A 72,089-nucleotide genomic window follows, 5' to 3' on the forward strand; every position below is an offset into this window, starting at 1 on the left:
CATTCATCTCTAGGAGACAGAACGCGTCTCCTTCCTGAGAAGTATGACGGCTGTGTGGTCCCGAGGTTTTTGTACTTGCGTACTATTTTTTGTACAGTTGAACATGGTACCTTCAGGCTTTTGGAAATTGCTCCCAAGGATGAACCAGACTTGCGGAGGTCTACAATTGTTTTTCTGAGGTCTTCGCTGATTTCATTTCATTTTCCCATGATGTCTAGCAAAGAGGCGCCGAGTTTGAAGGTAGGCCTTGAAATACATTCACATATACACCTCCAATTAACGCAAATGATGTCAATTAGCCTATCAGAAGCTTCTAAAGCCATGACATCATTATCTGGAATTTTCCAAGCTGTTTAAAGGCACAGTCAACTTAGTGTATGTAAACTTCTGACCCACTGGAATTTTCCAACCAACCACATGCATCACAAATAACCACAAAACAGCTAAACGCAGCACTAACCTTTGACAATCTTCATCAGATGACACACCTAGGACATCATGTTACACAAAACATGCATTATTTTGTTCGATAAAGTTCATATTTATATATAAAAACAGCATTTTACATCGGGCGCGTAACGTTGACTAACTATTTTCCCTCAAATGCATCCGGTGAAACAGCGCTACAATTTACTAAATTACTATTCGAAAACATTTTTAAAATGTAATATTGTCATTCTAAGATTTATAGATGAATATCTCTTGAAAGCACCTGTAATGCCAGATTTAAAAATAACTTTACTGGGTAATCACACTTTGAGATAAAAGGGGATGCGATACTCAGAACAATAGGCTAGCAATACAGGTCAGCGCCATCTTGGAACAATCGCATATCAAATCTAGTCTTGTATACTATTGTCAATAATCCCTTACCTTTGATTATCTTCATCCTTAGGCACTTCCAGGATTCCCAGGTCCACAACAAATGTATTTTCGTTAAAAAAAGTTCATCCTTTATGTTCCAATAGCTTGTTCTTGTTAGCGCGTTCTGAAGGCTGCACCAAAAGTTCCGACGTGCGCAGGGTTACTCTTTCAACAAAATGCATTTTTTTCTTATTTAGGTTCGTTCAAACATGTCAAACGTTGTATAACATAAATCTTTAGGGCCTTTTTCAACCAGAGCTCCAATAAGATTCAAGGGGGACGATTGCATGGTCTTTATAAACGTTTCGAAAGGGGAGGGTAGCCAGGGGCGCCGGCATCATAATGGTGATGGCCCTCCTCATGTGACCACGTTCCACAGCGTGTCATTCAGTCAGTTTTCACAGTAGGAGACTCAAATCACTTTGTAAAGACTGGGGACATCTAGTGGAAGTCAATGAACCATTGCTCACGGTGTGATTTATAGGCAACGAGATGAAGTTGAGTCCGCAATTCAAAATTCCACTTCCTGTTTTGATCTGTCTCGGGGTTTTGACTGCCATATGAGTTCAGTTATACTCACAGACACCATTCAAACAGTTTTAGAAACTTCAGGGTGTTTTCTATCCACAAGTATTAATTACATGCATATCCTAGCTTCTGAGTTTGAGTAGTAGGCCGTTTAAAATGGGCACGATTTTTTTTCAAAAAGCGCTGTAGCGCCCCCTATCTTAGGCGACCGTCAAGAGGTTAATGACTCCAACCTAAGTGTATGTAAACTTCTGACTTCAACTGTATAGTGCATGTGTTCATCTTATCATATTTCTTCAATGCGAAATCAGTGTCTTGTTTTCAACGAAACTGTCCCTGTTTGCAAATAATTAAATGTGAGACATCATTTGGAACCAAAAGTTGCACTATACTTGCCCTATAGCTTAAGAAGTCATTAGATTGGCTTTTATGACACATAGGTAAGGCAATAGCCATCTACTAGACATTTATACAGTTCTTTTAATTAAACACAAGTCATCATGTAGGCCTACTAAAAGAAAACATTGACTGCATCAATGCTAAATAATCCAAATGAATCTGTTAAAGGGGAAGTTGGGGGCTGTTTGTGTATTTTAATTGTTTTATCAATGTTTAGGCTATTTGCTTCACTTAAAAAAAAAAAAATGTAAATCTCATTGTTTCTTCAGCCAGTGAGGCTACTAGGGTTTCTGAACTGTAGCAAAGAGGAAGAGCCACGTATCTGCCCTCTCATGGGCTTGTGGTCGCATCTGATCTCACCTCCTGCCTGCCGTCCATATTTGAGGAGTTGCATTTCCATTGTTAGAACAGTCATTTGACTTGTCAATATATAAAATCATATTTGACTGAATTAACTAGGGATTCTTGTGTAGGTTTACATGACATATCCACCACCATTGGAGGCTGGAAAGTCCTACCGAAATTGTAATTCACTTATCAGAGGGCCTGTCAAATGAACCACAATGCTGGAAATCTGTCTGCATCCACAGAAACTAATCCCATCGCTCTATGACAAACACAGATGGTGTTATATCAAATTCAATAGAAGAAAAAAGAGAGAGAGGAAGAGAGACTGACACAGATGTACTGCCATTCCTTAATGTTTTGGCTGTATATGTAGCCTAATATTAAACACAGATATGTGGGCAAGGGGAAACACATGCACTATAATGTATTGTATAACATAATGTCCTAGGGTTGTCATCTGATGAAGATCATCAAAGGTTAGTGCTGCATTATGCTAGCTTGAAAAATGGGTGTCTGATTATTTCTGGCCGGGTACTCTGCTGACATAATCTAATGTTTTGCTTTCGCTGTAAAGCCTTTTTGAAATAGGACAGTGTGGTTAGATAAAGGAGAGTCTTGTCTTTAAAATGCTGTAAAATAGTCATATGTTTGAAAAATTGAAGTTTTTGTATTTTTGAGGAATTTGTAATTCGCGCCACGCCTATCATTGGATATTGGAGCAGGTGTTCCGCTAGCGGAACGTCTAGATGTAAGAGGTTAATAAACAGATCACTGATCATTTCAAATCCCACCGTACCTTCTCCGCTGTGCAATCCGGTTTCCGAGCTGGTCATGGGTGCACCTCAGCCACGCTCAAGGTACTAAACGATATCATAACCGCCATCGATAAAAGACAGTACTGTGCAGCCGTCTTCATCGACCTGGCCAAGGCTTTCGACTCTGTCAATCACCACATTCTTATCGGCAGACTCAATAGCCTTGGTTTCTCAAATGACTGCCTCGCCTGGTTCACCAACTACTTCGCAGACAGAGTTCAGTGTGTCAAATGAGAGGGCCTGTTGTCCGGACCTCTAGCAGTCTCTATGGGGGTACCACAGGGTTCAATTCTCGGGCCGACTATTTTCTCTGTATATATATATATCAACGATTTCGCTCTTGCTGCGGGTGATTCCCTGATCCACTTCTACGCAGACGACACCATTCTGTATACATCTGGCCCTTCTTTGGACACTGTGTTAACCTGTTGGGGATAGGGGGCAGTATTTGCACGGCTGGATAAAAAACGTACCCGATTTAATCTGGTTACTACACCTGCCCAGTAACTAGAATATGCATATAATTATTGGCTTTGGATAGAAAACACCCTAAAGTTTCTAAAACTGTTTGAATGGTGTCTGTGAGTATAACAGAACTCCTATGGCAGACCAAAACCTGAGAAGATTTAAAGCAGGAAGTGGCCTGTCTGAGAAGTAGTGTTTCATCTTGGCCCTTTTTATTGAAGACTCAGGATCTGTGCAATAACGTGACACTTCCTACGTCTTCCATAGGGTCTCAGAGCCCGGGAAAACGTTGAACGATATCGAGGCAGGCTCTGGCTGAAACACTTTATCGCTTTTGGCAAGTGGCCACTCAGAGTACTATGGGCTTAGGCGCGTGCCCGCTTCGACCGAATGGTTTCTTTTCCTTTGTCTGTTTATCTAAACGCAGATTCCCGGTCGGAATATTATCGCTTTTTTATGAGAAAAATGGTATAAAAATTGATTTTAAACAGCGGTTGACATGCTTCGAAGTACGGTAATGGAATATTTAGAATTCTTTTGTCACGAATTGCGCCATGCTCATCACCCTTATTTAGCCTTTAGGATAGTGTCTAGAACGCACAAACAAAACGCCGCTGTTTGGATATAATGATGGATTATTTTGGACCAAACCAACATTTGTTATTGAAGTAGAAGTCCTGGGAGTGCATTCTGACGAAGACAACAAAGGTAAGAACATTTTTCTTATAGTAAATCTGACTTTGATGAGTGCTAAACCTGCTGGGTGTCTAAATAGCTAGCCCTGTGATGCCGGGCTATCTACTGAGAATATTGCAAAATGTGCTTTCACCGAAAAGCTATTTTAAAATCGGACATATCGAGTGCATAGAGGAGTTCTGTATCTATAATTCTTAAAATAATTGTTATGCTTTTTGTGAACGTTTATCGTGAGTAATTTAGTAAATTCACAGGCAGTGTTCGGTGGGAATGCTAGTCACATGCTAATGTAAAAAGCTGTTTTTTGATATAAATATGAACTTGATTGAAGAAAACATGCATGTATTGTATAACATAATGTCCTAGGGTTGTCATCTGATGAAGATCATCAAAGGTTAGTGCTACATTTAGCTGTGGTTTGGGTTTATGTGACATTATATGCTAGCTTGAAAAATGGGTGTCTGATTATTTCTGGCTGGGTAGTCTGCTGACAATCTAATGTTTTGCTTTCGTTTTAAAGCCTTTTTGAAATCGGACAGTGTGGTTAGATTAACGAGAGTCTTATCTTTAAAATGGTGTAAAATAGTCATATTTTTGAAAAATTGAAGTAATAGCATATCTAAGGATTTGAATAACGCGCCATAGGATTCAACTGGCTGTTGAGTAGGTGGGCGTCCCACCTAGCCCATAGAGGTTAAATCTAACACACAGTTCCTGAACTAAAAGTGTTGACTACTTTTCCATTAGTCAGGAATACACCCTGCAACTAAACAAGACTAATGAAATGGTTTGGTAGAGACTAGTCATTTTATTACTATTGGTTGTGACAACCTAAAATATCATTTTGAAGTCCATTGATTCACATTTTAATGGGCTGGATATAGTACATTGGAATAGACCACTTCCCCCCCAGGAAGTTCATGGGAAATTATATATCAGATGGTTCCTATGAGTGGTAGCCCCACCAGCACTGTATTTTAATTGTTTTATCAATATTTAAGTCATGAGACAGGGCAATTTCAAACCCTGAAATGTGTACCTTTGCCTCACTGCTGAAGTTGACTGGTTAAAAGGAACACTCCACCCAAAACTTCAGGTATTCAATTCATCAGTCCATTGTTGATATAAACTCAGCAAATAAAGAAACGTCCTCTCACCGTCAACTGCGTTTATTTTCTGCAAACTTAACGTGTAAATATTTGTTTGAACATAAGATTCAACAACTGAGGCAAAGGGAACAAGTTCCACAGACATGTGACTAACAGAAATGGAATAATGTGTCCCAGAACAAAGGGGGGGGGGGGGTCAAAATCAAAAGTAACAGTCAGTATCTGGTGTGGCCACCAGCTACAATATACTGCAACCCACCAGCTACATTAAGTACTGCAGTGCATCTCCTCATGGAGTGCACCAGATTTGCCAGTTGTTGCTGTGAGATGTTAGTCCACTCTTCCACTAGGGCACGTGCAAGTTCCCGGACTTTTCTGGGGGGGGGGGGGTGGAAATGGCTCTAGCCCTCATCCGATTCAACAGGTCATGTCAGGATGAGCACAACAGGAGGATGTCTGCCCTGTAACGCACAAGCTCAGTCCGATGATGTTGTGACACCGCCCCAGACCATGACGGACCCTCCACCTCAATTCCGTCCCAGAGTACAGGACCCGGTGTAATGCTCATGCCTTCGACGATAAACGAGAAGCCGACCATCCCCCCGGTGAGACAAAACCGCGACTCCTCCGTGAAGAGCACTTTTTGCCAGTCCTGTCTGGTCCAGCGACCGTGGGTTTGTGCCCATAGGCAATGTTGTTGCCGGTGATGACCTGCCTTACAACAGGCCTACAAGCCCTCAGTCCAGCCTATTGCTGACAGTCTGAGCACTGAGAGGGATTGTGCGTTCCTGGTGTAACTCAGGCAGTTGTTGCCATCCTGTACCGGTCCCGCAGGTGTGATTTTCAGATGTACCGATCGTGTGCAGGTGTTGTTACACATGATCTGCCACTGTGAGGACGATCAGCTGGCCGTCCTGTAGCAGGCGTCTCACGGTAAGGACATTGCAATTAATTGCCCTGGCCACATCTGCAGTCTTCACACCTCCTTGCAGGCACATTCACACAGATGAGTAGGGACCCTGGGCATCTTTCTTTTGGTGTTTTTCCAGAGTCAGTAGAAAGGCCTCTTTAGTTATCATAACTGTCACCTTAATTGCCCTTGTCTGTAAGCTGTTACTGTCTTAACCGTTCCACAGGTGCATGTTCATTAATTGTTTAAGCATTTCACTGTAAGGTCTACACCTGTTGTATTCGGCACATGTGACTAATAAAATTTGACAATGAAGATCTGTGAAGTTATTCAGATTTAAGAATCATCTTTGAAAGACAGGGTACTGAAAAAGGGGCGTTTCTTTTTTTGCTGAGTTTTGTACCAAAACATTATGTCAGCAATCAAGTTATATCTTAACTTTCAAGATACAGAATCAGGGAGTTGAGGAACTTCATTTTAGACCTGGGCATTACAAAAGCTCATGCTAGTCAATGAACAAAATACACAAGACAAAAACCTTAATCTAGATATTTTTTTATCATCCAGAATGCATTTGGGCAGGAAAGTCAGTCCAGTTGAGAGTTACACCATCAGTCAAGAAGCTTTTCCTTTATGTTGAGAGGACCAACAGAAATGTCCTGCTCCCACTGGAAACCTAAGAGCAGAAGACCATGTCTATATAGGGAGAACTCAGAATCAAACTTCACAAAAGCATTGTTTCTCAGGCAATTCCTGGGTGACTCAGTGGGTGCACTTTTTTGTTCCAGCCAAGCACTGACCACCAATTTAGCCAAAGGTTTAGGTGAGTCAAGTACCTAGCTATTGGAGTAGGACAAAAATGTGCACCCCAGGGAGGCATCCAGGAATGGATTGAGCAACACTGGACTGAAGTGCACATGTACCTGGAGCCGGTTCCCTTCTCATGCCACAGTCTGTGTCACAACAGCCACACACCTGGTCTTTCTTACTGGCCTCGCTCCATCTATTGAAAAGAGAGTGTTGCATATAGTACGTACAAGCAAAGTGCACACCCTGCCATATATACCCAGACTTACCCATTCGAGAAGGAACAAGCCTTGTTCTCATGATCAATTGGGGCTGAAGCTGTTGTGGCTTTCAGGAGGCAGGTAATGTATAGCTGTTGAAGTCGCAGCATTGGTACCACATAAGAATTAGTAGATTTGACACCAATTTAAAGCAACGTCATGTTGGGTCCAACACAAGCCATATTGGGCATACTCTACTTAATTTATGATTGAAGCTCAACAAACCTGCCAATTCTATACATTTGGACATTCCGAAGCTAATTTGCACTAGATCTCAGGATTAACTACTCACTGAGCCAGTGTTCACAACATGAAACCTAAAGGCTTCTATCTGGAACTGGAGCGTGTCATCCATGGTGCGAGGTCTGAACTGGGACCTGGAGCCTGTCAGCTTGGTGTCGACCAGACAACTGAAGGCCACAAACAAAAAAAATTAGGCTACCTACACTGCTGAAACTCTGGAGGGATGCCATTCAAGATGGCTGTTGATCTGAAGTGTGGGCAGGTGGAGGGAATGGGAAATGCTTTCCTTAGCAGATTAAAGCAAACAATTAGTCCTTGATCTAGATCAAGTACCTTACAAAGGATACTCACCCACGGTTCTCGATGAAGGCATATCTTGGGACAGTGTTGGTGTTTGGGATGACTGTGGCTACACAGTTGTCCACAAAGACTCGGAGGGGCACATGGTAGAACTGGACGACAGAAGCTTCAAAGTTAATATTATCTCCAAGGACGTACTCTTTGCTGGGTCTCTCCAACTGCCAGTTGTCTGCGAAGACAAGGGCACAGTCTAATACTCATTCCAAGTCAGATGTACAGACCCTGCTCTAGTTTATCAGCAGTGTGGCTTTATCATGGCAAATATAACTGCCATCCTTTTGTACTCTGGGGTAGCCACCTCATTCCAATAACTCAGTGGCGGTTACATTTGCCAGTTGGCACTACCATAGTTTACAAACAAGTGCAGAGACAGCACTTAAGTCAGTGCCTGTCAAGAGTAATGCCAATATGGCAAGGACAAGCAGTTACTAACCAGTCATTAGCCTCAGGGAGAAGTAGAGGAGCTCCTCTGCAACCTTAGTGGAGGCATAGGGATTCCAGGTGGGCTTCACTGAGTCACTGCTCACATCATGCTTTCTGTAAAGGAGTCTTTAAATGTGAAACCAACTGGCCAAGGAAGTATATCCAAAGTTGATTGAACTGAAGAAAATAAAACACAATGCAGGTGTAGTCAACTCACCTTTGATAGTGGCACTCAACCCAGACCACCACTTCTCTAGTCCGAACAATGGGGCTGCTGCCCAGGGTGGCTGGTGTATAACGGAGTGTGAAGACATAGACAAGTGAATCTTCAGTCATCTGGAATCAGAGCAGCAAATGGCATTGTAAGAAAATCAATGGTAGTCAACCTAGAAAAGTCATAACGATGCTAATGCTCAATGTTACCGTTAGAGTGCTCCCACATCCGTGCAGCTCAGTGACAAAGATCAGAACTTGAGCGGAAGCATCCTCCCCAGTGACAGCACAGCCTCCCAAGGTAAGATCCTCTGGGTGAATGAGTTGGCCGATACCGAGCAGATCTCGCTTGACTTCCACACGAGCAGCAGTCTCCCCACATTGAACTGCAACGCTACTGGCAGGCACAGGCAGTGGTCTCTGCTCATCAATAGCCAACTGCACCTCTTTGACTGGATCTTCAGGAAATCTCCAGGTCAAAGGCTCATTGAAGGTCTGCTTTGACTGGAGGAAAGGGTTTTGAACTTGCGTCGGTGTCTGGACCCTGGAGGGCCATTGCACAGGCCTTGGTTGAAATCTGGCTGGTTCTTGAGCAGGCCTATACTGTGGAACAAATCTCCCAGGGGCATGTGCCACTTGGCTCTGAGATCTCGCTTCCCGATAAAGCTGCTGAACTGTAGCTGAACAGCCAAAGGTAAGAAGTAGGAGGAATGTAATACAGAATGCCATTATTCTCTAGTTTCTAGTGTCAATTGTACATATTTCTTTGACATTTGCAATAACTACAGTGTCTCTGAACAGCCATTTTGTATCCCTTTGTCTTAGTTTGACTCCACCCCTTGTTTGATTTACCTAATGATGTTCCAGACATGTTACACAGCTGCAAATATACTACAATCTGAACTGGATGTATCTCAATACTGTCAAGTATCTTCATTTATAATAGGGATGGTCAACTCCAGTCCTCGGGGGCCTGATTGGTGTCACACTTTTGCACCAGCCCCAGCTAACACACCTGACTCCAATAATCAACTAATCATAATATTTAGTTTAAAATACAATTAGTTTAATCAGCTGTGTTATCTAGGGATGGGGAAGAAGTGTGACATCACTCTGGCCACTGAGGACTGAAGTGGCCCATTCTTGATTTATAATGTCCTTGGAACGGTTTCCTGATAGCAATGGCATTTAGCCTTATCAAATTTATTTTTTCAAATCAATCAATCAATCAATCAATCAATCAAATTTATTTTTATATAGCCCTTCGTACATCAGCTGATATCTCAAAGTGCTGTACAGAAACCCAGCCTAAAACCCCAAACAGCAAGCAAAGCATGTGAAAGAAGCACGGTGGCTAGGAAAAACTCCCTAGGAAAAACTCCCTAGAGAGGAACCAGGCTATGAGGGGTGGCCAGTCCTCTTCTGGCTGTGCAGGGTGGATATTATAACAGAACATGGTCAAGATATTAAAATGTTAAAATGTTCGTAAATGACCAGCATGGTCAAATAATAATAATCATAGTAGTTGTCGAGGGTGCAACAAGCACGTCCGGTGTACAGGTCAGGGTTCCATAGCCGCAGGCAAAACAGTTGAAACTGGAGCAGCAGCACGGCCAGGTGGACTGGGGACAGCAAGGAGTCATCATACCAGGTAGTCCTGAGGCAGAAAGAGAGAAAGAGAGAATTAGAGAGAGCATATTTAAATTCACACAGGACACCGGATAAGACAAGAGAAATACTCCAGATGTAACAGACTGACCATAGCCCCCCGACACATAAACTACTGCAGCATAAATACTGGAGGCTGAGACAGGAGGGATCAGAAGACACTGTGGCCCCATCCGATGATACCCCCGGACAGGGCCAAACAGGCAGGATATAACCCCACCCACTTTGCCAAAGCACAACCCCACACCACTAGAGGGATGTCTCCAACCACCAACTTACCGTCCTAAGACAAGGCCGAGTATAGCCCACAACGATCTCCGCCATGGCACAACCCAAGGGGGGGGGCGCCAACCCAGACAGGAAGACCACGTCAGTGACTCAACCCACTCAAGTGACGCACCCCTCCCATGGACGGCATGGAAGAACACCAGTAAGCCAGTGACTCAGCCCCTGTAAAAGGGTTAGTGGCAGAGAATCCCAGTGGAAAGAGGGGAACCGGCAAGGCAGAGACAGCAAGGGCGGTTCGTTGCTCCAGCCTTTCCGTTCACCTTCACACTCCTGGGCCAGACTATACTTAATCATAGGACCTACTGAAGAGATAAGTCTTCAGTAAAGACTTAAAGGTTGAGACTGAGTCTGCGTCTCTCACATTGGTAGGCAGACCATTCCATAAAAATGGAGCTCTATAGGAGAAAGCCCTACCTCCAGCCGTTTGCTTAGAAATTCTAGGGACAATTAGGAGGCCTGCGTCTTGTGACCGTAGCGTACGTGTAGGTATGTACGGCAGGACCAAATCGGAAAGATAGGTAGGAGCAAGCCCATGTAATGCTTTGTAGGTTAGCAGTAAAACCTTGAAATCAGCCCTTGCCTTAACAGGAAGCCAGTGTACGGAGGCTAGCACTGGAGTAATTTGATCAAATATTTTGGTTCTAGTCAGGATTCTAGCAGCCGTATTTAGCACTAACTGAAGTTTATTTAGTGCTTTATCCGGGTAACCGGAAAGTAGAGCATTGCAGTAGTCCAGCCTAGAAGTAACAAAAGCATGGATTAATTTTTCTGCGTCATTTTTGGACAGAAAATTTCTGATTTTTGCAATGTTACGTAGATGGAAAAAAGCTGTCCTTGAAACAGTCTTGATATGTTCTTCAAAATAGAGATCAGGGTCCAGAGTAACGCCGAGGTCTTTCACAGTTTTATTTGAGACGACTGTACAACCATCCAGATTAATTGTCAAATTAAACAGAAGATCTCTTTGTTTCTTGGGACCTAGAACAAGCATCTCTGTTTTGTCCGAGTTTAAAAGTAGAAAGTTTGCAGCCATCCACTTCTTTATGTCTGAAACACAAGCTTCTAGCGAGGGCAATTTTGGGGCTTCACCATGTTTCATTGAAATGTACAGCTGTGTGTCGTCCACATAGCAGTGAAATTTAACATTATGTTTTCGAATGACATCCCCAAGAGGTAAAATATATAGTGAAAACAATAGTGGTCCTAAAACGGAACCTTGAGGAGTTTATGAGTTTTTTAATGATGCATCTTCCCCACAACGGCCGAAGATGTAACACATGTTTCCCAAAACAACACGCCGAGAGAATAGTCACTAAGTGCATTGTTGAAGTATGTGTCAATACTGATGGGATCGAAAGAAAGTGAAAACTTTCTCCATTCAAAATTTGTCTTAACATTTGAATTGACGGATCAATTCCTAGAGAGATTATACCACCTTATGGCTGCAAATATTGAGGCAGGTTATTCTAATGCTTACCAAATAAAAATGCATTAAACCACTAATTTGCCCCATTGCGCCCGTTCGGCTACACATCATGAAATATATTGAGGCAAATTACAGGCAGTCTACAATTAGCAAAATAGAATATGAAATGTATTTCAATATGATTGAAATAGGCCCACTCTTTATTTTAATGGTTGCTGTTTTCATTTGAAAAATATTTTTATGTCATGTTTGTATCAATTGCAAAGACACAGGCAACTTTATTTTGTAGTCAACTTTGTTCTGAAGTTATCTGCAGTCATAGAGATAAGATAAACCATGTGATTCTATGTTTAGCGGAGATCTTCTGTGTAGAAAGTGACACGGGAGGGCAAAAAAGAATGTAAGGATGCACTTAGCTGTTCTGAGGCAAGCATTCGTTTACGAGTGTTATCAAGTGCACCTTAATTAATAATGATGGTTTTGGGAAACAGCTCATAGATTTAACTATGCTCCCACAAAGGTTCTAACAACGCACTTTGCCTTAAGATGCTTTTGGGAAACTAGGCACAGGGATCTCCAACCCTGTTCTTGGAGCGCTACCCTACCCTCCTGTTGGTTTTCAATCCAACCCCAGTTGTAACTAACTTGAATAAATGTACCAACCAGCTAATTATTAGAATCAATTGTGCTACATTAGGGCTGGAGCCACAACCTACAGGACGGTCGCACTCCAGGAACAGAGTTGGAGACATTGGCGGATTGGCATTCTGGCAATTCTGGCATATGCCAGAAGGGCCGGATCACCTTTTATTGGGGAGGATTGGTAAAAAATATATATATATATATATATATATGCACACAACATGACCAAAAGTATGTGGACACCTACTTGTTAAATATCTCATTCCAAAATCATGGGCATTAATATGGAGTTGGTCAACCTTTGCTTCTACTCTTCTGGGAAGGCTTTCAAATCGATGTTGGAACACTGCTGGAGACTTGCTTCCATTCAGCCACAAGAGCATTAGTGAGGTCGGCACTGATGTTGGCCGATTAGGCCTGGCTCGCAGTTGGCGTTCCAATTCATCGTAAAGGTGTCCGATGGATTTGAGGTCAGGGCTCTGTGCAGGCCAGTCAAGTTCTTCCACACTGATCTCAACAAACCATTTTTGTACAGACCTTGCTTTGTGCATGGGGGCATTGTCATGCTAAAACAGGAAAAGGCCTTGCCCAAACTGTTGCCACAAAGTTGAAAGCACAGAATTGTCTAGAATGTCATCGTATGCTGTAGCGTTAAGATTTCACTTCACTGGAAGTAAGGGGCCTAGCCTGAACCATGAAAAACAGCCCCAGAACATTATTCCTCCCCCACAAAACTTTACAATTGGCACTATGCACTAGGCAGGTAGCATTGTCCTGGCATCCGCCAAACCCAGATCAGTCCGTCAGACTGCTAGATGGTGAAGCGTGATTCATCACTCCATAGAACGCATTTCCACTGCTCAAGAGTCCAATGGCGGCAAGCTTTACACCACTCCAGCCGACGCTTGGATTTGGACAGGGTGATCTTAGGCTTGTCTGCGGCTGCTCGGCCATGGAAACCCATTTCATGAAGCTCCCGCCGAATAGTTGTTGTGCTGAAGTTACTTCCAGAGGCAGTTTGGAACTTGGTAGTGAGTGTTGCAGCCGAGGACAGACAATTTTTACGCGCTTCAGCACTCAGTGGTCCCGTTCTGTGAGCTTGTGTGGCCTACCACTTCACGGCTGAGCCGTTGTTACTCCTAGACGTTTCCACTTCACAATAACAGCACTTACAGTTGACCGGGGAAGCTCTAGATTTGCAGAAATTTAACGAACTGACTTGTTGGAAAGGTGGCATCCTATGACGGTGTCACGTTAAGTCACTGAGCTATTCAGTAAGGTCATTCTACTGCCAATGTTTGTCTATGGAGATTGCATGGCTGTGTGCTCGATTTTATACACCTGTCACGGCTGAAATAGCCGAATCCATTCATTTGAAGGGGCATCCACATACTTTTGTATATACAGTTGAAGTCGGAACTTTACATACACCTTAGCCAAATACATTTAATCTCAGTTTTTCACAATTCCTGACATTTAAATCCTAGTAAAAAAATTCCCTGTCTTAGGTCAGTTAGGATCACCACTCTATTTTAAGAATGTGAAATGTCAGAATAAAAGTAGAGAGAATGATTTATTTCAGCTTTTATTTCTTTCATCACATTCCCAGTGGGTCAGAAGCTTACATACGCTCAATTAGTATTTGGTAGCATTTCCTTTCAATTGTTTAACTTGGGTCAAACGTTCCGGGTAGCCTTCCACAAGCTTCCCACAATAAGTTGGGTGAATTTTGGCCCATTCCTCCTGACAGAGCTGGTGTAACTGAGTCAGGTTCTTAGGCCTCCTTGCTCGCAAGCGATTTTTCAGTTCTGCCCACAAATTCTCTATAGGATTGAGGTCAGGGTTTTGTGATGGCCACTCCAATACATTGACTTTGTTGTCCTTAACCTGTTAGGGCTAGGGGGCAGTATTGACACGGCTGGATAAAAAAACGTACCCGATTTAATCTGGTTACTACTCCTGCCCAGTAACAAGAATATGCATATAATTATTGGCTTTGGATAGAAAACACCCTAAAGTTTCTAAAACTGTTTGAATGGTGTCTGTGAGTATAACAGAACTCCTATGGCAGGCCAAAACCTGAGAAGATTTCAAGCAGGAAGTGGCCTGTCTGAGATTTAGTAAATTCACCGGCAGTATTCGGTGGGAATGCTAGTCACATGCTAGTCACATGCTAATGTAAAAAGCTGGTTTTTGATATAAATATGAACTTGATTGAACAAAACATGCATGTATTGTATAACATAATGTCCTAGGGTTGTCATCTGATGAAGATCATCAAAGGTTAGTGCTACATTTAGCTGTGGTTTGGGTTTATGTGACATTATATGCTAGCTTGAAAAATGGGTGTCTGATTATTTCTGGCTCGGTACTCTGCTGACATAATCTAATGTTTTGCTTTCGTTGTAAAGCCTTTTTGAAATCGGACAGTGTGGTTAGATTAACGAGAGTCTTATCTTTAAAATGGTGTAAAATAGTCATATTTTTGAAAAATTGAAGTAATAGCATATCTAAGGATTTGAATAACGCGCCACAGGATTCAACTGGCTGTTGAGTAGGTGGGACGCAAGCGTCCCACCTAGCCCATAGAGGTTAAGCCATTTTGCCACAACTTTGGAAGTATGCTTGGGGTGATTGTACATTTGGAAGACCCATTTGTGACCAAGCTTTAACTTCCTGACTGATGTCTTGAGACATTGCTTCAATATATCCACATCCTTTTCCTACCTCGTGATGCCATCTATTTTGTGAAGTGCACCAGTTCCTCTTGCAGCAAAGCACCTCCACAACATGATGCTGCCACCCCCGTGCTTCACGATTGGGATGGTGTTCTTCTGCTTGCATGCCTCCCCATTTTTCCTCCAAACATAACAATGGTCATTATGGCCAAACACTTCTATTTTTATTTAGTCAGACCAGAGGACAATTCTCCAAAAAGCTCGATCTTTGTCCCCATGTGCAGTTGCAAACTGTAATGTAGCGTTTTTATGGGGGTTTTGGAGCGGTGGCTTCTTCCATGCTGAGCGGCCTTTTTGCACAAAAGTACATTCATCTCTAGGAGACAGAACGCGTCTCCTTCCTGAGAAGTATGACGGCTGCGTGGTCCCAAGGTTTTTGTACTTGCGTACTATTTTTTGTACAGTTGAACATGGTACCTTCAGGCTTTTGGAAATTGCTCCCAAGGATGAACCAGACTTGCGGAGGTCTACAATTGTTTTTCTGAGGTCTTCGCTGATTTCATTTCATTTTCCCATGATGTCTAGCAAAGAGGCGCCGAGTTTGAAGGTAGGCCTTGAAATACATTCACATGTACACCTCCAATTAACGCAAATGATGTCAATTAGCCTATCAGAAGCTTCTAAAGCCATGACATCATTTTCTGGAATTTTCCAAGCTGTTTAAAGGCACAGTCAACTTAGTGTATGTAAACTTCTGACCCACTGGAATTGTGATACAGTGAATTATAAGTGAAATAATCTGTCTGTAAACAATTGTTGGAAAAATTACTTGTGTCACGCACAAAGTAGATGTCGTAACCGACTTGCTAAAACTATAGTTTGTTAACAAGACATTTGTGTAGTGGTTGAAAAACGAGTTTTAACCACTGGTCGGGCTCCGTCCCGTATGCAGGACGGACATCCAGCGAAAAATGCTATCGCCATTAGCATAACCAAATGTAATATTTATTTTTTTCAATTTTTTTTTCAAATTAAATCGTTTTATAGATACACCTCACCTGAATCGAACCACGTTGTCCGATTTCAAAAAGGCTTTACAGCAAAAGCAAAACATTAGATTATGTTAGAGGAGTATATCGTAAAAGTAGCCACATAGCCATTTTCCGACCAACCACATGCATCACAAATAACCAAAAAACAGCTAAACGCAGCACTAACCTTTGACAATCTTCATCAGATGACACACCTAGGACATCATGTTACACAATACATGCATTATTTTGTTCGATAAAGTTGATATTTATATATAAAAACAGCATTTTACATCGGCGCGTAACGTTGACTAACTATTTTCCCTCAAATGCATCCGGTGAAACAGCGCTACAATTTACTAAATTACTATTCGAAAACATTTTTAAAATGTAATATTGTCATTCTAAGATTTATAGATGAATATCTCTTGAAAGCACCTGTAATGCCAGATTTAAAAATAACTTTACTGGGTAATCACACTTTGCGATAAAAGGGGATGCGATACTCAGAACAATAGGCTAGCAATACAGGTCAGCGCCATCTTGGAACAATCGCATATCAAATCTAGTCTTGTATACCATTGTCAATAATCCCTTACCTTTGATTATCTTCATCCTTAGGCACTTCCAGGAATCCCAGGTCCACAACAAATGTATTTTCGTTAAAAAAAGTTCATCCTTTATGTTCCAATAGCTTGTTCTTGTTAGCGCGTTCTGAAGGCTGCACCAAAAGTTCCGACGTGCGCGGGGCTACTCTTTCAACAAAATGCATTTTTTTCTTATTTGGGTTCGTTCAAACATGTCAAATGTTGTATAACATAAATCTTTAGGGCCTTTTTCAACCAGAGCTCCAATAAGATTCAAGGGGGACGATTGCATTGTCTTTATAAACGTTTCGAAAGGGGAGGGTAGCCAGGGGCGCCGGCATCATAATGGTGATGGCCCTCCTCATGTGACCACGTTCCACAGCGTGTCGTTCAGTCAGTTTTCACAGTAGGAGACTCAAATCACTTTGTAAAGACTGGGGACATCTAGTGGAAGCAATAGGAAGTGCTCAATGAACCATTGCTCACGGTGTGATTTATAGGCAACGAGATGAAGTTGAGTCCGCAATTCAGAATTCCACTTCCTGTTTTGATCTGTCTCGGAGTTTTGACTGCCATATGAGTTCTGTTATACTCACATACACCATTCAAACAGTTTTAGAAACTTTAGGGTGTTTTCTATCCACAAGTATTAATTATATGCATATCCTAGCTTCTGAGTTTGAGTAGTAGGCCGTTTAAAATGGGCATGATTTTTTTTGAAAAAGCGCTGTAGCGCCCCCTATCCTAGGCGACCATCAAGAGGTTAATGACTCCAACCTAAGTGTATGTAAACTTCCGACTTCAACTGTATAGTGCATGTGTTCATCTTATCATATTTCTTCAATGCGAAATCAGTGTCTTGTTTTCAACGAAACTGTCCCTGTTTGCAAATATTTAAATGTGAGACATCATTTGGAACCAAAAGTTGCACTATACTTGCACTATAGCTTAAGAAGTCATTAGATTGGCTTTTATGACACATAGGTAAGGCAATAGCCATCTACTAGACATTTATACAGTTCTTTTAATTAAACACAAGTCATCATGTAGGCCAACTAAAAGAATACATTGACTGCATCAATGCTAAATAATCCAAATGAATCTGTTAAAGGGGAAGTTGGGGGCTGTTTGTGTATTTTAATTGTTTTATCAATGTTTAGGCTATTTGCTTCACTTCTAAAAAAAAAATGTAAAAAAAATGTGAATCTCATTGTTTCTTCAGCCAGTGAGGCTACTAGGGTTTCTGAACTGTAGCAAAGAGGAAGAGCCACGTATCTGCCCTCTCATGGGCTAGTGGTCGCATCTGATCTCACCTACCGAAATTGTAATTCACTTATCAGAGGGCCTGTCAAATGAACCACAATGCTGGAAATCTGTCTGCATCCACAGAAACTAATCCCATCGCTCTATGACAAACACAGATGGTGTTATATCAAATTCAATAGAAGAAAAAAGAGAGAGAGGAAGAGAGACTGACACAGATGTACTGCCATTCCTTAATGTTTTGGCTGTATATGTAGCCTAATATTAAACACAGATATGTGGGCAAGGGGAAACACATGCACTATAATTAAGAAGGCATTATAAGCCAGTGGTCATCTATAAGAAAAAGAGGATAGGATTGAAAGGCAGCGCTGCTCTAGGGTAAGCTTTCACCGTTCAAATGTTTCCTTAACATTAGAATTATTTCACAGAGAGCGAGAGTATTATTCAGAGAGCGATAAACACAATGACAGATGCAACACCCCGGAGGTGCAAATTAGAGCCATCAAAAAGTTTTTCAAAAAATTGCTCAAAAGCATAAAAGAACTTTGTTGTCGTACACTTAACATTGTCAGGTTCTTGGTTTACCTCAAATGTTCTATTGAATAATTTTGATAAAGCTTCTGTTGTAATAGCACTGCAAAAGGCAAAGCCATAAGGGTTAATTAATGTAATAATGGGTTTAGTGTTGCCTAGAGATTGGTGAGTTTAACTTGCTACACCCAGTGCTCTGTTATGAAAGGTTAAACAAATCTCATTTGAAAGCTTTTGCATTGAAATAAACATACCGAATAAAAGCTGGATATAATTATTTTGTAACCTAAGTCGTTCACTGTATTTACTGAAAATCAAAAGTATTGCATCTTCATTTTTTCCAAAATTTCACCATGTCTTGCAGTTGAACATTTGCATAATTTAACTTGTTTGTTTCTGTTTTTTTACAGCTGGAGAACTCCAGAAGAATGGAAGTCTGCAAATCCGTTGGACCCTTTCCACTTCTATTATGGTGGATAAATATGGATTTTTATGAATGTGTGGAGGAATAAGAGGTGTTTCATGGAGTTGTGTGAAATGCATCAAACACGATTTGAAACGGAATTGGCATATCTGGACCCTCTCTTTCTAAAATTATCCGCCGCCATTGTTGCAACCCCTATTACTAGTCTGTTGAACCGCTCTTTCGTATCGTCCGAGATCCCTAAAGATTGGAAAGCTGCCGCGGTCATCCCCCTCTTCAAAGGGGGTGACACTCTAGACCCAAACTGTTATAGACCTATATCCATCCTGCCCTGCCTTTCTAAAGTCTTTGAAAGCCAAGTTAATAAACAGATCACTGATCATTTCAAATCCCACCGTACCTTCTCCGCTGTGCAATCCGGTTTCCGAGCTGGTCATGGGTGCACCTCAGCCACGCTCAAGGTACTAAACGATATCATATAACCGCCATCGATAAAAGACAGTACTGTGCAGCCGTCTTCATCGACCTGGCCAAGGCTTTCGACTCTGTCAATCACCACATTCTTATCGGCAGACTCAATAGCCTTGGTTTCTCAAATGACTGCCTCGCCTGGTTCACCAACTACTTCGCAGACAGAGTTCAGTGTGTCAAATGAGAGGGCCTGTTGTCCGGACCTCTGGCAGTCTCTATGGGGGTACCACAGGGTTCAATTCTCGGGCCGACTCTTTTCTCTGTATATATATCAACGATTTCGCTCTTGCTGCGGGTGATTCCCTGATCCACTTCTACGCAGACGACACCATTCTGTATACATCTGGCCCTTCTTTGGACACTGTGTTAACCTGTTGGGTCTAGGGGGCAGCATTTGCACGTCTGGATAAAAAAATGTACCCGATTTAATCTGGTTACTAATCCTACCCAGTAACTAGAATATGCATATACTTATTATATATGGATAGAAAACACTCTAAAGTTTCCAAAACTGTTTGAATGGTGTCTGTGAGTATAAGAGAACTCATTTGGCAGGCAAAACCCTGAGAGATTTTCTGACAGGAAGTGGATACCTGATGTGTTGTATTGACTTTAAACCTATCCCATTGAAAAACACAGGGGTTTAGGAATATTTTGGCACTTCCTATTGCTTCCACTAGATGTCACCAGCCTTTACAAAGTGTTTTGAGTCTTCTGGAGGGAGATCTGACCGAACAAGAGCCATGGAACGATGATGGCCCATTAGACACCTTGCGCGCGAGTTCATGTTGGGTACCCTCGTTCCAATACGTTATAAAAGAGTATGCATTCGTCCACCTTGAATATTATTCATGTTCTGGTTAAAAAAGGCCCTAATGATTTATGCTATACAACGTTTGACATGTTTGAACGAACGGAAATATATTTTTTCCCCTCGTTCATGACGAGAAGTCCGGCTGGCTTACATCATGTGCTAACAAGACGGAGATTTTTGGACATAAATGATGAGCTTTTTTGAACAAAACTACATTCGTTATGGACCTGTGATACCTGGAAGTGACATCTGATGAAGAGAATCAAAGGTAATGGATTATTTACATAGTATTTTCGATTTTAGATCTCCCCAACATGACGTCTAGTCTGTATCGCAACGCGTATTTTCTGGGCGCAGTGCTCAGATTATTGCAAAGTGTGATTTCCCAGTAAGGTTATTTTTAAATCTGGCAAGTTGATTGCGTTCAAGAGATGTAAATCTATAATTCTTTAAATGACAATATAATATTTTACCAATGTTTTCTAATTTTAATTATTTAATTTGTTACGCTGACTTGACTGCCGGTTATTGGAGGGAAACGATTTCCTCAACATCAATGCCATAGTAAAACGCTGTTTTTTGATATAAATATGAACTTGATAGAACTAAAAATGCATGCATTGTCTAACATAATGTCCTAGGAGTGTCATCTGATGGAGATTGTAAAAGGTTAGTGCATCATTTTAGCTGGTTTTATGGTTTTGGTGACCCTGTCTTTGACTTGACAAAACATTACACACAACTCTTGTAAATGTACTGTCCTAACATACTCTAAATTTATGCTTTCGCCGTAAAACCTTTTTGAAATCGTAAAACGTGGTTAGATTAAGGAGATGTTTATCTTTCAAATGGTGTAAAATAGTTGTATTTTTGAAAAATTTGAATTTTGACATTTATTTGGATTCAAATTTGCCGCTCTTGAAATGCACCTGCTGTTGATGGAGTGCACCACGGGTGGCACGCTAGCGTCCCACCTAGCCCCAAGAGGTTAACTAACCTCCAAACGAGCTTCAATGCCATACAAAACTCCTTCTGTGGCCTCCAACTGCTCTTAAACGCTAGTAAAACCAAATGCATGCTTTTCAACTGTTCGCTGCCCGCACCCGCCCGCCCGACTAGCATCACTACTCTGGACGGTTCTGACCTAGAATACGTGGACAACTACAAATATTTAGGTGTCTGGCTAGACTGTAAACTCTCCTTCCAGACTCATATTAAACACCTCCAATCCAAAATCAAATCTAGAATCGGCTTTCTATTTTGCAACAAAGGCTCCTTCACTCACGCCGCCAAACATACCCTCGTAAAACTGACCATCCTACCAATCCTCGAGAAATAAAATAGCCTCCAACACTCTACTCAACAAATTGGATGCAGTCTATCACAGTGCCATCCGTTTTGTCACCAAAGCCCCATATACTACCCACCACTGCCACCTGTACGCTCTCGTTGGCTGGCCCTCGCTTCATACTCGTCGCCAAACCCACTGGCTCCAGGTCATCTACAAGTCTCTGCTAGGTAAAGCCCCGCCTTATCTCAGCTCACTGGTCACCATAGCAGCACCCACTCATAGCACGCGCTCCAGTAGGTATATCTCACTGGTCACCCCCAAAGCCAATTCCTCCTTTGGCCGCCTTTCCTTCCAGTTCTCTGCTGCCAATGACTGGAACGAACTACAAAAATCACTGAAGCTGGAGACTCATTTCTCCCTCACTAGCTTTAAGCACCAGCTGTCAGAGCAGCTCACAGATCACTGCACATAGCCCATCTGTAAACAGCCCATCCAACTACCTCATCCCCATACTGTATTTATTTATCTTGCTCCTTTGCACCCCAGTATCACTACTTGCACGTTAATCTTCTGCATATCTACCATTCCAGTGTTTAATTGCTATTTTGTAATTACTTCGCCACCATGGCCTATTTATTGCCTTAACTCCCTTATCTTACCTCATTTTTACTCACTGTATATAGACTTTTTTTCATCTGTATTATTGACTATGTTTTGTTTATTCCATGTGTAACTGTGTTGTTGTATGTGTCGAACTGCTATGCTTTATCTTGGCCAGGTCGCAGTTGCAAATGAGAACTTGTTCTCAACTAGCCTACCTGGTTAAATAAAGGTTAAATAATTTTTTATAAAACAAAAAAACATTTCAAACACTTTCTAAAAATACCAGCAATTGAGCTTGTAACACAATGCATTCACTGCTACGAAGCCTGCAAAGACCCCATTTCAGGGTTTCGTAAATCATTACATGTAATCGAGACAGCTTTTACGGCATAGCTACTCTAATCAACATCGAAGGGTCATGTATTTTCTATTTGTCCCCGCCCACTAAAAAGTATTAAGTCCTTTTTAAATCTAACCCACAGTTCCTGAACTAAAAGTGTTGACTACTTTTCCATTAGTCAGGAATACACCCTGCAACTAAACAAGACTAATGTAATGGTTTGGTAGAGACTAGTCATTTTATTACTATTGGTTGTGACAACCTAAAATATAATTTGCATTGTTGCAGTCCATTGATTCACATTTTAATGGGCTGGATATAGTACATTGGAATAGACCACTTCCCCCCAGGAAGTTTATGGGAAATTGTATATCAGATGGTTCCTATGAGTGGTAGTGTCACGGTTTTCGTCGGTAATGGAGGACCAAAACGCAGCAGGTATGTGTAAGCTCATCTTGACGTTTATTAACTTCCCAAAATGAACACCAAAATAACAAAACAAGTGAACGAACGATATACAGACAGTCTGGCAAGGCACAAGGCTAAACACAGAACAATCTCCAACAAACACACAGACAAACACACCCAACTAATATAGGACTTCCAATCAAAGGCAACACCACACAGCTGCCTGCAATTGGAAGTCCACCCCAATTAACTCTACATAGAAACACACTTACTAGACTACACCTAGAAATACATAAACATAGACCAAAAACCCGAAAATACTAAATCAAACACCCTTTTACCAAAACACCACCCCGGACCACATAAAACAAATACCCTCTGCCACATCCTGACCAAACTACAATAACAATTAACCCTTATACTGGCCAGGACGTGACAGGTAGCCCCACCAGGACTGTATTTTAATTGTTTTATCAATATTTAAGTCATGAGACAGGGCAATTTCAAACCCTGAAATGTGTACCTTTGCCTCACTGCTGAAGTTGACTGGTTAAAAGGAACACTCCACCCAAAACTTCAGGTATTCAATTCATCAGTCCATTGTTGATATAAACTCAGCAAATAAAGAAACGTCCTCTCACCGTCAACTGCGTTTATTTTCTGCAAACTTAACGTGTAAATATTTGTTTGAACATAAGATTCAACAACTGAGGCAAAGGGAACAAGTTCCACAGACATGTGACTAACAGAAATGGAATAATGTGTCCCAGAACAAGGGGGGGGGGGTCAAAATCAAAAGTAACAGTCAGTATCTGGTGTGGCCACCAGCTACAATATACTGCAACCCACCAGCTACATTAAGTACTGCAGTGCATCTCCTCATGGAGTGCACCAGATTTGCCAGTTCTTGCTGTGAGATGATAGTCCACTCTTCCACCAAGGCACGTGCAAGTTCCCGGACTTTTCTGGGGGGGTGGAAATGGCCCTAGCCCTCATCCACCGATTCAACAGGTCATGTCAGGATGAGCACAACAGGAGGATGTCTGCCCTGTAACGCACAAGCTCAGTCCGATGATGTTGTGACACCGCCCCAGACCATGACGGACCCTCCACCTCAATTCCGTCCCAGAGTACAGGACCCGGTGTAATGCTCATGCCTTCGACGATAAACGAGAAGCCGACCATCCCCCCGGTGAGACAAAACCGCGACTCCTCCGTGAAGAGCACTTTTTGCCAGTCCTGTCTGGTCCAGCGACCGTGGGTTTGTGCCCATAGGCAATGTTGTTGCCGGTGATGACCTGCCTTACAACAGGCCTACAAGCCCTCAGTCCAGCCTATTGCTGACAGTCTGAGCACTGAGAGGGATTGTGCGTTCCTGGTGTAACTCAGGCAGTTGTTGCCATCCTGTACCGGTCCCGCAGGTGTGATTTTCAGATGTACCGATCGTGTGCAGGTGTTGTTACACATGATCTGCCACTGTGAGGACGATCAGCTGGCCGTCCTGTAGCAGGCGTCTCACAGTAAGGACATTGCAATTAATTGCCCTGGCCACATCTGCAGTCTTCACACCTCCTTGCAGGCACATTCACACAGATGAGTAGGGACCCTGGGCATCTTTCTTTTGGTGTTTTTCCAGAGTCAGTAGAAAGGCCTCTTTAGTTATCATAACTGTCACCTTAATTGCCCTTGTCTGTAAGCTGTTACTGTCTTAACCGTTCCACAGGTGCATGTTCATTAATTGTTTAAGCATTTCACTGTAAGGTCTACACCTGTTGTATTCGGCACATGTGACTAATAAAATTTGACAATGAAGATCTGTGAAGTTATTCAGATTTAAGAATCATCTTTGAAAGACAGGGTACTGAAAAAGGGGCGTTTCTTTTTTTGCTGAGTTTTGTACCAAAACATTATGTCAGCAATCAAGTTATATCTTAACTTTCAAGATACAGAATCAGGGAGTTGAGGAACTTCATTTTAGACCTGGGCATTACAAAAGCTCATGCTAGTCAATGAACAAAATACACAAGACAAAAACCTTAATCTAGATATTTTTTATCATCCAGAATGCATTTGGGCAGGAAAGTCAGTCCAGTTGAGAGTTACACCATCAGTCAAGAAGCTTTTCCTTTATGTTGAGAGGACCAACAGAAATGTCCTGCTCCCACTGGAAACCTAAGAGCAGAAGACCATGTCTATATAGGGAGAACTCAGAATCAAACTTCACAAAAGCATTGTTTCTCAGGCAATTCCTGGGTGACTCAGTGGGTGCACTTTTTTGTTCCAGCCAAGCACTGACCACCAATTTAGCCAAAGGTTTAGGTGAATCAAGTACCTAGCTATTGGAGTAGGACAAAAATGTGCACCCCAGGGAGGCATCCAGGAATGGATTGAGCAACACTGGACTGAAGTGCACATGTACCTGGAGCCGGTTCCCTTCTCATGCCACAGTCTGTGTCACAACAGCCACACACCTGGTCTTTCTTACTGGCCTCGCTCCATCTATTGAAAAGAGAGTGTTGCATATAGTACGTACAAGCAAAGTGCACACTCTGCCATATATACCCAGACTTACCCATTCGAGAAGGAACAAGCCTTGTTCTCATGATCAATTGGGGCTGAAGCTGTTGTGGCTTTCAGGAGGCAGGTAATGTATAGCTGTTGAAGTCGCAGCATTGGTACCACATAAGAATTAGTAGATTTGACACCAATTTAAAGCAACGTCATGTTGGGTCCAACACAAGCCATATTGGGCATACTCTACTTAATTTATGATTGAAGCTCAACAAACCTGCCAATTCTATACATTTGGACATTCCGAAGCTAATTTGCACTAGATCTCAGGATTAACTACTCACTGAGCCAGTGTTCACAACATGAAACCTAAAGGCTTCTATCTGGAACTGGAGCGTGTCATCCATGGTGCGAGGTCTGAACTGGGACCTGGAGCCTGTCAGCTTGGTGTCGACCAGACAACTGAAGGCCACAAACAAAAAAAATTAGGCTACCTACACTGCTGAAACTCTGGAGGGATGCCATTCAAGATGGCTGTTGATCTGAAGTGTGGGCAGGTGGAGGGAATGGGAAATGCTTTCCTTAGCAGATTAAAGCAAACAATTAGTCCTTGATCTAGATCAAGTACCTTACAAAGGATACTCACCCACGGTTCTCGATGAAGGCATATCTTGGGACAGTGTTGGTGTTTGGGATGACTGTGGCTACACAGTTGTCCACAAAGACTCGGAGGGGCACATGGTAGAACTGGACGACAGAAGCTTCAAAGTTAATATTATCTCCAAGGACGTACTCTTTGCTGGGTCTCTCCAACTGCCAGTTGTCTGCGAAGACAAGGGCACAGTCTAATACTCATTCCAAGTCAGATGTACAGACCCTGCTCTAGTTTATCAGCAGTGTGGCTTTATCATGGCAAATATAACTGCCATCCTTTTGTACTCTGGGGTAGCCACCTCATTCCAATAACTCAGTGGCGGTTACATTTGCCAGTTGGCACTACCATAGTTTACAAACAAGTGCAGAGACAGCACTTAAGTCAGTGCCTGTCAAGAGCAATGCCAATATGGCAAGGACAAGCAGTTACTAACCAGTCATTAGCCTCAGGGAGAAGTAGAGGAGCTCCTCTGCAACCTTAGTGGAGGCATAGGGATTCCAGGTGGGCTTCACTGAGTCACTGCTCACATCATGCTTTCTGTAAAGGAGTCTTTAAATGTGAAACCAACTGGCCAAGGAAGTATATCCAAAGTTGATTGAACTGAAGAAAATAAAACACAATGCAGGTGTAGTCAACTCACCTTTGATAGTGGCACTCAACCCAGACCACCACTTCTCTAGTCCGAACAATGGGGCTGCTGCCCAGGGTGGCTGGTGTATAACGGAGTGTGAAGACATAGACAAGTGAATCTTCAGTCATCTGGAATCAGAGCAGCAAATGGCATTGTAAGAAAATCAATGGTAGTCAACCTAGAAAAGTCATAACGATGCTAATGCTCAATGTTACCGTTAGAGTGCTCCCACATCCGTGCAGCTCAGTGACAAAGATCAGAACTTGAGCGGAAGCATCCTCCCCAGTGACAGCACAGCCTCCCAAGGTAAGATCCTCTGGGTGAATGAGTTGGCCGATACCGAGCAGATCTCGCTTGACTTCCACACGAGCAGCAGTCTCCCCACATTGAACTGCAACGCTACTGGCAGGCACAGGCAGTGGTCTCTGCTCATCAATAGCCAACTGCACCTCTTTGACTGGATCTTCAGGAAATCTCCAGGTCAAAGGCTCATTGAAGGTCTGCTTTGACTGGAGGAAAGGGTTTTGAACTTGCGTCGGTGTCTGGACCCTGGAGGGCCATTGCACAGGCCTTGGGTGAAATCTGGCTGGTTCTTGAGCAGGCCTATACTGTGGAACAAATCTCCCAGGGGCATGTGCCACTTGGCTCTGAGATCTCGCTTCCCGATAAAGCTGCTGAACTGTAGCTGAACAGCCAAAGGTAAGAAGTAGGAGGAATGTAATACAGAATGCCATTATTCTCTAGTTTCTAGTGTCAATTGTACATATTTCTTTGACATTTGCAATAACTACAGTGTCTCTGAACAGCCATTTTGTATCCCTTTGTCTTAGTTTGACTCCACCCCTTGTTTGATTTACCTAATGATGTTCCAGACATGTTACAGAGCTGCAAATATACTACAATCTGAACTGGATGTATCTCAATACTGTCAAGTATCTTCATTTATAATAGGGATGGTCAACTCCAGTCCTTGGGGGCCTGATTGGTGTCACACTTTTGCACCAGCCCCAGCTAACACACCTGACTCCAATAATCAACTAATCATAATATTTAGTTTAAAATACAATTAGTTTAATCAGCTGTGTTATCTAGGGATGGGGAAGAAGTGTGACATCACTCTGGCCACTGAGGACTGAAGTGGCCCATTCTTGATTTATAATGTCCTTGGAACGGTTTCCTGATAGCAATGGCATTTAGCCTTATGAGTTTTTTAATGATGCATCTTCCCCACAACGGCCGAAGATGTAACACATGTTTCCCAAAACAACACGCCGAGAGAATAGTCACTAAGTGCATTGTTGAAGTATGTGTCAATACTGATGGGATCGAAAGAAAGTGAAAACTTTCTCCATTCAAAATTTGTCTTAACATTTGAATTGACGGATCAATTCCTAGAGAGATTATACCACCTTATGGCTGCAAATATTGAGGCAGGTTATTCTAATGCTTACCAAATAAAAATGCATTAAACCACTAATTTGCCCCATTGCGCCCGTTCGGCTACACATCATGAAATATATTGAGGCAAATTACAGGCAGTCTACAATTAGCAAAATAGAATATGAAATGTATTTCAATATGATTGAAATAGGCCCACTCTTTATTTTAATGGTTGCTGTTTTCATTTGAAGAATATTTTTATGTCATGTTTGTATCAATTGCAAAGACACAGGCAACTTTATTTTGTAGTCAACTTTGTTCTGAAGTTATCTGCAGTCATAGAGATAAGATAAACCATGTGATTCTATGTTTAGCGGAGATCTTCTGTGTAGAAAGTGACACGGGAGGGCAAAAAAGAATGTAAGGATGCACTTAGCTGTTCTGAGGCAAGCATTCGTTTACGAGTGTTATCAAGTGCACCTTAATTAATAATGATGGTTTTGGGAAACAGCTCATAGATTTAACTATGCTCCTACAAAGGTTCTAACAACGCACTTTGCCTTAAGATGCTTTTGGGAAACTAGGCACAGAGATCTCCAACCCTGTTCTTGGAGCGCTACCCTACCCTCCTGTTGGTTTTCAATCCAACCCCAGTTGTAACTAACTTGAATAAATGTACCAACCAGCTAATTATTAGAATCAATTGTGCTACATTAGGGCTGGAGCCACAACCTACAGGACGGTCGCACTCCAGGAACAGAGTTGGAGACATTGGCGGATTGGCATTCTGGCAATTCTGGCATATGCCAGAAGGGCCGGATCACCTTTTATTGGGGAGGATTGGTAAAAAAAAAAATATATATATATATATATATATGCACACAACATGACCAAAAGTATGTGGACACCTACTTGTTAAATATCTCATTCCAAAATCATGGGCATTAATATGGAGTTGGTCACCCTTTGCTTCTACTCTTCTGGGAAGGCTTTCAAATCGATGTTGGAACACTGCTGGAGACTTGCTTCCATTCAGCCACAAGAGCATTAGTGAGGTCGGCACTGATGTTGGCCGATTAGGCCTGGCTCGCAGTTGGCGTTCCAATTCATCGTAAAGGTGTCCGATGGATTTGAGGTCAGGGCTCTGTGCAGGCCAGTCAAGTTCTTCCACACTGATCTCAACAAACCATTTTTGTACAGACCTTGCTTTGTGCATGGGGGCATTGTCATGCTAAAACAGGAAAAGGCCTTGCCCAAACTGTTGCCACAAAGTTGAAAGCACAGAATCGTCTAGAATGTCATCGTATGCTGTAGCGTTAAGATTTCACTTCACTGGAAGTAAGGGGCCTAGCCTGAACCATGAAAAACAGCCCCAGAACATTATTCCTCCCCCACAAAACTTTACAATTGGCACTATGCACTAGGCAGGTAGCATTGTCCTGGCATCCGCCAAACCCAGATCAGTCCGTCAGACTGCTAGATGGTGAAGCGTGATTCATCACTCCATAGAACGCATTTCCACTGCTCAAGAGTCCAATGGCGGCAAGCTTTACACCACTCCAGCCGACGCTTGGATTTGCGCAGGGTGATCTTAGGCTTGTCTGCGGCTGCTCGGCCATGGAAACCCATTTCATGAAGCTCCCGCCGAATAGTTGTTGTGCTGAAGTTACTTCCAGAGGCAGTTTGGAACTTGGTAGTGAGTGTTGCAGCCGAGGACAGACAATTTTTACGCACTTCAGCACTCAGTGGTCCCGTTCTGTGAGCTTGTGTGGCCTACCACTTCACGGCTGAGCCGTTGTTACTCCTAGACGTTTCCACTTCACAATAACAGCACTTACAGTTGACCGGGGAAGCTCTAGATTTGCAGAAATTTAACGAACTGACTTGTTGGAAAGGTGGCATCCTATGACGGTGTCACGTTAAGTCACTGAGCTATTCAGTAAGGTCATTCTACTGCCAATGTTTGTCTATGGAGATTGCATGGCTGTGTGCTCGATTTTATACACCTGTCACGGCTGAAATAGCCGAATCCATTCATTTGAAGGGGCATCCACATACTTTTGTATATACAGTTGAAGTCGGAACTTTACATACACCTTAGCCAAATACATTTAATCTCAGTTTTTCACAATTCCTGACATTTAAATCCTAGTAAAAAAATTCCCTGTCTTAGGTCAGTTAGGATCACCACTCTATTTTAAGAATGTGAAATGTCAGAATAAAAGTAGAGAGAATGATTTATTTCAGCTTTTATTTCTTTCATCACATTCCCAGTGGGTCAGAAGCTTACATACGCTCAATTAGTATTTGGTAGCATTTCCTTTCAATTGTTTAACTTGGGTCAAACGTTCCGGGTAGCCTTCCACAAGCTTCCCACAATAAGTTGGGTGAATTTTGGCCCATTCCTCCTGACAGAGCTGGTGTAACTGAGTCAGGTTCTTAGGCCTCCTTGCTCGCAAGCGATTTTTCAGTTCTGCCCACAAATTCTCTATAGGATTGAGGTCAGGGTTTTGTGATGGCCACTCCAATACATTGACTTTGTTGTCCTTAAGCCATTTTAGGAAGTTGGGGTGATTGTTTTGCCACAACTTTGGAAGTATGCTTGGGGTGATTGTACATTTGGAAGACCCATTTGTGACCAAGCTTTAACTTCCTGACTGATGTCTTGAGACATTGCTTCAATATATCCACATCCTTTTCCTACCTCGTGATGCCATCTATTTTGTGAAGTGCACCAGTTCCTCTTGCAGCAAAGCACCTCCACAACATGATGCTGCCACCCCCGTGCTTCACGATTGAGATGGTGTTCTTCTGCTTGCATGCCTCCCCATTTTTCCTCCAAACATAACAATGGTCATTATGGCCAAACACTTCTATTTTTATTTAGTCAGACCAGAGGACAATTCTCCAAAAAGCTCGATCTTTGTCCCCATGTGCAGTTGCAAACTGTAATGTAGCGTTTTTATGGGGGTTTTGGAGCGGTGGCTTCTTCCTTGCTGAGCGGCCTTTTTGCACAAAAGTACATTCATCTCTAGGAGACAGAACGCGTCTCCTTCCTGAGAAGTATGACGGCTGCGTGGTCCCAAGGTTTTTGTACTTGCGTACTATTTTTTGTACAGTTGAACATGGTACCTTCAGGCTTTTGGAAATTGCTCCCAAGGATGAACCAGACTTGCGGAGGTCTACAATTGTTTTTCTGAGGTCTTCGCTGATTTCATTTCATTTTCCCATGATGTCTAGCAAAGAGGCGCCGAGTTTGAAGGTAGGCCTTGAAATACATTCACATGTACACCTCCAATTAACGCAAATGATGTCAATTAGCCTATCAGAAGCTTCTAAAGCCATGACATCATTTTCTGGAATTTTCCAAGCTGTTTAAAGGCACAGTCAACTTAGTGTATGTAAACTTCTGACCCACTGGAATTGTGATACAGTGAATTATAAGTGAAATAATCTGTCTGTAAACAATTGTTGGAAAAATTACTTGTGTCACGCACAAAGTAGATGTCGTAACCGACTTGCTAAAACTATAGTTTGTTAACAAGACATTTGTGTAGTGGTTGAAAAACGAGTTTTAACCCCTGGTCGGGCTCCGTCCCGTATGCAGGACGGACATCCAGCGAAAAATCCTATCGCCATTAGCATAACCAAATATAATATTTATTTTTTTCAATTTTTTTTTCAAATTAAATCGTTTTATAGATACACCTCACCTGAATCGAACCACGTTGTCCGATTTCAAAAAGGCTTTACAGCAAAAGCAAAACATTAGATTATGTTAGAGGAGTATATCGTAAAAGTAGCCACATAGCCATTTTCCGACCAACCACATGCATCACAAATAACCTAAAAACAGCTAAACGCAGCACTAACCTTTGACAATCTTCATCAGATGACACACCTAGGACATCATGTTACACAATACATGTATTCTTTTGTTCGATAAAGTTCATATTTATATATAAAAACAGCATTTTACATCGGAGCGTAACGTTGACTAACTATTTTCCCTCAAATGCATCCGGTGAAACAGCGCTACAATATTGTCATTCTAAGATTTATAGATGAATATCTCTTGAAAGCACCTGTAATGCCAGATTTAAAAATAACTTTACTGGGTAATCACACTTTGCGATAAAAGGGGATGCGATACTCAGAACAATCGCATATCAAATCTAGTCTTGTATACTATTGTCAAAAATCCCTTACCTTTATTATCTTCATCCTTAGGCACTTCCAGGCATCCCAGGTCCACAACAAATGTATTTTCGATAAAAAAGTTCATCCTTTATGTTCCAATAGCTTGTTCTTGTTAGCGCGTTCTGAAGGCTGCACCAAAAGTTCCGACGTGCGCAGGGCTACTCTTTCAACAAAATGCATTTTTTTCTTATTTAGGTTCGTTCAAACATGTCAAACGTTGTATAACATAAATCTTTAGGGCCTTTTTCAACCAGAGCTCCAATAAGATTCAAGGGGGACGATTGCATTGTCTTTATAAACGTTTCGAAAGGGGAGGGTAGCCAGGGGCGCCGGCATCATAATGGTGACGGCCCTCCTCATGTGACCACGTTCCACAGCGTGTCATTCAGTCAGTTTTCACAGTAGGAGACTCAAATCACTTTGTAAAGACTGGGGACATCTAGTGGAAGCAATAGGAAGTGCTCAGTGAACCATTGCTCACGGTGTGATTTATAGGCAACGAGATGAAGTTGAGTCCGCAATTCAAAATTCCACTTCCTGTTTCGATCTGTCTCGGGGTTTTGACTGCCATATGAGTTCTGTTATACTCACAGACACCATTCAAACAGTTTTAGAAACTTTAGGTTGTTTTCTATCCACAAGTATTAATTATATGCATATCCTAGCTTCTGAGTTTGAGTAGTAGGCCGTTTAAAATGGGCACGATTTTCTTTCAAAAAGCGCTGTAGCGCCCCCTATCCTAGGCGACCGTCAAGAGGTTAATGACTCCAACCTAAGTGTATGTAAACTTCCGACTTCAACTGTATAGTGCATGTGTTCATCTTATCATATTTCTTCAATGCGAAATCAGTGTCTTGTTTTCAACGAAACTGTCCCTGTTTGCAAATAATTAAATGTGAGACATCATTTGGAACCAAAAGTTGCACTATACTTGCCCTATAGCTTAACCTGTTAGGGCTAGGGGGCAGTATTTGCACGGCTGGATAAAAAAAATGTACCCGATTTAATCTGGTTACTAATCCTACCCAGCAACTAGAATATGCATATACTTATTATATATGGATAGAAAACACTCTAAAGTTTCTAAAACTGTTTGAATGGTGTCTGTGAGTATAACAGAACTCATTTGGCAGGCAAAACCCTGAGACATTTTCTGACAGGAAGTGGATACCTGATATGTTGTATTACCTTTAAACCTATGCCATTGAAAAACACAGGGGCTGAGGAATATTTTGGCACTTCCTATTGCTTCCACTAGATGTCACCAGCCTTTACAAAGTGTTTTGAGTCTTCTGGAGGGAGATCTGACCGAACAAGAGCCATGGAACGATGATGGCCCATTAGACACCTGGCGCGCGAGTTCATGTTGGCTACCCTCGTTCCAATACGGTATAAAAGAGAATGCATTCGTCCACCTTGAATATTATTCATGTTCTGGTTAAAAAAGGCCCTAATGATTTATGCTATACAACGTTTGACATGTTTGAACGAACGTAAATATATTTTTTCCCCTCGTTCATGACGAGAAGTCCGGCTGGCTTAGATCATGTGCTAACAAGACGGAGATTTTTGGACATAAATGATGAGCTTTTTTGAACAAAACTACATTCGTTATGGACCTGTGATACCTGGAAGTGACATCTGATGAAGAGAATCAAAGGTAATGGATTATTTACATAGTATTTTCGATTTTAGATCTCCCCAACATGACGTCTAGTCTGTATCGCAACGCGTATTTTTCTGGGCGCAGTGCTCAGATTATTGCAAAGTGTGATTTCCCAGTAAGGTTATTTTTAAATCTGGCAAGTTGATTGCGTTCAAGAGATGTAAATCTATAATTCTTTAAATGACAATATAATATTTTACCAATGTTTTCTAATTTTAATTATTTAATTTGTGACGCTGACTTGACTGCCGGTTATTGGAGGGAAACGATTTCCTCAACATCAATGCCATAGTAAAACGCTGTTTTTGGATATAAATATGAATATAACTAGGGATTCTTGTGTAGGTTTACATGACATATCCACCACCATTGGAGGCTGGAAAGTCCTACCGAAATTGTAATTCACTTATCAGAGGGCCTGTCAAATGAACCACAATGCTGGAAATCTGTCTGCATCCACAGAAACTAATCCCATCGCTCTATGACAAACACAGATGGTGTTATATCAAATTCAATAGAAGAAAAAAGAGAGAGAGGAAGAGAGACTGACACAGATGTACTGCCATTCCTTAATGTTTTGGCTGTATATGTAGCCTAATATTAAACACAGATATGTGGGCAAGGGGAAACACATGCACTATAATTAACAAGGCATTATAAGCCAGTGGTCATCTATAAGAAAAAGAGGATAGGATTGAAAGGCAGGGCTGCTCTAGGGTAAGCTTTCACCGTTCAAATGTTTCCTTAACATTACAATTATTTCACAGAGAGCGAGAGTATTATTCAGAGAGCGATAAACACAATGACAGACGCAACACCCCGGAGGTGCAAATTAGAGCCATCAAAAAGTTTTTCAAAAAATTGCTCAAAAGCATAAAAGAACTTTGTTGTCGTACACTTAACATTGTCAGGTTCTTGGTTTACCTCAAATGTTCTATTGAATAATTTTGATAAAGCTTCCGTTGTAATATTTGTCTAGCACTGCAAAAGGCAAAGCCATAAGGGTTAATTAATGTAATAATGGGTTTAGTGTTGCCTAGAGATTTGTGAGTTTAACTTGCTACACCCAATGCTCTGTTATGAAAGGTTAAACAAATCTCATTTGAAAGCTTTTGCATTGAAAAAATTAAACATACCGAATAAAAGCTGGATATAATTATTTTGTAACCTAAGTCGTTCACTGTATTTACTGAAAATCAAAAGTATTGCATCTTTATTTTTTCCGAATTTTCACCATGTCTTGCAGTTGAACATTTGCATAATTTAACTTGTTTGTTTCTGGTTTTTTTACAGCTGGAGAACTCCAGAAGAATGGAAGTCTGCAAATCCGTTGGACCCTTTCCACTTCTATTATGGTGGATAAATATGGATTTTTATGAATGTGTGGAGGAATAAGAGGTGTTTCATGGAGTTGTGTGAAATGCATCAAACACGATTTAAAACGGAATTGGCATATCTGGACCCTCTCTTTCTAAAATTATCCGCCGCCATTGTTGCAACCCCTATTACTAGTCTGTTCAACCGCTCTTTCGTATCGTCCGACATTCCTAAAGATTGGAAAGCTGCCGCGGTCATCCCCCTCTTCAAAGGGGGTGACAGTCTAGACCCAAACTGTTATAGACCTATATCCATTCTGCCCTGCCTTTCTAAAGTCTTCGAAAGCCAAGTTAATAAACAGATCACTGATCATTTCAAATCCCACCGTACCTTCTCCGCTGTGAAATCCGGTTTCCGGGCTGGTCATGGGTGCACCTCAGCCACGCTCAAGGTACTAAACGATATCATAACCGCCATCGATAAAAGACAGTACTGTGCAGCCGTCTTCATCGACCTGGCCAAGGCTTTCGACTCTGTCAATCACCACATTCTTATCGGCAGACTCAATAGCCTTGGTTTCTCAAATGACTGCCTCGCCTGGTTCACCAACTACTTCGCAGACAGAGTTCAGTGTGTCAAATGAGAGGGCCTGTTGTCCGGACCTCTGGCAGTCTCTATGGGGGTACCACAGGGTTCAATTCTCGGGCCGACTCTTTTCTCTGTATATATATCAACGATTTCGCTCTTGCTGCGGGTGATTCCCTGATCCACTTCTACGCAGACGACACCATTCTGTATACATCTGGCCCTTCTTTGGACACTGTGTTAACCTGTTGGGTCTAGGGGGCAGCATTTGCACGTCTGGATAAAAAAAATGTACCCGATTTAATCTGGTTACTAATCCTACCCAGTAACTAGAATATGCATATACTTATTATATATGGATAGAAAACACTCTAAAGTTTCCAAAACTGTTTGAATGGTGTCTGTGAGTATAAGAGAACTCATTTGGCAGGCAAAACCCTGAGACATTTTCTGACAGGAAGTGGATACCTGATGTGTTGTATTGACTTTAAACCTATCCCATTGAAAAACACAGGGGTTTAGGAATATTTTGGCACTTCCTATTGCTTCCACTAGATGTCACCAGCCTTTACAAAGTGTTTTGAGTCTTCTGGAGGGAGATCTGACCGAACAAGAGCCATGGAACGATGATGGCCCATTAGACACCTTGCGCGCGAGTTCATGTTGGGTACCCTCGTTCCAATACGTTATAAAAGAGTATGCATTCGTCCACCTTGAATATTATTCATGTTCTGGTTAAAAAGGCCCTAATGATTTATGCTATACAACGTTTGACATGTTTGAACGAACGGAAATATATTTTTTCCCCTCGTTCATGACGAGAAGTCCGGCTGGCTTACATCATGTGCTAACAAGACGGAGATTTTTGGACATAAATGATGAGCTTTTTTGAACAAAACTACATTCGTTATGGACCTGTGATACCTGGAAGTGACATCTGATGAAGAGAATCAAAGGTAATGGATTATTTACATAGTATTTTCGATTTTAGATCTCCCCAACATGACGTCTAGTCTGTATCGCAACGCGTATTTTTCTGGGCGCAGTGCTCAGATTATTGCAAAGTGTGATTTCCCAGTAAGGTTATTTTTAAATCTGGCAAGTTGATTGCGTTCAAGAGATGTAAATCTATAATTCTTTAAATGACAATATAATATTTTACCAATGTTTTCTAATTTTAATTATTTAATTTGTTACGCTGACTTGACTGCCGGTTATTGGAGGGAAACGATTTCCTCAACATCAATGCCATAGTAAAACGCTGTTTTTGGATATAAATATGAACTTGATAGAACTAAAAATGCATGCATTGTCTAACATAATGTCCTAGGAGTGTCATCTGATGGAGATTGTAAAAGGTTAGTGCATCATTTTAGCTGGTTTTATGGTTTTGGTGACCCTGTCTTTGACTTGACAAAACATTACACACAACTCTTGTAAATGTACTGTCCTAACATACTCTAAATTTATGCTTTCGCCGTAAAACCTTTTTGAAATCGTAAAACGTGGTTAGATTAAGGAGATGTTTATCTTTCAAATGGTGTAAAATAGTTGTATTTTTGAAAAATTTGAATTTTGACATTTATTTGGATTCAAATTTGCCGCTCTTGAAATGCACCTGCTGTTGATGGAGTGCACCACGGGTGGCACGCTAGCGTCCCACCTAGCCCCAAGAGGTTAACTAACCTCCAAACGAGCTTCAATGCCATACAAAACTCCTTCTGTGGCCTCCAACTGCTCTTAAACGCTAGTAAAACCAAATGCATGCTTTTCAACTGTTCGCTGCCCGCACCCGCCCGCCCGACTAGCATCACTACTCTGGACGGTTCTGACCTAGAATACGTGGACAACTACAAATATTTAGGTGTCTGGCTAGACTGTAAACTCTCCTTCCAGACTCATATTAAACACCTCCAATCCAAAATCAAATCTAGAATCGGCTTTCTATTTTGCAACAAAGGCTCCTTCACTCACGCCGCCAAACATACCCTCGTAAAACTGACCATCCTACCAATCCTCGAGAAATAAAATAGCCTCCAACACTCTACTCAACAAATTGGATGCAGTCTATCACAGTGCCATCCGTTTTGTCACCAAAGCCCCATATACTACCCACCACTGCCACCTGTACGCTCTCGTTGGCTGGCCCTCGCTTCATACTCGTCGCCAAACCCACTGGCTCCAGGTCATCTACAAGTCTCTGCTAGGTAAAGCCCCGCCTTATCTCAGCTCACTGGTCACCATAGCAGCACCCACTCATAGCACGCGCTCCAGTAGGTATATCTCACTGGTCACCCCCAAAGCCAATTCCTCCTTTGGCCGCCTTTCCTTCCAGTTCTCTGCTGCCAATGACTGGAACGAACTACAAAAATCACTGAAGCTGGAGACTCATTTCTCCCTCACTAGCTTTAAGCACCAGCTGTCAGAGCAGCTCACAGATCACTGCACATAGCCCATCTGTAAACAGCCCATCCAACTACCTCATCCCCATACTGTATTTATTTATCTTGCTCCTTTGCACCCCAGTATCACTACTTGCACGTTAATCTTCTGCATATCTACCATTCCAGTGTTTAATTGCTATTTTGTAATTACTTCGCCACCATGGCCTATTTATTGCCTTAACTCCCTTATCTTACCTCATTTTTACTCACTGTATATAGACTTTTTTTCATCTGTATTATTGACTATGTTTTGTTTATTCCATGTGTAACTGTGTTGTTGTATGTGTCGAACTGCTATGCTTTATCTTGGCCAGGTCGCAGTTGCAAATGAGAACTTGTTCTCAACTAGCCTACCTGGTTAAATAAAGGTTAAATAATTTTTTATAAAACAAAAAAACATTTCAAACACTTTCTAAAAATACCAGCAATTGAGCTTGTAACACAATGCATTCACTGCTACGAAGCCTGCAAAGACCCCATTTCAGGGTTTCGTAAATCATTACATGTAATCGAGACAGCTTTTACGGCATAGCTACTCTAATCAACATCGAAGGGTCATGTATTTTCTATTTGTCCCCGCCCACTAAAAAGTATTAAGTCCTTTTTAAATCTAACCCACAGTTCCTGAACTAAAAGTGTTGACTACTTTTCCATTAGTCAGGAATACACCCTGCAACTAAACAAGACTAATGTAATGGTTTGGTAGAGACTAGTCATTTTATTACTATTGGTTGTGACAACCTAAAATATAATTTGCATTGTTGCAGTCCATTGATTCACATTTTAATGGGCTGGATATAGTACATTGGAATAGACCACTTCCCCCCCAGGAAGTTTATGGGAAATTGTATATCAGATGGTTCCTATGAGTGGTAGTGTCACGGTTTTCGTCGGTAATGGAGGACCAAAACGCAGCAGGTATGTGTAAGCTCATCTTGACGTTTATTAACTTCCCAAAATGAACACCAAAATAACAAAACAAGTGAACGAACGATATACAGACAGTCTGGCAAGGCACAAGGCTAAACACAGAACAATCTCCAACAAACACACAGACAAACACACCCAACTAATATAGGACTTCCAATCAAAGGCAACACCACACAGCTGCCTGCAATTGGAAGTCCACCCCAATTAACTCTACATAGAAACACACTTACTAGACTACACCTAGAAATACATAAACATAGACCAAAAACCCGAAAATACTAAATCAAACACCCTTTTACCAAAACACCACCCCGGACCACATAAAACAAATACCCTCTGCCACATCCTGACCAAACTACAATAACAATTAACCCTTATACTGGCCAGGACGTGACAGGTAGCCCCACCAGGACTGTATTTTAATTGTTTTATCAATATTTAAGTCATGAGACAGGGCAATTTCAAACCCTGAAATGTGTACCTTTGCCTCACTGCTGAAGTTGACTGGTTAAAAGGAACACTCCACCCAAAACTTCAGGTATTCAATTCATCAGTCCATTGTTGATATAAACTCAGCAAATAAAGAAACGTCCTCTCACCGTCAACTGCGTTTATTTTCTGCAAACTTAACGTGTAAATATTTGTTTGAACATAAGATTCAACAACTGAGGCAAAGGGAACAAGTTCCACAGACATGTGACTAACAGAAATGGAATAATGTGTCCCAGAACAAAGGGGGGGGGGTCAAAATCAAAAGTAACAGTCAGTATCTGGTGTGGCCACCAGCTACAATATACTGCAACCCACCAGCTACATTAAGTACTGCAGTGCATCTCCTCATGGAGTGCACCAGATTTGCCAGTTCTTGCTGTGAGATGATAGTCCACTCTTCCACCAAGGCACGTGCAAGTTCCCGGACTTTTCTGGGGGGGGGGGGGGTGGAAATGGCTCTAGCCCTCATCCGATTCAACAGGTCATGTCAGGATGAGCACAACAGGAGGATGTCTGCCCTGTAACGCACAAGCTCAGTCCGATGATGTTGTGACACCGCCCCAGACCATGACGGACCCTCCACCTCAATTCCGTCCCAGAGTACAGGACCCGGTGTAATGCTCATGCCTTCGACGATAAACGAGAAGCCGACCATCCCCCCCGGTGAGACAAAACCGCGACTCCTCCGTGAAGAGCACTTTTTGCCAGTCCTGTCTGGTCCAGCGACCGTGGGTTTGTGCCCATAGGCAATGTTGTTGCCGGTGATGACCTGCCTTACAACAGGCCTACAAGCCCTCAGTCCAGCCTATTGCTGACAGTCTGAGCACTGAGAGGGATTGTGCGTTCCTGGTGTAACTCAGGCAGTTGTTGCCATCCTGTACCGGTCCCGCAGGTGTGATTTTCAGATGTACCGATCGTGTGCAGGTGTTGTTACACATGATCTGCCACTGTGAGGACGATCAGCTGGCCGTCCTGTAGCAGGCCGTCCTGTAGCAGGCGTCTCACAGTAAGGACATTGCAATTAATTGCCCTGGCCACATCTGCAGTCTTCACACCTCCTTGCAGGCACATTCACACAGATGAGTAGGGACCCTGGGCATCTTTCTTTTGGTGTTTTTCCAGAGTCAGTAGAAAGGCCTCTTTAGTTATCATAACTGTCACCTTAATTGCCCTTGTCTGTAAGCTGTTACTGTCTTAACCGTTCCACAGGTGCATGTTCATTAATTGTTTAAGCATTTCACTGTAAGGTCTACACCTGTTGTATTCGGCACATGTGACTAATAAAATTTGACAATGAAGATCTGTGAAGTTATTCAGATTTAAGAATCATCTTTGAAAGACAGGGTACTGAAAAAGGGGCGTTTCTTTTTTTGCTGAGTTTTGTACCAAAACATTATGTCAGCAATCAAGTTATATCTTAACTTTCAAGATACAGAATCAGGGAGTTGAGGAACTTCATTTTAGACCTGGGCATTACAAAAGCTCATGCTAGTCAATGAACAAAATACACAAGACAAAAACCTTAATCTAGATATTTTTTATCATCCAGAATGCATTTGGGCAGGAAAGTCAGTCCAGTTGAGAGTTACACCATCAGTCAAGAAGCTTTTCCTTTATGTTGAGAGGACCAACAGAAATGTCCTGCTCCCACTGGAAACCTAAGAGCAGAAGACCATGTCTATATAGGGAGAACTCAGAATCAAACTTCACAAAAGCATTGTTTCTCAGGCAATTCCTGGGTGACTCAGTGGGTGCACTTTTTTGTTCCAGCCAAGCACTGACCACCAATTTAGCCAAAGGTTTAGGTGAATCAAGTACCTAGCTATTGGAGTAGGACAAAAATGTGCACCCCAGGGAGGCATCCAGGAATGGATTGAGCAACACTGGACTGAAGTGCACATGTACCTGGAGCCGGTTCCCTTCTCATGCCACAGTCTGTGTCACAACAGCCACACACCTGGTCTTTCTTACTGGCCTCGCTCCATCTATTGAAAAGAGAGTGTTGCATATAGTACGTACAAGCAAAGTGCACACCCTGCCATATATACCCAGACTTACCCATTCGAGAAGGAACAAGCCTTGTTCTCATGATCAATTGGGGCTGAAGCTGTTGTGGCTTTCAGGAGGCAGGTAATGTATAGCTGTTGAAGTCGCAGCATTGGTACCACATAAGAATTAGTAGATTTGACACCAATTTAAAGCAACGTCATGTTGGGTCCAACACAAGCCATATTGGGCATACTCTACTTAATTTATGATTGAAGCTCAACAAACCTGCCAATTCTATACATTTGGACATTCCGAAGCTAATTTGCACTAGATCTCAGGATTAACTACTCACTGAGCCAGTGTTCACAACATGAAATCTAAAGGCTTCTATCTGGAACTGGAGCGTGTCATCCATGGTGCGAGGTCTGAACTGGGACCTGGAGCCTGTCAGCTTGGTGTCGACCAGACAACTGAAGGCCACAAACAAAAAAATTAGGCTACCTACACTGCTGAAACTCTGGAGGGATGCCATTCAAGATGGCTGTTGATCTGAAGTGTGGGCAGGTGGAGGGAATGGGAAATGCTTTCCTTAGCAGATTAAAGCAAACAATTAGTCCTTGATCTAGATCAAGTACCTTACAAAGGATACTCACCCACGGTTCTCGATGAAGGCATATCTTGGGACAGTGTTGGTGTTTGGGATGACTGTGGCTACACAGTTGTCCACAAAGACTCGGAGGGGCACATGGTAGAACTGGACGACAGAAGCTTCAAAGTTAATATTATCTCCAAGGACGTACTCTTTGCTGGGTCTCTCCAACTGCCAGTTGTCTGCGAAGACAAGGGCACAGTCTAATACTCATTCCAAGTCAGATGTACAGACCCTGCTCTAGTTTATCAGCAGTGTGGCTTTATCATGGCAAATATAACTGCCATCCTTTTGTACTCTGGGGTAGCCACCTCATTCCAATAACTCAGTGGCGGTTACATTTGCCAGTTGGCACTACCATAGTTTACAAACAAGTGCAGAGACAGCACTTAAGTCAGTGCCTGTCAAGAGCAATGCCAATATGGCAAGGACAAGCAGTTACTAACCAGTCATTAGCCTCAGGGAGAAGTAGAGGAGCTCCTCTGCAACCTTAGTGGAGGCATAGGGATTCCAGGTGGGCTTCACTGAGTCACTGCTCACATCATGCTTTCTGTAAAGGAGTCTTTAAATGTGAAACCAACTGGCCAAGGAAGTATATCCAAAGTTGATTGAACTGAAGAAAATAAAACACAATGCAGGTGTAGTCAACTCACCTTTGATAGTGGCACTCAACCCAGACCACCACTTCTCTAGTCCGAACAATGGGGCTGCTGCCCAGGGTGGCTGGTGTATAACGGAGTGTGAAGACATAGACAAGTGAATCTTCAGTCATCTGGAATCAGAGCAGCAAATGGCATTGTAAGAAAATCAATGGTAGTCAACCTAGAAAAGTCATAACGATGCTAATGCTCAATGTTACCGTTAGAGTGCTCCCACATCCGTGCAGCTCAGTGACAAAGATCAGAACTTGAGCGGAAGCATCCTCCCCAGTGACAGCACAGCCTCCCAAGGTAAGATCCTCTGGGTGAATGAGTTGGCCGATACCGAGCAGATCTCGCTTGACTTCCACACGAGCAGCAGTCTCCCCACATTGAACTGCAACGCTACTGGCAGGCACAGGCAGTGGTCTCTGCTCATCAATAGCCAACTGCACCTCTTTGACTGGATCTTCAGGAAATCTCCAGGTCAAAGGCTCATTGAAGGTCTGCTTTGACTGGAGGAAAGGGTTTTGAACTTGCGTCGGTGTCTGGACCCTGGAGGGCCATTGCACAGGCCTTGGTTGAAATCTGGCTGGTTCTTGAGCAGGCCTATACTGTGGAACAAATCTCCCAGGGGCATGTGCCACTTGGCTCTGAGATCTCGCTTCCCGATAAAGCTGCTGAACTGTAGCTGAACAGCCAAAGGTAAGAAGTAGGAGGAATGTAATACAGAATGCCATTATTCTCTAGTTTCTAGTGTCAATTGTACATATTTCTTTGACATTTGCAATAACTACAGTGTCTCTGAACAGCCATTTTGTATCCCTTTGTCTTAGTTTGACTCCACCCCTTGTTTGATTTACCTAATGATGTTCCAGACATGTTACAGAGCTGCAAATATACTACAATCTGAACTGGATGTATCTCAATACTGTCAAGTATCTTCATTTATAATAGGGATGGTCAACTCCAGTCCTCGGGGGCCTGATTGGTGTCACACTTTTGCACCAGCCCCAGCTAACACACCTGACTCCAATAATCAACTAATCATAATATTTAGTTTAAAATACAATTAGTTTAATCAGCTGTGTTATCTAGGGATGGGGAAGAAGTGTGACATCACTCTGGCCACTGAGGACTGAAGTGGCCCATTCTTGATTTTTTAATGTCCTTGGAACGGTTTCCTGATAGCAATGGCATTTAGCCTTATGAGTTTTTTAATGATGCATCTTCCCCACAACGGCCGAAGATGTAACACATGTTTCCCAAAACAACACGCCGAGAGAATAGTCACTAAGTGCATTGTTGAAGTATGTGTCAATACTGATGGGATCGAAAGAAAGTGAAAACTTTCTCCATTCAAAATTTGTCTTAACATTTGAATTGACGGATCAATTCCTAGAGAGATTATACCACCTTATGGCTGCAAATATTGAGGCAGGTTATTCTAATGCTTACCAAATAAAAATGCATTAAACCACTAATTTGCCCCATTGCGCCCGTTCGGCTACACATCATGAAATATATTGAGGCAAATTACAGGCAGTCTACAATTAGCAAAATAGAATATGAAATGTATTTCAATATGATTGAAATAGGCCCACTCTTTATTTTAATGGTTGCTGTTTTCATTTGAAAAATATTTTTATGTCATGTTTGTATCAATTGCAAAGACACAGGCAACTTTATTTTGTAGTCAACTTTGTTCTGAAGTTATCTGCAGTCATAGAGATAAGATAAACCATGTGATTCTATGTTTAGCGGAGATCTTCTGTGTAGAAAGTGACACGGGAGGGAAAAAAAAGAATGTAAGGATGCACTTAGCTGTTCTGAGGCAAGCATTCGTTTACGAGTGTTATCAAGTGCACCTTAATAATGATGGTTTTGGGAAACAGCTCAAAGATTTAACTATGCTCCTACAAAGGTTCTAACAACGCACTTTGCCTTAAGATGCTTTTGGGAAACTAGGCACAGGGATCTCCAACCCTGTTCTTGGAGCGCTACCCTACCCTCCTGTTGGTTTTCAATCCAACCCCAGTTGTAACTAACTTGAATAAATGTACCAACCAGCTAATTATTAGAATCAATTGTGCTACATTAGGGCTGGAGCCACAACCTACAGGACGGTCGCACTCCAGGAACAGAGTTGGAGACATTGGCGGATTGGCCTTCTGGAAATTCTGGCATATGCCAGAAGGGCCGGATCACCTTTTATTGGGGTGGATCGGTAAAAAAATAAAAATAATAATATACGCACACAACATGACCAAAAGTATGTGGACACCTACTTGTTAAACATCTCATTCCAAAATCATGGGCATTAATATGGAGTTGGTCCCCCTTTGCTTCTACTCTTCTGGGCAGGCTTTCAAATCGATGTTGGAACACTGCTGGAGACTTGCTTCCATTCAGCCACAAGAGCATTAGTGAGGTCGGCACTGATGTTGGCCGATTAGGCCTGGCTCGTAGTTGGCGTTCCAATTCATCGTAAAGGTGTTCGATGGATTTGAGGTCAGGGCTCTGTGCAGGCCAGTCAAGTTCTTCCACACTGATCTCAACAAACCATTTTTGTACAGACCTTGCTTTGTGCATGGGGGCATTGTCATGCTAAAACAGGAAAAGGCCTTGCCCAAACTGTTGCCACAAAGTTGAAAGCACAGAATCGTCTAGAATGTCATCGTATGCTGTAGCGTTAAGATTTCCCTTCACTGGAAGTAAGGGGCCTAGCCTGAACCATGAAAAACAGCCCCAGAACATTATTCCTCCCCCACCAAACTTTACAATTGGCACTATGCACTAGGCAGGTAGCATTGTCCTGGCATCCGTCAAACCCAGATTAGTCCGTCAGACTGCTAGGTGGTGAAGCGTGATTCATCACTCCATAGAACGCATTTCCACTGCTCAAGAGTCCAATGGCGGCAAGCTTTACACCACTCCAGCCGACGCTTGGATTTGCGCAGGGTGATCTTAGGCTTGTCTGCGACTGCTCGGCCATGGAAACCCATTTCATGAAGCTCCCGCCGAATAGTTGTTGTGCTGAAGTTGCTTCCAGAGGCAGTTTGGAACTTGGTAGTGAGTGTTGCAGCCGAGGACAGACAATTTTTACGCGCTTCAGCACTCAGTGGTCCCGTTCTGTGAGCTTGTGTGGCCTACCACTTCACGGCTGAGCCGTTGTTACTCCTAGACGTTTCCACTTCACAATAACAGCACTTACAGTTGACCGGGGAAGCTCTAGATTTGCAGAAATTTAACGAACTGACTTGTTGGAAAGGTGGCATCCTATGACGGTGTCACGTTAAGTCCCTGAGCTATTCAGTAAGGTCATTCTACTGCCAATGTTTGTCTATGGAGATTGCATGGCTGTGTGCTCGATTTTATACACCTGTCGTGGCTGAAATAGCCGAATCCATTCATTTGAAGGGGCATCCACATACTTTTGTATATACAGTTGAAGTCGGAACTTTACATACACCTTAGCCAAATACATTTAATCTCAGTTTTTCACAATTCCTGACATTTAAATCTTAGTAAAAAAATTCCCTGTCTTAGGTCAGTTAGGATCACCACTCTATTTTAAGAATGTGAAATGTCAGAATAAAAGTAGAGAGAATGATTTATTTCAGCTTTTATTTCTTTCATCACATTCCCAGTGGGTCAGAAGCTTACATACGCTCAATTAGTATTTGGTAGCATTTCCTTTCAATTGTTTAACTTGGGTCAAACGTTCCGGGTAGCCTTCCACAAGCTTCCCACAATAAGTTGGGTGAATTTTGGCCCATTCCTCCTGACAGAGCTGGTGTAACTGAGTCAGGTTCTTAGGCCTCCTTGCTCGTAAGCGATTTTTCAGTTCTGCCCACAAATTCTCTATAGGATTGAGGTCAGGGTTTTGTGATGGCCACTCCAATACATTGACTTTGTTGTCCTTAACCTGTTAGGGCTAGGGGGCAGTATTGACACGGCTGGATAAAAAAACGTACCCGATTTAATCTGGTTACTACTCCTGCCCAGTAACAAGAATATGCATATAATTATTGGCTTTGGATAGAAAACACCCTAAAGTTTCTAAAACTGTTTGAATGGTGTCTGTGAGTATAACAGAACTCCTATGGCAGGCCAAAACCTGAGAAGATTTCAAGCAGGAAGTGGCCTGTCTGAGATTTAGTAAATTCACCGGCAGTATTCGGTGGGAATGCTAGTCACATGCTAGTCACATGCTAATGTAAAAAGCTGGTTTTTGATATAAATATGAACTTGATTGAACAAAACATGCATGTATTGTATAACATAATGTCCTAGGGTTGTCATCTGATGAAGATCATCAAAGGTTAGTGCTACATTTAGCTGTGGTTTAGGTTTATGTGACATTATATGCTAGCTTGAAAAATGGGTGTCTGATTATTTCTGGCTCGGTACTCTGCTGACATAATCTAATGTTTTGCTTTCGTTGTAAAGCCTTTTTGAAATCGGACAGTGTGGTTAGATTAACGAGAGTCTTATCTTTAAAATGGTGTAACATAGTCATATTTTTGAAAAATTGAAGTAATAGCATATCTAAGGATTTGAATAACGCGCCACAGGATTCAACTGGCTGTTGAGTAGGTGGGACGCAAGCGTCCCACCTAGCCCATAGAGGTTAAGCCATTTTGCCACAACTTTGGAAGTATGCTTGGGGTGATTGTACATTTGGAAGACCCATTTGTGACCAAGCTTTAACTTCCTGACTGATGTCTTGAGACATTGCTTCAATATATCCATATCCTTTTCCTACCTTGTGATGCCATCTATTTTGTGAAGTGCACCAGTTCCTCTTGCAGCAAAGCACCTCCACAACATGATGCTGCCACCCCCGTGCTTCACGATTGGGATGGTGTTCTTCTGCTTGCATGCCTCCCCATTTTTCCTCCAAACATAACAATGGTCATTATGGCCAAACACTTCTATTTTTATTTAGTCAGACCAGAGGACAATTCTCCAAAAAGCTCGATCTTTGTCCCCATGTGCAGTTGCAAACTGTAATGTAGCGTTTTTATGGGGGTTTTGGAGCGGTGGCTTCTTCCTTGCTGAGCGGCCTTTTTGCACAAAAGTACATTCATCTCTAGGAGACAGAACGCGTCTCCTTCCTGAGAAGTATGACGGCTGCGTGGTCCCAAGGTTTTTGTACTTGTGTACTATTTTTTGTACAGTTGAACATGGTACCTTCAGGCTTTTGGAAATTGCTCCCAAGGATGAACCAGACTTGCGGAGGTCTACAATTGTTTTTCTGAGGTCTTCGCTGATTTCATTTCATTTTCCCATGATGTCTAGCAAAGAGGCGCCGAGTTTGAAGGTAGGCCTTGAAATACATTCACATGTACACCTCCAATTAACGCAAATGATGTCAATTAGCCTATCAGAAGCTTCTAAAGCCATGACATCATTTTCTGGAATTTTCCAAGCTGTTTAAAGGCACAGTCAACTTAGTGTATGTAAACTTCTGACCCACTGGAATTGTGATACAGTGAATTATAAGTGAAATAATCTGTCTGTAAACAATTGTTGGAAAAATTACTTGTGTCACGCACAAAGTAGATGTCGTAACCGACTTGCTAAAACTATAGTTTGTTAACAAGACATTTGTGTAGTGGTTGAAAAACGAGTTTTAACCCCTGGTCGGGCTCCGTCCCGTATGCAGGACGGACATCCAGCGAAAAATCCTATCGCCATTAGCATAACCAAATGTAATATTTTTTTTTTTCTATTTTTTTTTCAAATTAAATCATTTTATAGATACACCTCACCTGAATCGAACCACGTTGTCCGATTTCAAAAAGGCTTTACAGCAAAAGCAAAACATTAGATTATGGTAGAGGAGTATATCGTAAAAGTAGCCACATAGCCATTTTCCGACCAACCACATGCATCACAAATAACCAAAAAACAGCTAAACGCAGCACTAACCTTTGACAATCTTCATCAGATGACACACCTAGGACATCATGTTACACAATACATGCATTCTTTTGTTCGATAAAGTTCATATTTATATATAAAACAGCATTTTACATCGGCGCGTAACGTTGACTAACTATTTTCCCTCAAATGCATCCGGTGAAACAGCGCTACAATTTACTAAATTACTATTCGAAAACATTTTTAAAATGTAATATTGTCATTCTAAGATTTATAGATGAATATCTCTTGAAAGCACCTGTAATGCCAGATTTAAAAATAACTTTACTGGGTAATCAGACTTTGCGATAAAAGGGGATGCGATACTCAGAACAATAGGCTAGCAATACAGGTCAGCGCCATCTTGGAACAATCGCATATCAAATCTAGTCTTGTATACCATTGTCAATAATCCCTTACCTTTGATTATCTTCATCCTTAGGCACTTCCAGGAATCCCAGGTCCACAACAAATGTATTTTCGATAAAAAAAGTTCATCCTTTATGTTCCAATAGCTTGTTCTTGTTAGCGCGTTCTGAAGGCTACACCAAAAGTTCCGACGTGCGCGGGGCTACTCTTTCAACAAAATGCATTTTTTTCTTATTTAGGTTCGTTCAAACATGTCAAACGTTGTATAACATAAATCTTTAGGGCCTTTTTCAACCAGAGCTCCAATAAGATTCAAGGGGGACGATTGCATTGTCTTTATAAACGTTTCGAAAGGGGAGGGTAGCCAGGGGCGCCAGCATCATAATGGTGATGGCCCTCCTCATGTGACCACGTTCCACAGCGTGTCGTTCAGTCAGTTTTCACAGTAGGAGACTCAAATCACTTTGTAAAGACTGGGGACATCTAGTGGAAGCAATAGGAAGTGCTCAATGAACCATTGCTCACGGTGTGATTTATAGGCAACGAGATGAAGTTGAGTCCGCAATTCAGAATTCCACTTCCTGTTTCGATCTGTCTCGGAGTTTTGACTGCCATATGAGTTCTGTTATACTCACATACACCATTCAAACAGTTTTAGAAACTTTAGGGTGTTTTCTATCCACAAGTATTAATTATATGCATATCCTAGCTTCTGAGTTTGAGTAGTAGGCCGTTTAAAATGGGCACGATTTTTTTTGAAAAAGCGCTGTAGCGCCCCCTATCCTAGGCGACCGTCAAGAGGTTAATGACTCCAACCTAAGTGTATGTAAACTTCCGACTTCAACTGTATAGTGCATGTGTTCATCTTATCATATTTCTTCAATGCGAAATCAGTGTCTTGTTTTCAACGAAACTGTCCCTGTTTGCAAATATTTAAATGTGAGACATCATTTGGAACCAAAAGTTGCACTATACTTGCACTATAGCTTAAGAAGTCATTAGATTGGCTTTTATGACACATAGGTAAGGCAATAGCCATCTACTAGACATTTATACAGTTCTTTTAATTAAACACAAGTCATCATGTAGGCCTACTAAAAGAATACATTGACTGCATCAATGCTAAATAATCCAAATGAATCTGTTAAAGGGGAAGTTGGGGGCTGTTTGTGTATTTTAATTGTTTTATCAATGTTTAGGCTATTTGCTTCACTTCTAAAAAAAAAAAATGTAAAAAAAATGTACATCTCATTGTTTCTTCAGCCAGTGAGGCTACTAGGGTTTCTGAACTGTAGCAAAGAGGAAGAGCCACGTATCTGCCCTCTCATGGGCTAGTGGTCGCATCTGATCTCACCTCCTGCCTGCCAACCATATTTGAGGAGTTGCATTTCCATTGTTAGAGCAGTCATTTGACTTGTCAATATATAAAATCATATTTGACTGAATTAACTAGGGATTCTTGTGTAGGTTTACATGACATATCCACCACCATTGGGGCCTGGAATGTCCCCCCAAAAATGTAATTCACTCATCGGAGGGCCTGTCAAATGAACCACAACGCTGGAAATCTGTTGCATCCATAGAAACTAGTCCCATCGTTCTATGACAAACACAGATGGTTTTATATCAAATTCAATAGAAGAAAAAAGAGAGAGAGGAAGAGAGACTGACACAGATGCCAGCACTTCATGTTTTGGCTGTATATGTAGCCTAATATTAAATACAGCTAAGTGGGCAGGGGGAAGCCCATGACATACTATAATTTAGAAGGCTATATAACCCAGTGGTCATCTATAAGAAAAACAGTTCCAAACCTCTCTTCCAATAAAAGCTTGTTTTCTGTTTTCCCTTACACACTCAAACCCCTCCCAGACAGTCCCAGCTAATTTATTGAGAAATTGCTCTTTGCGAAGAAGCTATTTTGTTTATTTTTCGCCAATGTAATTGAAAACAATCACAGTAAGGCACTTAATTGTTAACCAGAAATTATTAGATTTTGATATAAAAACGTCTGCATTGGATCTGAAATATGAAAATGATCAATGAAATCGCCAGGTAGCCTATGGTTCTGTCAAAGATGCCTACGTAGCAGATTGCTAAACTGTATTTTATTTGGATAATATGAATGTAGGCTACTCTGTTTTTGCCAGGCAAAACAGTAGAAAATGAAACAAGTGCTTTCTGGTCACTGATCTTGATATGTGCACCCACCTTTGCATGCCAATGCTGATGACTGGTCATTAGTATACAGTCAAGACATACAACTTTTGAATCTGAAGCACAGAATAGACTTAGAACTGAGTTAGTGGCCAGATCGAATAGGCAAAGGTACACTCAAAGTCTTTTCTGTAATTTCAACAGTAAAACACTGTAGGATGGACAGTGTTTTACAGCATTCATGCTGTAGATTGCACTGAATTATGGGTAAAATACAGAAAAATACTTGTATTAATGTAATGTGTTTATATGGGACGCGAAGTCAAGTGCAGGAGAGCGGAGTAGAATAAACAGGCGCACTTTAATACCGGTTACCAAATGACAGCACATAACATACAAGTGCCAAAACACGGTCTAAAACAAAAGTGCAACGCCTGACAAATAATCCACGTAACAAATAACATTCACTCACAAATACAACATGGGGAACAGAGGGTTAAATAATAAACAAGTGATTGGTGAGTGAAACCAGGTGTGATAAGACAAAGACAGAACAAATGGAAAATGAAAAGTGGATCGGCGGTGGCTAGAAAGCCGGTGAAGTCGACCGCCGCCCGAACAAGGAGAGGGACCGACTTCGGTGGAAGTCGTGACGATTAACTGTAATTTGAAAGTTCCCTGTAAAAATTATTCTAACATACTGTATTTCTTTACAGTAATAGTTTGTCTACTGTAGATTGAAATGATCAGTTTCAGTTGTCTACCTCATGCTGTCGGGTGAGACAAATGAAGCTCAGACCATTTTTGTAAATATCTTCTTGAAGTGGCGTTGAAGTGGAATAATATTTTCAGCAGTTGCTGGGTAGGTACCTTACCTTGTTTATAAGCATATTTATTGCTATCCAACGTTGAATTACTGCATGTTTCCTTAGCTAACCTAGCTAGATAGCTGACTAACGTTTGCTAGTTAGCTAGCTCAAGTTGACAAAAGCCATTTCGGTCTGCTCTAAATTGCTCGTAGATATCTAGCTGCTCGACCTAGAAAAACATCACAGAGAATATTGAGAATAATGGCTGTATCACAGCCTCTGAGTGCCATAGAGAATACACTGAATGCAGATTTGTGACTGTTAATACTACAGAGAAAATGGCTTGTTTCTAGCAGTTCAAAAGATGACCCATATTTTGGGGGATTGACGGGCCACATTTTACACATCAACCGTGTTGTGGGCCGTACTCGCGAGCCACTAAATCTGACACGAATGACCAGTGCACCATATTGTATAGAAGTGCCTGCCGACCTAAGGTGCTGGTCAGCTGTTACCTAACAGTGTCGGTGGTAAAAACTAGTTACCTGGCGAATTTTACCCTCCCAGGATTATAGAGTAGTTCGAGAAGGATAGCAGCCTTTACAAGAAATAGACAATATTGGTAGCCATCTAGCTGTCCCTGTGATATATTCTACTCAATGGGGAGAGCATGAATTACAAAAACACCAGGACAGAGTGCCCACCTTAGGAGTGATTCAGTTCACTTTGCTCTCATCTGCGCGACATAAATCATTGTTTTGTAGGCCAGGATTGTCCATATTGCCTCTCCCTCTCACCATTTTTTAAATTTAAAAAACATTGTTACATAATGTTACAGTATTTGCTAAAGCTGTTCACTTTACCAAAAGTTCGTAAACATTTGGTGGCACAACTAAACTCAGCAAAAAAAGAAACGTCCTCTCGCTGTCAACTGCATTTATTTTCTGCAAACTTAACATGTGTAAATATTTGTATGAACACAACAAGATTCCACAACTGAGACATAAATTTAACAAGTTCCACAGACATGTTGTCACGTCCTGACCATTGTAAGAAGTCATTTTTCAATAGTAGAGGGGCCAGGGCGTGGCAGGGGGTGTTTGGTTGGTTGTCTGGGTTGCTATTTCTATGTTTGGGGTTCTAGGGTTTCTATTTCTATGTCGGGTTTTGTTTGGGGTTGGAGGCAGCTGTTTCTTGTTGCCTCTGATTGGAGATCATATTTATGCAGGGGGTTTTCCCATTTGTATGCTGTGGGTTGTTCATTTTGTGAGTAGTGTATGCCTGCTCTACGTCACGGCTTGTTTTGTATTTCAAGTTTATTGTATATTGCATTAGTTTCACGGTTGAATAAAAGATGTGGAACTAAGATCATGCTGCGTATTGGTCCGATCCATCTGAAAGCCATGACACATGTGACTAACAGATATTGAATAATGTGTCCTTGAACAAAGGAGGGGTCAAAATGAAAAGTAACAGTCAGTACCTGGTGTGGCATCCAGCTGCATTAAGTACAGCAGTGCATCTCCTCCTCATGGACTGCACCAGATTTGCCAGTTCTTGCTGTGATATGTTACCCCACTCTTCCACCAAGGCGCCTGCAAGTTCCCGGACATTTCTGGGGGGAATGGCCCTAGCCCTCACCCGCCGATCCAACAGGTCCCAGACGTGCTCAACGGGATTGAGATCCGGGCTCTTTGCTGGCCATGGCAGAACACTGACATTCCTGTCTTGCAGGAATTCACGCACATAATGAGCAGTATGGCTGGTGGCATTGTCATGCTGGAGCCTCATGTCAGGATGAGCCTGCAGGAAGGGTACCACATGAGGGATGAGGATGCCTTCCCTGTAATGCACAGCGTTGAGATTGCCTGCAATGACAACAAGCTCAGTCCGATGATGCTCTGACACACCGCCCCAGACCATGACGGACCCTCCACCTCCAAATCGATCCCGCTCCAGAGTACAGGCCTCAGTGTAACGCTCATTCCTTCAACTATAAACGCGAATCCGACCATAACTCCTGGTGAGACAAAACCGCGACTCGTCAGTGAAGAGCACTTTTTGCCAGTCCTGTTCCCGTCTGGTTCAGCGACGGTGGGATGTGCCCATAGGCAACGTTGTTGCCTGTGATGTCTGGTGAGGACCTGCCTTACAACAGGCCTACAAGCCCTCAGTCCAGCCTCTCTCAGCCTATTGCAGACAGTCTGAGCACCAATGGAGGGTTTGTGCATTCCTGGTGTAACTCGGGCAGTTGTTGTTGCCATCCTGTAACTGTCCCACAGGTGTGATGTTTGGATGTACTGATCCTGTGCAGGTGTTGTTACACATGGTCAGCCACTGTGAGGACTATCAGCTGTCCGTCCTGTTTCCCTGTAGCGCTGTCTTAGGCGTCTCACAGTATGGACATTGCAATTTATTGCCCTGGCCATATCTGCAGTCCGCATGCGTCCTTGCAGCATGCCTAAGGCAAATTCACGTAGATTAGCAGGGACCATGGGCATCTTTCTTTTGATGTTTTTCAGAGTCAGTATAAAGGCCACTTTAGTGTCCTAAGTTTTCATAACTGTGACCTTAATTACCTACCGTCTGTCACCTGTTAGTGTCTTAATGACCGTTCCATAGGTGCATGTTCATTAATTGTTAAATGGTTGATTGAACAAGCATGGAAAACAGTGTTTAACCTGTTGGGGATAGGGGGCAGTATTTGCACGGCCGGATAAAAAACGTACCGATTTAATCTGGTTACTACTCCTGCCCAGTAACTAGAATATGCATATAATTGTTTGATTTGGATAGAAAACACCCTAAAGTTTCTAAAACTGTTTGAATGGTTCTGTGAGTATAACAGAACTCATTTGGCAGGCCAAAACCTGAGAAGATTCCAAACAGAAAGCGCTCTCTGACCATTTCATGGCCTTCTTGATCATCTCTAACCAAAACAGGGGATCTCTGGCATAACGTGACATTTTCTAACGCTCCCATAGGCTCTCAGAAGGCGCCACAAAGATGAATGGTGGCTTTGCAGGCCATGGCTGAAAAACATTAGTGCATTATGTAAGTGGTCGATCTGAGGACAATGAGACTGGAGGCGCGTGCACGAGCCAACACCATGTTTACTTTCTCTCTCTTTGAACGAAAACAACGACTCCCGGTCGGAATATTATCGCTTTTTTACGAGAAAAATAGCATAAAAATTTATTTTAAACAGCAGTTGACATGCTTCGAAGTACGGTAATGGAATATTTTGAATTTTTTTGTCACGAAACGCGTCGGGCGCGTCACCCTTCTTTACCCTTCGGATAGTGTCTTGAACGCATGAACAAAACACCACTATTTGGATATAACTATGGATTATTTGGAACCAAACCAACATTTGTTATTGAAGTAGAAGTCCTGGGAGTGCATTCTGATGAAGAACAGCAAAGGTAATCAAACTTTTCTAATAGTAAATCGGAGTTTGGTGAGTACCACACTTGGTGGGTGTCAAAATAGCTAGCCTGTGATGGCCGGGCTATCTACTCAGAATATTGCAAAATGTGCTTTCACCGAAAAGCTATTTTAAAATCGGACATAGCGAGTGCATAAAAGAGTTCTGTATCTATTATTCTTAAAATAATTATGTTTTTTGTGAACGTTTATCGTGAGTAATTTAGTAAATTCACCGGAAATGTTCGGTGGGAATGCTAGTCACATGCTAGTCACATGCTAATGTAAAAAGCTGGTTTTTGATATAAATATGAACTTGATTGAACAAAACATGCATGTATTGTATAACATAATGTCCTAGGATTGTCATCTGATGAAGATCATCAAAGGTTAGTGCTGCATTTAGCTGTGGTTTGGGTTTATGTGACATTAAATGCTAGCTTGAAAAATGGGTGTCTGATTATTTCTGGCTGGGTACTCTGCTGACATAATCTAATGTTTTGCTTTCGTTGCAAAGCCTTTTTGAAATCGGACAGTGTGGTTAGATTAACGAGAGTCTTGTCTTTAAAATGGTGTAAAATAGTCATATGTTTGAGAAATTGAAGTAATAGCATTTCTAAGGTATTTGAATATCGCGCCACGGGATTACACTGGCTGTTGAGTAGGTGCACTGGCCCAGAGAGGTTAAACCCTTTTCAATGAAGATCTGTGAAGTTATTTGGATTTTTACGAATTATCTTTGAAAGACAGGGTCCTGAAAAGGGGACGTTTCTTTTTTTGCTGAGTTTAGAAAGGAAAATGTTTTGAGTCTGGGAAAATAATATGTGATATTTTGTAGGCTATACCAATGTTGTATTAGTTTGCTAGGGTTTGAAGTAGGTGTACCTAGCTGTCTTATTTCTATTTTGTTCAATACCTCAATTGATTTCACAAACTGTATTGGATATATGCTGTAGGTTCGAATCTACCCAAGATTATGAATCCTTAACAAAGTACATGACAAGGTGGCCCAGAGGAAGCCAGCCGTTTGTTCTCAATCCCTGCCATGCCCAATTCTTCCAAGAGCTCACTGAGTTTGAATGAAGACCTTTAGTGAGGTAAGTGCATATACACACAACACCAGCTTGATATGTCCCTTGTCCCCTGTGTTTTTACCCACGGAGTAACGGCCCTGGTGCTCTCTGTCTGTAATTCTATTCTTTATTTTTCTATGCTTGTCCTAGGGGTCAGAAGAGCTGACAAATCAGAATTTAGGTTTGTTACGGAGCCCCAAGAGGAACACCTGATGCACACTGCCTGCTCTCCAGGATAACTACAACACCAGGTGTCACAGGAAGGCCAAGAAGAACATCAGGGACCTCAGCTATCCGAGCCATGGCCTGTTCTCCCCGTTTTCATTACCTCAACCCAGTTGAGATGGTTTGGGATGAGTTGGACTGCAGAGTGAAGGAAAAGCAGCCAACAAGTGTTCAGCATATGTGGGAACTCCTTCAAGACTGTTGGAAAAGCATTCCAGGTGAAGCTGGTTGAGAGAATGCCAAGAGTGTGCAAAGCTGTCATTAAGGCAAAGGTTGGCTACTTTGAAGAATCTAAAATCTAAAATATACACTGCTCAAAAAAATAAAGGGAACACTTAAACAACACAATGTAACTCCAAGTCAATCACACTTCTGTGAAATCAAACTGTCCACTTAGGAAGCAACACTGATTGACAATACATTTCACATGCTGTTGTGCAAATGGAATAGACAACAGGTGGAAATTATAGGCAATTAGCAAGACACCCCCAATAAAGGAGTGGTTCTGCGGGTGGGGACCACAGACCACTTCTCAGTTCCTATGCTTCCTGGCTGATGTTTTGGTCACTTTTGAATGCTGGCGGTGCTTTCACTCTAGTGGTAGCATGAGACGGAGTCTACAACCCACACAAGTGGCTCAGGTAGTGCAGCTCATCCAGGATGGCACATCAATGCGAGCTGTGGCAAGAAGGTTTGCTGTGTCTGTCAGCGTAGTGTCCAGAGCATGGAGGCGCTACCAGGAGACAGGCCAGCACATCAGGAGACGTGGAGGAGGCCGTAGGAGGGCAACAACCCAGCAGCAAGACCGCTACCTCTGCCTTTGTGCAAGGAGGAGCAGGAGAAACACTGCCAGAGCCCTGCAAAACGACCTCCAGCAGGCCACAAATGTGCATGGGTCTGCTCAAACGGTCAGAAACAGACTCCATGAGGGTGGTATGAGGGCCCGACGTCCACAGGTGGGGGTTGTGCTTACAGCCCAGCACCGTGCAGGACGTTTGGCATTTGCCAGAGAACACCAAGATTGGCAAATTCGCCACTGGCGCCCTGTGCTCTTCACAGATGAAAGCAGGTTCAGACTGAGCACGTGACAGACGTGACAGAGTCTGGAGACGCCGTGGAGAACGTGCTGCTGCCTGCAACATCCTCCAGCATGACCGGTTTGGCGGTGGGTCAGTCATGGTGTGTGGTGGCATTTCTTTGGGGGGCCGCACAGAGGTAGCCTGACTGCCATTAGGTACCGAGATGAGATCCTCAGACCCCTTGTGAGACCATATGCTGGTGCGGTTGGCCCTGGGTTCCTCCTAATGCAAGACAATGCTAGACCTCATGTGGCTGGAGTGTGTCAGCAGTTCCTGCAAGAGGAAGGTATTGATGCTATCGACTGGCCTGCCCGTTCCCCAGACCTGAATCCAATTGAGCACATCTGGGACATCATGTCTCGCTCCATCCACCAACGCCACGTTGCACCACAGACTGTCCAGGAGTTGGCGGATGCTTTAGTCCAGGTCTGGGAGGAGATCCCTCAGGAGACCATCCGCCACCTCATCAGGAGCATGCCCAGGCGTTGTAGGGAGGTCATTCAGGCACGTGGAGGCCACACACACTACTGAGCCTCATTTTGACTTGTTTTAAGGACATTACATCAAAGTTGGATCAGCCTGTAGTGTGGTTTCCACTTTAATTTTGATTGTTACTCCAAATCCCGACCTCCATGGGTTGATAAATTTGATTTCCATTGATTATTTTTGTGTGATTTTGTTGTCAGCACATTCAACTATGTAAAGAAAAAAGTATTTAATAAGATTATTTCTTTCATTCAGATCTAGGATATGTTGTTTAAGTGTTCCCTTTATTTTTTTGAGCAGTATATTTTGATTTGTTTAACATTTTTTGGTTACTACATGATTCCATATGTGCTATTTCATAGTGTTGATGTCTTCCCTATTATTTTACAATGTAGGAAATGTAGAAAATAAAGAAAAACCCTTGAATGAGTAGGTGTGTCCATACTTTTTACTGGTACTGTATATATATCATTTTTTCAGTTTCACACCAGCGACCCACCCAAAACCTTGCAACCCGTACTTTGAGAACCACTGATCTACACTGAACAAAAATATAAATGCAACATGAAAAATATTTTACTGAGTTACAGTTCATTTAAGGAAATCAGTCTTTTGAAATAAATGCATTTGTCCCTAATCTATGGATTTCAGATGACTGGGAATACAGATATGCAACTTTTGGTCATAAATGCCTTAAAAAAAAGTAGGGGCGTAGATCAGAAACCCAGTCAGTATCTGGTGTGACCACCGTTTGCCTCATGCAGCACAACACATTTGCATAGTTGATGAGCCTATTAATTGTGTTCTGTGGAATGTTGTCCCACTCCTCTTCAGTGGCTGTGCAAAGATGCTGGATATTGAAGGGAACTGGGACACGCTGTCGTACACGTCGATCCAGAGCATCCCAAACATGCTCAATGGGTGACATGTCTGGTGAGTTACAGGCCATAGAAGAACTGGGACATTTTCAGCTTCCAGGAATTGTGTACAGACCCCTACAAATCAGCCAGGCTAGACAATCTGGACCCTTTCTACATAGATTGGAAAGCAGCTGCTGTCATCCCCCTCTTCAAAGGAGGGGACACTCTTGACCCAAATTGCTACAGACCTATATCCATCCTACCCTGCCTTTCTAAGGTCTTCGAAAGCCAAGTCAACAAACAGATTGCCGACCATTTCGAATCCCACCGCACCTTCTCCGCTATGCAATCTGGTTTCCGAGCTGGTCATGGGTGCACCTCAGCCACGCTCAAGGTCCTAAACGATATCGTAACCGCCATCGATAAGAAACAATACTGTGCTGCCGTATTCATTGACAGAGTCGAAAGCTTTGGCCAGGTCAATCACCATATCCTCATCAGCAGATTCAATAGCCTTGGTTTCTCAAATGATTGCATCGCCTGGTTCTCCAACTACTTCTCTGATAGTTCAGTGTGTCAAATCGGAGGGCCTGTTGTCCGGACCTCTGGCAGTCTCTATGGGGGTGCCACAGGGTTCAATTCTTGGGCCAACTCTTTTCTCTGTATATATCAATGATGTCGTTCTTGCTGCTGGTGAATCATCCTAATTGTGTCTACAAACTACAAACTATAATGTGTGTTCTCTATGGTTGTATTTGTTATTCGCTATTGTTATTTTACTGCTGCTCTTTAATTACTTGTTACTTTTTATTTCTTCTTCTTATTCGTATAAAACATTTTTTTAACTGCATTGTTGGTTAGGGGCTCGTAAGTAAGCATTTCACTGTAAGGTGACCTGTTGTAATTGACGCATGTGACTAATACAATTTGATTTGATTTGTGTAATAAGTGTATTTGTTCATTCACACCTAGGATGATGCTAGGCTTAGCACAGACAGTGAACCAGATTCTGATGATGCTAGGCCTAACACAGATAGATGGGGGCTAAATTGCTAGGGCTGAATTTTTGTCCCAGTCTGCCCCTGGTTGAAGAGCCCTGCAGTAGACCTTCTGTTCCAAAAGAAAAACAGAGCAATAATGCTAGTTCCTCTCAAAATCCACCGTCATGTGACCTTTCAATAGTATATAACATTCAGCTAATGGGGAGGCCAACACAACATAATTACTAGGCTACTGACAGGAAACTAACAAGCTAGGAAGTAAATAAAGGGCTCGCAGCTTAACTTCCTCCTCTTACTGGACCAGTGTGACATTAAACTGTCAATTAAGTCAGAAGGAAGCCTGGAAGGAATAGATTTCCCAGGATGCAGATTTTGAGATACTGTTACAATCAAGTCCCCAGGGCATCATTAACATTTCATTTCCCAATGTATGCGTTGAGCAATCATTGCAGTAGGTTCAGACTCAATGAATTAGTGGTGTATGGGTTAAAACAGAGGGAGAGGAAAACAACAGCAAGACAGCTACAGAGCTTGGTAATGTACTTCAGACTACAGACTTGACTAACTTGATTTAAATATCTTGGCCCCCTAGGGAGCATAGGGCATCCACCATGGCTCTTTACCTCACTCTCCTCTGTGCAAGGGCCAGCTTCTCCAGTTATTTTCTGTCCTCCCCTTCTTTCTTAATTGGTGTGCGTTGTAGTCCAGTGTGCCTTGTAGTCCAGTGTGCCTTGTAGTTCAGTGTACATTGTAATCCAGTGTACATTGTTGACCAGTGAGCATTGTCGCCCAGTCAGGGCCGGATCACGGATCAATGATACCAAGATTTGTAGAATTGCAGGAAATTACCTTTAAAACTGCTAAGTTCTCTCTCAACCTCATGGCAAAATGTGTAGAAAAGCAGAACATATGCCTTAAAACATTTTTTTTTCTTTCTCTCTGACCCATGTCAAAAGTATAGAATTGCAGGAAATTAACTTTAAAATGGCAACATGTTCTCTTTGCACTTGGGAGAGATGAGGATTCCAGTGCCACCACCCCGCTGACCAGATGCTCTCGGAGTGTGCGAGAACACGTGGTCAGACGAGGAGAGAGCAGTAGGAGTAGCAGTGTTTTCTGTGGTAATCCATGTTTCCGTCAGCGCCAAGAAGTCGGGGGACTGGAGGGTAGAATAGGCTGAGATGAACTCTGCCTTGTTGGCCGCAGACCGGCAGTTCCAGAGGCTGCCGGAGACCTGGAACTCCACATGGGTCGTGCGCGCTGGGACCACCAGGCTAGAGTGGCAGCGGCCACGCGATGTGAAGCGTTTGTATGGCCTGTGCAGAGAGGAGAGAACAGGGATAGACCGACACATAGTTGATAGGCTACAGGAGAGGCTACGCTAATGCAAAGGAGATTGGCATCAAAAATTAACTAAACAACTAGGGAAGCGAGTGAGCAGGGCCTCCCTCACTAACAATTCACTGAAACACTAAAACGCTAAAATATAACTTTTCTAGCTACCACTAGAAATTAAAATTGATGTAAACTACAGTGGTTCAATGTTTCCAGGAATAGGCTCAAACTTAGTTTATTCCGCTAGATAACTTGGTACAGTATTCTTCCATGAAAACCCACCTAGTGCACCGTGTCCTATGACGCCGTAGCTAACTAGCTAACTAGCTAACTAGCATGCTGGCATCCTATAACACACGGTTAGCACCAATACTTGGTAACAACAAGCTGCCAATGGATTATTCGTGTCCGTGTCTAGTTCATAACGCAGAAGTAATTAAATGTTGGCTAGCTAACACAAAGTCAGTCCTGCTAGCTACACAAGTGGACTACACATCTCGAATGTTCAGAAAGTTAAGCTAGGTGGTAGGGTTAGCTAGCTAGCAGTGGGCGCGTTGTAGACTATGTTCGAAAATTTAGCTGGCTAATTAACCTCGATAGTTACTCTGTACTACGCCTTTATCTTGATACAAAGACAACTATGTAGCTAGCTAACATTACACTAGTCAAATCATTCCGTTGTAATGTATATAGTTTCTACAGTACTGCTAATTGGTAAAGTTGGCTAGCTAGCAGTTGCTGTGGTGTTATGGTGTTGACGCCGTTTCGAAAACGGCGCGAACGAACGAATACAGCTGGCTAGCTAACCTTGTTAGTTCCTCAGAGCTACACCTTTATCCTTGATACAAAGACAGCAGATACAACTATGTAGCTAGCTAACAATACACTAATCAAATCGTTCTAATGTAATGTAATGTAATGAAATGTAATATTACCCGCGGAGCGAGGTGCAGCACGACCACTCACTCCAGCGTCTGGAATTGTCCGTAGAGTGCCAAAACAGGATTGTGTCGAGGCACAGATCTAGGGAAGGGTACAAAAAAAATGTCTATAGCATTGAAGGTCCCCAAGAACACAGTCACCTCCATCAATCTTAAATGGAAAAAGTTTGGAAGCACCAAGACTCTTCCTAGAGCTGGCCAACAAGCCACACTGAGCAATCAGGGGAGAAGGGCCTTAGTCAGGGAGTTGATCAAGAACCCAATGGTCACTCTGACAGAGCACCAGAAATACTCTGTGGAGATGCGAGAACCATAAAGGACAACCATCTCTGCAGCACTCCACCAATCAGGACTTTATGTTAGAGTGGCCAGACGGAAGCCACTCCTCAGTAAAAGGCACATGACAGCCCGCTTGGAGTTTGCCAAAAGCCACCTAAAGAATTTCAGACCATGAGAAACAAGATTCTCTGGTCTGATGAAACCAAGATTGAACTCTTTGGCCTGAATGCCAAGCGTCCCGTCTGGAGGAAATCTGTCACCATCCCTATGGTGAAGCATGATGGTGGCAGCATCATGCTGTGGGGATGTTTTTCAGTGGCAGGGACTGGAAGACTAATCAGGATTGAGGGAAAGATGAACGGAGCAAAGTACAGAGAGATCCTTGATGAAAACCTGCTCCAGAGCGCTCAGGACCTCAGACTGGGGCAAAGGTTCACCTTCCATCAGGGCAACGACTCTAAGTACACAGCCAAGACAATGCAGGAGTGGCTTCGGGGCTAGTCTCTGAACATCGTTGATTGTCCCTGTCAGAGCCCGGTCTAGAACCTGATCGAACATCTCTGGAGACACCTGAAAATAGCTGTGCAGCGACACCATCCAACCTGACAGAGCTTGAGAGGATCTGCAGAGAAGAATGGGAGAAACTCCCCAAATACAAGTGTGCCAAGCTTGTAGCGTCATACCCAAGAAGACTCGAGGCTGTAATTGCTGACAAAGTACTTACATTATGTAAATGTAATATTTCAGATTTAAATGTTTAATACATTTGCAAACAAATCTAAAAACCTGTTGTTGCTTTGTCATTATGGGGTATTGTGTGTAGATTAATGAGGGGAAAAAATGATTTAATCCATTTTAGAATAAGGCTGTAATGTAACAAAATGTGGAAAAAGTCAAGGGGTCTGAATACTTTTCAAATGCACTGTATAAGCCCACTAATAATGTCTCATTACATTTTTTGGAGTATTATCATAGAGTTTCTTAACCCAGAGGCGCAACATTGCAATAGTTCCAGGAACACTTGCGTCTCAGACCAAGCAGACGAGGTTCGAGTAACTTACATTGTGGAGCTGAAACTTGAAGAAGCAGCCACGGCACAATCGGACATGGACAGCTCATGGTGCTGAAAGTAGGCAAATTCGAGTTGGCATAATTCACAACCGACTTCATTTTAATTTGACTTTACTAACAAGAGTGTTTTGTGTTGGAGCCTATTTCTTACTATTTAAAAAATACAGTACATGAGAGGTAGGCCTACCTGTTTGACAGATGCAATTAGGCTATAGCCTGCTATATCCATAGATGTATTGGTCTATTCCTCCACCCACCATGCACTCTTTAAAGAGCCTACCTCCGTGTCAGTGAAGGGCTGTTAAGTTAAAAGACTCGACTTGAGGGGGATTGAGAGGGTATGCCATAGGCCTACCTTTTATTAAAGAAAATGGCAAAAAGCACAGTCCTACCCTTTGTTAGCTTAAGATTTGGAAGAAAATGTAACTCATCCGATTATATAAAGTGATCGATAACAGCGCTTTGGTAGGCTACTAGCCTACGTAAGATTTGATAACTTTTAAAACCATGACCACAGAGAGAATGTCAGCGAATACAGCAAAGAGCTGCTGTTTTCGAGAGTGAGTTCATGTTTAAGTTAATGCTTTATGTTAGAAACAAGCTGTAAAATACCCGTGAAAAATGTGACTCCAATGCATATGGGGATATCATTGGTTCGTTTCTTTGACATTCAGAGGCTGACTCTGCTTGGGAAGTAATCTAATTATGTCACTATCAATTGATTAAGCTATTCACTTTCTGTACAACGTTAAGCCACGGAAGAAGAGTAACCAGCAGTAAAGCTTACATTTTTTTCTGTATCAGTAGGCCCACTCTGTCTGGGGTGGAAAGGTAGGCCTACTCTGTCTGGGGTGGAAAGGTAGGCCTACTCTGTCTGAGTTGGAAAGGTAGGCCTACTCTGTCTGGGGTGGAAAGGTAGGCCTACTCTGTCTGGGGTGGAAAGGTAGGCCCACTCTGTCTGAGTTGGAAAGGTAGGCCCACTCTGTCTGAGTTGGAAAGGTAGGCCCACTCTGTCTGGGTTGGAAAGGTAGGCCCACTCTGTCTGGGTTGGAAAGGTAGGCCCACTCTGTCTGGGGTGGAAAGGTAGACCTACTCTGTCTGGGGTGGAAAGGTAGCCTACTCTGTCTGGGGTGGAAAGGTAGGACTACTCTGTCTGGGGTGGAAAGGTAGACCTACTCTGTCTGGGGTGGAAAGGTAGCCTACTCTGTCTGGGGTGGAAAGGTAGGCCTACTCTGTCTGGGGTGGAAAGGTAGGCCTACTCTGTCTGGGGTGGAAAGGTAGGCTTTACTTTTTATTCCTAATGACATCTCAGATTTAATTATTTGCAAACAGGGACAGTTTTGTTGCAAACAAGACACTGATTTGGCATTGAAGAAATATGATAAGATGAATACACAGGCCTATCTCTCCATTATTAGCCTTAAATTCTGGTCATTTGTGTGATATAAAAAAATATTCTGCTAATATGTCAAATTAAGTAGAATTGCATGAAATGTTTACAAAAGGTGATTTATTTTCTTGGACCTGCAAAAATGATTATAGATTAATGCAATGTTTTTACTATAAAGGAGATCTTTCTACCCCTACTCTTGTCCACGGTGGTCTGCGAACCCACAACCTTCTGACCCTCAGCTCTGTGCGTGCGTTGCCATGTAACGTTTACTGGACGACAAACCGTTTCTGAAACTGTAAATCTAAGGCTCTGGGCCTAGAATCACAAAACCTTCTTAAGAAGAAATGTATTCTTAACTGCCATTTTTTCCTTAACTATAGACTTAAGAAGAAAGGCAAAGTTGCTATTCCTCAAAAAGGATCTTGGAAATTGTATTGTGCTATTTCTTATCTTTCTCCTTAAGCATTTTCAAGAAATGTATTCTTGAAAATAAAATTATTGGAAATGTTCTTAATTCCAAGATAGCTAAACCCTTGTTTTAAACTCAGGGCAGAGAGAAAAAAAGCTTGTGAAAGCAACTGAACATGTTTAATTCACACAAACTTCATCTGAAAGTTTCAGTATTGTTCATTTAACCCTCCTGCTGTGTTCTGGTCGAATTGGACCAATTTACAAGTTCTCTCTCTGAAAATGTAATTTAATTTAATCTGATTGTCATGAGGTTCCATGACTTTGTCCACACAGGTCATCTGAACACATAAAATACATTTTGATGATTTTCATAACATTTTGGGTGTTTTATTTAACTTTTGTACACCTGTGGTGTTCCCGGTCAAAAATGACCGGTCATTAGAAATTAATGGGTGAGACTACAATTAGTGTATAAAATCAAGTTCAGGCACATGCCCATTCATCAGATGGACACACTTCTTCTCCCAGACCCCCATATGCATGTGTGTTTGAGCACACACACACACACACACACACACACACACCTCACTCCCCTTCTTGGCTTCCATGGCATCCCCCACGGGAACCTTTCCCCAATAGAATCTTACCCCCACGGGAACCACACCTGTTGGCATTCTCACAAACAATCGCAGCATTGTTTCAATAATATATAGAACTTTTCTCACAGTTCTGGTATATACAGTTTTTCTGAGGCCTTGCTCACAATTCATTCTGTGGCAGCACAATGACCAAATGATATAATGTATGTGAGGCTCTTGATCATATCTTTGATCATGACACTGGTGAGGAGGAGAGAGTCCTTGTTTAACTTTGACACAAAGTAGTCTGTGATAAACAGCACAATATGTTTCATCTGAGTATTTGTTATAGTCAAAATAATCCATACATTATGCTTTTCTTTACTGAAAAACGAGTTGTATGAGATCAGGTCAATGAGGCCTACAGGCCAAAAATAGCAAATAGAAGTTCAAAACGTGCAATGTTCACAAGAACTTAAGTTGATAAAAAGATCGAACACAACATTACGTGATTATAAATTCATAACAATACATATATGAATAGCTATAATGGGGCGGTCATTTTGGACTGGGAACACAGAATTAATTAACATGAAACAAACACAACAGGAGGGTTAAAACCAAGAATGTTTCAGAACAGTATGTTAATATGCTATATGAAAATATGCTAATATCATTGCCATTGCTAGCTAGATAGCAAGCTAAAATGGTTGCCTAGCAACAGACATCTTAAGAAGATTTGTAAGAATATATTTGAATATCATTCGATCTTAAGATATTGTTGAGGAATTGGAGTAAGAAGCTTCTTACGTTTTTGCGTAAGAAGTGTTTTGTGAATCTGGGCCCTCGTCTGTTGAAGAAGTGAGGGCAAACGGTAGACATGTTCTCTGCTATCCACTTTGTTTTAATTATTATTTTGGGTACAGGGAGGGTCGCAGTTTTTTTTCAAGCATTCAGGGAGATTTTAGGTAAAACATATTTTGGTGAAGGGAGTGCTATCCATTTTCATTCCAGTGAGGTCTTATTTTATCCATGTAACCCTTATTATAAATAACATTCACTCCTTTAGTTGTTCACTTTCTCTATATCTAAAGGCACAACCTAGAACATTTACTCAGTACTTTGTTGAAGCACCTTTGGCAGCGATTACAGCATCGAGTCTTCTTGGTTATGACGATACAAGCTTGGCCCACCTGTATATGGGGAGTTCCTCCCATTCTTCTCTGCAGATCTTCTCAAGCTCTGTCAGGTTGGATGGAGAGTGTTGCTGAACAGCTATTTTCAGGTCTCTCCAGAGATGATCGATTGGGTTCAAATCTGGGCTCTGGTTGCGCCACTCAAGGACATTTAGAGACATGTCCCAAAGCCACTCCTGATACGTCTTGGCTGTGTGCTTAGGGACGTTGTCCTGTTGGAAGTTTGCCCCAGTCTGAGGTCCTGAGTGCTCTGGAGCAGGTTTTCATCAAGGATCTCTCTGTACTTTGCTCAGTTTATATTTTCCTCAATCCTGACTAGTCTCCCAGTCCCTGCCATGGAAATCATCCCCACAATATGATGCTGCCACCACCATGCTTCACAGTAGGGATGGTGCCAGATTTCCTCCTGACGTGACGCTTGGCATTCATTCTAAAGAGTTCAATTTTGTTTCCATCAGACCTGAGAATCTTGTTTCTCATGGTCTGAGAGTCTTTAGGTTCCTTTTGGCAAACTCCAAGTGAACTGTCAGGCCTGATTGGTGAAGTGCTGCATAGATGGTTGTCCTTCTGGAAGTTCTATCATATCCACAGAGGAACTCTAGAGCTATGTCAGAGTGACCATAGGGTTCTTGGTCACCTCCCTAACCAAGCCCCTTCTCCCCACATTGTTCAATTTGGCTTGGCGGCCAGCTCTAGGAAGAGTCTTGGAGGTTCCAAATTTCTTCCATTTAAGGATGATGGAGGCCACTGTGGTCTTGGGGACATTCAATGTTGTTTGTACCCTTCCCCAGATCTGTGCCTCGACACAATCCTGTCTCTGAGCTCTATGGACAATTCCTTCGACCTCATGGCTTGGTTTTTGCTCTGACATTCAATGTCAACTGTGGGACCTTATATAGACAGGTGTGTGCCTTTCCAAATCATGTCCAATCAATTGAATTTACCCGGTGGACTCCAATCAAGTTGTAGAAACTTCTCAAGGACGATCAATGGAAACACGATGGACCTGAGCTCAATTTCGAGTCTCAAAGCAAAGGGTCTGAATAGTAATGTAAATAAGGTATTTCTGTTTTTTATTTGTAATGAATTAGCAAAAATGTCTAAAAACCTGTTTTCATTTCATCATTATGGGGTATTGTGTGTAGATTGCTGAGAAAAAAATAAATATTTAATCCATTTTAAAATAAGGCTGTAATGTAACAAAATGTGGAAAAAGTCAAGTGGTCTGAATACTGTACTGTCTGCTATTATGGGTCTTTAGGACCGTGATGGCGACAGGTGTGCCCTCTCGCGCTACAGTCCTTGCCTGACTCTCTCCCATGTGTTCTCTCTAATATGTGACTCACCACCTGGATTCGGTCTTATGTAGCAACATTTTAATTTCTGTTTTTTTTACATTGGATAAAAGTAGCGACTCAGAGCTAAAAAATGGTATATCATACAATGTATTGCAGGAAACAATGGGAAAGTAATTCTGCTTTGAAAGTTGATCAACTTGTAAACTCACTTTTGAGAAAATTGTCTTTCAATGTTTTGATACTACTATTGGAGAGCCCTTCTTTGTCTACACCCATTCAGCATTGTTCATACCCTCTTAAGCCTTAGCCCCACCCATCTCCTTAAGGGTTGATCTGTGTGTTCTGTAATAACTTGCCAGCTACTTCCAGACATCTACAAGAGAGAGAACAGCACACTGAACATTACTCGCCCTTGCAGAGCTGGTTGGGCTGTTATGTTATCCAGAGCGTTGGTGACTGCAACTGTGCTGTCAGATTGTCCGTTCGTAAATTCAGAGTTTCACGTTCAGAGCGCACACTGGACATTCTGGCCAATAAGTAGGGTTGTTCCGAAAGCTCTGACCTCACAACGACAGTCAAGCACCCAAGCTAACTGGCTAACATTGGCTAGCTACTTCCGGACACATAATGAGAGAACACCCCACTCTAACCATTTTACTCCCCCTAGCAGAGCTGGTTAGGCAGTTTTCTTGTTATCCAGAGTGTTGGTGACTAACTGCTGCTGGCAACAATTGAATTACGCTTTATTGCCAACATTTACTGACACTGGACATATTCAACGGGTGTGGAGCATTCAAAATTCATCAGTTATTCTGCGCTCTGGCACACTAAGACAAGACTCCTTTGTTAAGAAATGTAGCTAAATAGCTAGCTAGGTAAACAATGAATCCCAAAGCATGACGTAACGTTAGTTAGCGAGCCAGCCAGCTAACATTAGCTAGCTAGTTAACAGTACACTAACTTGAAATAAAAATATTTTGTCAAAATTAGAGTGAAGTCTTTTAAGACATGTAGCTAGCTAGCTAGCTAGCTAAACAATGGACCATAATCACAACTCATGACGTTACTACCCTGCATGAATCTGTAGGTAGTTAACCAACCAGGTTCTATGGCTATAACTAGTCAAGCAAATGTGTCTGAGATACAAAGAATAAGATCATACACATAACATTAGCTAGCAACCCAGCCAGCTAACGTTAATTAGCTAACAGTACACTTGAAATGAAACCACTTTCTGTCAAAATTAGAAACGTGTAATATCTGAAAATGTTGCTAGCTAGACTATCTTACCAGTATACATCATGGTTGGACGCGTCTCCTGTCTGATGCCATGCATGGTTGCCCTTAGTTTGATGGTGTAATCCAGACTGGTGTTTTCTCCATCTCCTTAGCTATCATACTCAAATTCCACTGATTTCAAAACTCGGTCCTCCAGAAAGTGGAGGGCATACACATAATGTTAGCTAGCGAGCCAGCCAGCTAACATTAGCTATCTAACAGTACACTAACTTGACATTAGGTTTATGCAGTTTTACTACTTGATACATTTTTTTAAAAGCCACGTTTGACACGATTTCCTAGACATACTGACCAGCTCCAATAGATATACGCGTGCTGTATGGCAGACCAATCCAAACTCACCTCTTGGCATGTCCAGCCCACTCATTATCTTAGCCAATCATGGCTAGCGAGAAGGTTCCTCACTTTTTCTGTGGCTAAACCAACTAGGCTCCTAATTTAACAATTTTATTCGTATTTACAGATGGCATACAAGTGTGATATTAATTAAGGCATATGAAAGTTCACATGTTTGAGAAGGCATTTCTGTCAAAAAACGCATTTTGATAAAACAATATTCAAACTCTAAACCCTCAGAGGTAGTAATCACACCTATGGGGAGAGGGGCGTTCTTTTTACCAAACCACATTACCTTTGTTTTGGAGGTGTTCAGAACAAGGTTAATTAAGGGCATAGAAAGCTTGTTGGACACTAAGAAAGCTTTGTTGTAGAGCGTTTAACAAAAAATCCGGGGAGGGGCCAGCTGAGTATAAGACTGTATCATCTCCATGTAAATGGATGACAGAGCTTCCTACTGCCTGAGCTATGTTGTTGATGTAAATTGAGAAGAGTGGGGGCCTAGGATTGAGCCTTGGGGTACTCCCTTGGTGACAGGCAGTGGCTGAGATAGCAGATGTTCTGACTTTATACACTGCACTCTTTGAGAGAGGTAGTTAGAAAACCAGGCCAAAGACCCCTCAGAGACACCAATACTCCTTTGCCCTGCCCCCAAGAATGGAATGGTCTACCATATCAAAAGCTTTGGCCAAGTCAATAAAAATAGCAGCATAACATTGCTTAGAATCAAGGGCAATGGTGACATCATTGAAGACCTTTAAGGTTACAGTGACACATCCTTAACCTTCCAAGCAATGGGAACTTCCCCAGAGAGGAGTGACAGGTTAAAAAGGTCAGAGATAGGCTTGGCGATGATAGGGGCAGCATCCTTAAAGAATAAAGCGTCAAACCATCTGACCAAGATGTTTTTTGTGGGGTCAAGTTTAAGAAGCTCCTTTAGCACCTCGGACTCAGTGACCACCTGCAGGAAGAAACTTCGTAGCGGGCAGGGGGAAAAGAGGGAGGAGCATCAGGGCTAGTCACATTAGAAGGGGTTGGACATGAGGAAATGTTGGACAGGCAAGAGGGCATGGCTGAGTCAAATAGGAATCCTGACTTAATGAAGTGGTGATTTAAAGAGCTCAGCCATGTGCTTCTTGTCATTAACAACCACATCATCAACATTAAGGGACATTGGGAGGAGCTATGAGGAGAAGGGTTTATTCTCCAGGTATATTTTCCAGAACTTCTTGGGGTTAGACCCACAGAGAGAGAACTGCTCCTTAAGGTAACTAACTTTGGCCTTCCGATTAGCCTGAGTGCGCTTATTTCACATTTTCCTGAACGAGAGCCAGTCAGCCTGAGTATGCTTGTGCCGAGCCTTTCGCCAAATGCAATTCTTGAGGTGGAGTAACTCTGCAAGAGTCGAGCTGATCAAGCTGATTCTATTCCATTTTACAGAGGCCAGTTCATGAAGGCCCAGCGTCATCCAGGTTTGGCCGGGGTAGGCCGTCATTGTAAATAAGAATCTGTTCTTAACTGACTTGTCTTGTTAAATAAAGGTT

General features: G+C 42.2%; 3 protein-coding genes across 3 annotated transcripts; all 3 read right to left on the minus strand.

The window, feature by feature from the left end:
- Positions 1-6,676: 6,676 nt before the first annotated feature.
- On the minus strand, positions 6,677-9,260 carry LOC106597863 (zona pellucida sperm-binding protein 3). Its single transcript, XM_014188987.1, has 8 exons — positions 8,651-9,260; positions 8,445-8,563; positions 8,238-8,341; positions 7,796-7,973; positions 7,494-7,611; positions 7,211-7,293; positions 7,058-7,137; positions 6,677-6,810 (listed from the first exon to the last, which is right to left on the minus strand). Exons 1-8 carry the CDS (start codon positions 9,167-9,169, stop codon positions 6,746-6,748), a joined length of 1,266 nt encoding a protein of 421 aa, XP_014044462.1. The 5' UTR covers positions 9,170-9,260; the 3' UTR covers positions 6,677-6,745.
- A 15,712-nt stretch (positions 9,261-24,972) lies between these two features.
- On the minus strand, positions 24,973-27,532 carry LOC106584579 (zona pellucida sperm-binding protein 3-like). Its single transcript, XM_045706266.1, has 8 exons — positions 26,921-27,532; positions 26,715-26,833; positions 26,508-26,611; positions 26,066-26,243; positions 25,764-25,881; positions 25,481-25,563; positions 25,328-25,407; positions 24,973-25,080 (listed from the first exon to the last, which is right to left on the minus strand). Exons 1-8 carry the CDS (start codon positions 27,437-27,439, stop codon positions 25,016-25,018), a joined length of 1,266 nt encoding a protein of 421 aa, XP_045562222.1. The 5' UTR covers positions 27,440-27,532; the 3' UTR covers positions 24,973-25,015.
- Positions 27,533-41,269: 13,737 nt separating this feature from the next.
- LOC106597372 (zona pellucida sperm-binding protein 3-like) lies at positions 41,270-43,830 on the minus strand. The gene is made up of 8 exons (XM_045706267.1): positions 43,217-43,830; positions 43,011-43,129; positions 42,804-42,907; positions 42,362-42,539; positions 42,061-42,178; positions 41,778-41,860; positions 41,625-41,704; positions 41,270-41,377 (listed from the first exon to the last, which is right to left on the minus strand). Exons 1-8 carry the CDS (start codon positions 43,733-43,735, stop codon positions 41,313-41,315), a joined length of 1,266 nt encoding a protein of 421 aa, XP_045562223.1. The 5' UTR covers positions 43,736-43,830; the 3' UTR covers positions 41,270-41,312.
- Between the last annotated feature and the right edge of the window lie 28,259 nt (positions 43,831-72,089).

Source organism: Salmo salar, chromosome ssa23 (genome assembly GCF_905237065.1).
Source record: "Salmo salar chromosome ssa23, Ssal_v3.1, whole genome shotgun sequence".
NCBI classification, from domain to species: Eukaryota; Metazoa; Chordata; class Actinopteri; order Salmoniformes; family Salmonidae; genus Salmo; species Salmo salar.

Excerpts from the sequence above, each read along its gene's own strand:
- LOC106597372 (XM_045706267.1), bottom strand. The coding sequence starts at position 43,735 with ATGGCATTCTGTATTACATTCCTCCTACTTCTTACCTTTGGCTGTTCA. Across the intron at positions 43,130-43,216 it reads GATGTGGGAGCACTCTAACG|ATGACTGAAGATTCACTTGT; the intron begins GTAACATTGAGC and ends CTCTGATTCCAG. Across the intron at positions 42,540-42,803 it reads CTCCCTGAGGCTAATGACTG|ACAACTGGCAGTTGGAGAGA; the intron begins GTTAGTAACTGC and ends TTGTCTTCGCAG.
- LOC106584579 (XM_045706266.1), bottom strand. The coding sequence starts at position 27,439 with ATGGCATTCTGTATTACATTCCTCCTACTTCTTACCTTTGGCTGTTCA. Across the intron at positions 26,612-26,714 it reads GTTGAGTGCCACTATCAAAG|AAAGCATGATGTGAGCAGTG; the intron begins GTGAGTTGACTA and ends ACTCCTTTACAG. Across the intron at positions 25,408-25,480 it reads GCTTGTTCCTTCTCGAATGG|ATGGAGCGAGGCCAGTAAGA; the intron begins GTAAGTCTGGGT and ends TCTTTTCAATAG.
- LOC106597863 (XM_014188987.1), bottom strand. The coding sequence starts at position 9,169 with ATGGCATTCTGTATTACATTCCTCCTACTTCTTACCTTTGGCTGTTCA. Across the intron at positions 8,342-8,444 it reads GTTGAGTGCCACTATCAAAG|AAAGCATGATGTGAGCAGTG; the intron begins GTGAGTTGACTA and ends ACTCCTTTACAG. Across the intron at positions 7,612-7,795 it reads GCCTTCATCGAGAACCGTGG|TTGTCTGGTCGACACCAAGC; the intron begins GTGAGTATCCTT and ends TGTGGCCTTCAG.